General features: G+C 44.5%; 2 protein-coding genes and 1 pseudogene across 5 annotated transcripts; 1 reads left to right on the top strand and 2 right to left on the bottom strand.

Moving 5' to 3' along the window:
- Positions 1 to 22,690: 22,690 nt before the first annotated feature.
- LOC129395584 (testis-specific Y-encoded protein 2-like) lies at positions 22,691 to 25,241 on the bottom strand (annotated as a pseudogene).
- A 17,625-nt stretch (positions 25,242 to 42,866) lies between these two features.
- Positions 42,867 to 45,419, bottom strand: LOC129395585 (testis-specific Y-encoded protein 3). Its single transcript, XM_055107062.2, is given in 6 exon segments — positions 42,867 to 42,889; positions 43,583 to 43,664; positions 43,771 to 43,916; positions 44,018 to 44,129; positions 44,258 to 44,335; positions 44,943 to 45,419. Coding segments are annotated over 6 exon segments (918 nt in total).
- Positions 45,420 to 55,112: 9,693 nt separating this feature from the next.
- LOC129395611 (RNA-binding motif protein, Y chromosome, family 1 member F/J-like) lies at positions 55,113 to 69,555 on the top strand. 4 transcript variants are annotated; one of them, XM_063602000.1, is made up of 11 exons: positions 55,113 to 57,202; positions 57,685 to 57,788; positions 60,749 to 60,926; positions 62,837 to 62,989; positions 65,002 to 65,116; positions 66,071 to 66,181; positions 66,616 to 66,726; positions 67,162 to 67,272; positions 68,194 to 68,304; positions 68,391 to 68,479; positions 68,979 to 69,555. In XM_063602000.1, exons 1-11 carry the CDS (start codon positions 57,094 to 57,096, stop codon positions 69,278 to 69,280), a joined length of 1,494 nt encoding a protein of 497 aa, XP_063458070.1. In that variant the 5' UTR covers positions 55,113 to 57,093; the 3' UTR covers positions 69,281 to 69,555. The 4 variants fall into 4 exon arrangements, with proteins under 4 accessions (XP_063458070.1, XP_063458072.1, XP_063458071.1 ...); XM_063602002.1 differs by having other exon boundaries at positions 57,094 to 57,202; positions 68,391 to 68,472; positions 68,977 to 68,991; XM_063602001.1 differs by lacking the exon at positions 68,194 to 68,304 and having other exon boundaries at positions 57,094 to 57,202; positions 68,979 to 69,280.
- Positions 69,556 to 72,089: the final 2,534 nt, after the last annotated feature.

Here is a 72,089-nt window from a genome sequence, read left to right as displayed (position 1 = left end):
TTTCAATACAAGACGTGAGGAGGAGGAATAAAAAGCAAAAAACACAAAGCGATGGCCGGGCCATGGGTCACACCTGTAATCCCAGCATTTTGAGAGGCTGAGGTGGGAGGATTGCCTGCACTCAGGAGTTCCAGACGAGCCTGGGGCAACATGGGCCCACATCCAAAAAGTAATTAATTAATTAATTAATTAATTAATACATAGCTGAGAGGGGTGGCATGCACCTGTACTGCCAGGTGTGTGACAGTCTAAGTTGAGAGGATCACAAAGGTGTGTGGTGTCTGGGCTACAGTGGGCTGAGATCGTGGGGCTGCTCTTCAACCCAGGAGACAGAGTAAGACCCATTCTGAGGAAATGAACACAAAAAGCGTCACATTAGGTAAATTAAAACTATGTAGTGTGAGGAGAATCAAAATAAATGAAATATCATTAGACCTTATGCAATCCTAGGAAACAGCTTTCACATAATAAGAGCCCCAGATGGGGAGAATAATGAAAAAAGGTAGAGAGAACACTGTAAATAATAACACACCAAACTCCCCAAATGAGTTAAAAGACATAAATGTCAAAGAGTGCTTCTTTTGGATTCATAGCCCTTAATAACAAGTGCAAGTTTCTTTCTGAATCCCTGACATGCATTCATCTAGCCTGAACCTCTTGGTGAAGTTCTCAGACCATGATTTGTCCTTTCTATATGCTCTCATTTTGTTATTTCCTATCACTTATCTGTAGCAGGTCATAACGAATCATGATGCTTTGACATTCTTTGACACAATGAAGAACTCATGTATGAGTTAATTAAACAATAGTTTATGACATGTCATGAAGAAATTATGTATGTATAATATTTGTTAAAAAGATAAAATAACATTAAAACAGAGGGAGAAGAATATTTTATTGGTTTCATCATTGTGCTTGTGTTTACACAGCATGTATCTACGAACTACAGCTGCCTCCTGGAAAATGATCTGACACAATCACTTGAAAGTTCTCATTCTGCCTTGGAGACCACAGGAATCACCCACTTTTTCACTTTTCCACCTTTTGGATACACTGAGTGGGATGAGTGGAATCCGTGTGACTTTTGGCTTTCCTGTCATGCCCAGTATTTTTTTTTTAACAGTCATTGCTAGATCGGCCAGAAATAAACCCTTCATTATGGCTCAAAAAAAGAACTCATATCCTTCAGCTGAGAGTCTTTAAAAGAGGAATTTCATCCAGACATTAAAATGATAATCTGATGCCACTGATAACAGATTCAGAATTACAAACTGAATTTAGATAGAGAATAAAAAGACAGATGATACAGATGGAAAGCGTGTGGTGGGGAAGGAAGAAAGGAGGGGTGTAAAGGAAAGAAAGGAAAAAAAGGAAGGGACAGAGAGTGATCGATGTTCAAAGACGCAGATACAAAGTCCAGCATGGTTGTAGAGATAGACATGTAAAATTACTACAAGTGGTGTGGAAACCTGTTGGGTAGACAGAGACATAGGTGGAGTCAGAGAAAACATATAAACCCACACAGAAAAATAAACATACACAACTACAAACACACACGTGGTAGTTTAAACATGAAAAAACACCAAGACCCTGACACTAGAAATAACACAGGTGTTTCAGAGTTACTGAGGCAGAATACAAATTTGTCAGTGACCTTAGTATCTGCAGCCCATGTGCATGAATATGCAGTGGAAGAATCATTAGACAGCCTGTATAATTCAGCACGATCTCTGATAATACCAAAAGAAGGGCTCTCATGTGAAATCACTAGACTGAATTGTATGTAGGAATCGAGGAAGAAGCCCAGTCTGCTGCATTCACTCACTGGGGTGTCAATATGGCTGAGCCAGCAACCCATGGCACGCCCATCCATTGTAGACAGTTCCTGGTTTGCTGCCTGCCTTGGAAAAAGTGCTTCCCCTACCACTTTAAAACAGTCTACCTCCAAAACTAGCCCTGGCATCTATTTACAGTATTTTTCTTATCTATTTACTTCCTAGAAAAATCATTGCAAGACCCTTTCCTCAACTTTTTCCTATGCATTAAATTTGGGGCAAGACCTTTTCAGACGACCTCATTATAGGCAAGTCCCCAGACGTTTCCTAATCTGAGTTGCCCTGAGTGCACACACCAATCTGTTGCCCCATTCCACCATAGGGATACTGTACTGGACAACAGTGCCTTTGACCAGCACACAGTAAGATAAAGGGCAGCTTGCAGGGGCCAAAGGGTTCCAACTGTTTTCAGAATAATTTGCTGAGGAAACCTGTTTCTCCTGTGTTTGTGGGACATGGGGACAGTAGTCAGAGGAGGACAAGACTCCCGCTGGAGAGCCTCAGCTCTTTGCATAGGAGCAGGGGCAAAACTGGGCTATAGATTTTCAAAGCTCAACTGCTGATACCAAGCAGGAGATGTGGAATGCTTGTTGAAGGCAGTACAACAGATTCATGAACTTTGACTGTCAAACACCCTTCCCTGAAACAACACAGCTCTTCTCACAGGAGCTGTGCTGACCAGAGTCCATAGAGGACAGGAATGTTAGCACTCTATTAGTGTGTGGCCAACATGGATGCTCATGTTGGAACTGTTTTATCTGGGAACAGGGAAGAAAGTTCTGTGCCCAACAATGAAATCCTCCTCCCCCATCTATGATAGAGGCAACCCCTTATCTTGTGCATAGACACAGGTGTCCCTGGGAAGCAGCCACCCACTCGAGAATGAACACTGTATGTTTTGTCCTCCTGTGTGAGGCTTGCAACACATACTCTGCAACTATATTCTCTTTATATCATTAATCTTAGGCAAAGTATGCTGAAAAGGCCAAAGAAAATAAAAGGGCCCTGGGCTGTAGAAATAATCTGCAGTGCCCATCACTGGGGAGAATAGAGCCTCACTAGAGTGTGCAAGAGCACAAAATGCACTCATAATGTTGTTAGCTACATACATTATTGGCTCCTCACCTAACATAGAATCTTGGAGAAAAGCTTAAAACAACTAAAGATGTAAACATCAACAAGAGTGTCCATATCCTGGTCATCAAGTGACAAGAGAGTCCATGCGTGGATCCTCCAGCAATCTTATATTCCACAAATCCTCCCCCTTTTCCCTCACTTCTGTAAGTTTGAGTTTTCCCTTAGTCATCTATGCCAAAAAGCGTATTCTGAATGCCTTCCCACATGCCTCTGTCACCTTTCCCACAGTCCCTCCATACAGGTTACGTGCCCATTTCTTCTCAAGTTGATGTCTGAGAAGTCCTGAGAGGCTGATTGTCCCAGAAAAGGATTATGCATTCACCTTTAAAAGGAGAACATGTGAATTCAACACGAAATTGAACTTTAAGATTTCTATCATCCTGTGCTATCTATTGGGTATGATGATACCAAAATGAAGGATTTTGCAGGTCCCAGCAAACTGGGACCTGGAAACCTTAGTGCCTATTGACCCCTTTCCTTGAACTACCTCTGCTTCCATAGGACGAAGTAAGCCTCCAACTAAGCTGTCTTTTGCTTTTACCTCCCCAACTCTGTCCTGTAGGAAGAATCGCAACACATTCCACATCTATTCACTCTACAACTTTAGAGGCCCAGCTCCAACACAGACTGGTTATTTCCATGAAGAGAATAATGCACATGGATTGATCAATTCATTATGACACCCGAATCCAGGGGATAAATATACACACACATACACACACCCAAACAGAGAAACACACACAAACACAGAGTCACATATCTTTGAGAATGTTTATTCTTCATTCCATACAATCCAAGTTTACCCCCACTTCCTGTCTGATTTTCTGTGACTCGATCTGTTTTTCCTTTAGTTCCTGTGCATAAGACCATGCTGAATACTGACATCCTGCATACCGTAGTAACTTTTTAGGAGTTCTGCTGCTTTAGGTAAAGTGTGATGCTCCATCATACTCAACTCAACTCAACATCGGGGAGAGACTCAACTCAACATCTGGGAGTACCCTAGAGAAACACAAACGCATGTCAAAATGCATTTTCTCTGAGCCATACTTCAAAATGTTTCAATTGTAGGGCCCGCTGAGAAAAGGATATCTCTTCCCCATTTGTGATCCCTTAAACTTCCTTCTACCACGTGTTACAAACTGTTCTGTGCAATCCCTGCCCCATTCCCAGTATTCTCTGTGAGGGGAGTCAGCTAACAAGATGCACTGTACCCTAAAAGCACACAGAAATCTGATGAGGCAACAGCTTAAGGAAATCCATCAATCTAAACAGTCCTTTGTGGTTTGGGGCAAGGATGACCAGGACGCACATTCAGGGAGCCCAATCTTATGGGGTTGGTAGGATGACTGCCGGTGGGGTTGACGGCTATGGAATCAAGTGCCACAGACTGAAGTGAAGGATTTTTAGCTTTTCTTCTCAGTGATTCCGGAAATGGATGATGCTTCCCTGGGCTTAAGACTTCACAGCTATAACCTGCTTTGCAGTGCAGTCTCTAATGTGCCTTTTTCAGCCCAATGCCATGAATGTCCTGGATTCTGTCACACTCTGTCTTCCTCTCAAGGAATTTCTACATGTATGAAAGGAGGCTCAATTTATACATTTCTGAAATGAGCCTCCAGCCTCCCTAATAGGCAGGTGTGTCAACCCCCTTATCCTGGGCATCAAAAAGCTTCACTTCCAACTGAACAGCTCACCTGAAATCTCTGTTCCCTCTTCAGGTGGCTTCATCCTCTTGTAGTATTGCAGGGGATTGCGCCACAGGTCCTTACACAGGATCTGTCAGGGGAATCCATCGGGAAAGGCCTCATCAGGACTCAGAATGGTGACCCAAGCACCTGGGAACACACGGGGTCATTCCTCATGTTTCCCAGTGAGGACTTACCTCAGCAGTCCTGTTAGATCCTGCGAAGTTGTGGTCAGAGAACCAGTTGAAGAATTCAGGCTCCTGTTGTGGTGTCTGCAGTGATAGGCCTCCACTTCATAATCCGGATACCAATCAATTGGAGTGGAATGAGAAGCCTTGTATTCTACAGAGACAGGAATTTTTGCGGGAAGGGGGCTGGATCACATTGGCAATGATCCACCCACCATCTTCCTTCCACTACCCATCCTGGGAGCCACATGTCACCTGTGATGTTCACCAGATATTCCTTGGTAATCACTTTATTCTGGAAGTAAGGGTTACTCTGAAACAACAACATGATCTTGCACAGATGAACTGGATGCTTCACTTCTTCCACCTGTCAGGGCAAGGTGGAGAAAGCTTAAATACCTTTTCGGGTGAGATGCCTGCTGTTGCTTACAGGAATAAATTATTTCCCTTACCCTCCCCCGCTAAACCCTCTAGCCTCAGGCTTCCTGGCCTTACCTCCAGGTGGATCATGTAGCTCAGCATGTCTTCATCTTCGTCAGTGATCAGGGCTGACATCTGGGGGTGGTGTGCAATCTGATTTAGGTCAAAGAGACTTAACACACGATGGAAGGAAAAGCTAGGAGCAACAGGGAAGAAGGCCTAAGAGCACCCAGAGGCTGGGGTAGGGGATTTCTCAGATCTGCTTCCATGTATGACCTCCTTTCGCCTCCCCCTCCCCCTAAACTAAGGCCTCTTGCGTTCACAGAAGGTGTATAATTCTGAGGCTGACTGCACTGACATGGGGAGGCATGATGTGCGGAGAGTTGCTGGTGTCTGAGGAGTGGCAGAATCTGCTTATAGTCGAAGACGCCCAGTCGCAGATCGGACTAGCAATTGGCAGCAATCACACTCCCTTAAAAATAGCTTGATTCACTGAAAAACCTCTTCTGGTCTGAACTCGCTTCCGCTCTTCAAAAAGATGCCCCAAACGTCTGCTGCTCGGCATCACCAAGGGTTTCTCTGCCGCATGCAGGATAATAGTACCCACGCCTGCTCCGCCATTCCACAGCCACATTTGTCCGTGGCAACTCCCCTTTGTTCCCCAAAGAGTCACATCGAAGCCGAGCTGCCCATCAGTTACTTACACTTCCCCGAGGGCACCTCTCCACTAGAAAGGCCGAAGAAACACTGAGAAGGATACAACATTGGCCCAGAAGCCAGGGACGCTCTGGATGATGGCGCCTCTGTGGTCTAGGTGGGGCTTCCGCCTTCGCTCCATCTTTTCCCGCTGCCGAGAAAAGGCCTTCCTGACTTGGGCATTAACCGGCTCCAGCTCCACCTGAATGGCCAGCAGCTCCTCCAGTGCAGACTCTGGGGTCATTGGCCCAGGGCCAGACTGTGCCCGCTGGACCTCCACCTGCCCCTTCACGAGGGCCTCTTCCTGGGCCACCACCTCCACCTCCGCCATTCTGTCATCTGCCACCAGCACCGCCTCCTCCCCCAAAGCCGCCTGCTCACTCTCCACCCCGGCCGCCCGCTCCTGCACAGCTTCCACCCTGAAGGCAGTGCCCTCCTCGGCACTCGCACACACCAAGGCCTGTGCTGCCCGACCCACGCCATAGGAACCCTGTTGCAGCCTCTATGGCACCCGGTGGGTCAGCGGGCCCTCAGGGCGCATACGCCGGGTTTCCAGGAGACCCCCTAAGGGACTGCGCGCTAAGGGCCAAAGGGCCGCACCCAGGCCGACTTCCTTCCCTCGTGGCCAATCAATGGGAGGGCGGTGGGCGTTTCCCTGGGCTGCATAGCCTCTGGCGCGCCTGCATCTCCAGCCCCCTCACCCCCCGCCTTCCCTGCCCAAGCCTCCTCCGAGAAGCCCTTGGAGCTTGTGCCGGGTAGCTCAGAGTCCAGGACACGCGGGCTGCGTGGCCTTTGGAATTGTGGGCATGGCAGCCCTGTGCCCTGACATCCTCAGTGTGGCAAGCCATGAACATCTCTATGTGTCATGAACACACAAAACATCTCTCTTCGTTAGGTAGGCCAGGCAGATGGTAGGGAAGTAATACTGCGAATCCAGAGAACTCTGGTTGCTAGGGCTAGGGTGGCAGGGTTGGACTAGGGGAAGTGAGTCGGGGCGGGCATGTGGGAGGAAAGTCCCCTGCCTGTGCTGAGGTGGAATTGATCTGCTGTAGAGGCCAGAGCCCCGGCACGCACTCTCGTAGGTCGAGGCAAATACAGGCTCCGAGTACCGTGCTTCCTCCCTGAGGATGCTGTACTCCAAGGAGCATTCCAAAGGGCCTCTTGTCCTATGCCCTGGGCACACCAGAGGCCAGCCGCCAGGGTTGGCCATTGTCGGCCTGCGCACACGCTGTTGTGCACTGCCTTGACGACCCAGAGGCTCCCGCACCCGCAGCAGCGGCTGCGGTGCCTGCTGGTGGGGCTCTGCAAGCCCAGGGCCGGGGCCTCTGGTTCCCGAGCTCCTGTCCGCATTTGAGCCTACTGGAGACCAGAGCCCTTTGGCCAGTGCGGGATCTGCGGGTCCAGCGGAGCTCCTCAGGAAACCTGGGTCCACATAGGTGTGGGACTAGTTTCTCAGCAGGGCGACGCCCGTGGGTCTTTCAAGGAGCGGGTCTGTTAGAGCGCGGGCCCCCAGAGCCTATGGGGTGCAGGACATGGGCTGGGCTAGGCTGCGCAGGCCCAGGGTCTGTGGGAGCACCCAGGAGAAAACCGTGTTCAGGCTGGAGGCAATGCTGGAGAGGACGGCCGGGGTACAGAGCAAGGAGGCGGCCTTGGAAGAGGAGGCGGTGCTGAAGGTGGAAGACATCATGGCTGAGGTGGAGGTGGTGGCTGAGTAGGAGACCGACGTGGGGTGGAAGAAGGAGGGCCAGCGGGCACAGCCTGGCCCTGGCCCGAGCACACCCGGGCCGTCGATGGACTTGCTGGAGGTCCTTCACTTGGAGCTGGGTTCCGTGAATGCCTCAGGCCACAGAGCATCTCCGCCTTGTGGGCCAGAGCCATATCCTTGCAGCTGCCGATTTGGGATGGCTGGCAGCAGGGGATAGTCATTGGGCTTCAGGGGGGGATGGGGGCTGGTTGCGGGGAGGAGCCAGGTGGGAGGCGCGTGGGGTCAGCCAGGAGGCAGGGGATGGGGGACAGGGTGGGAGCCGAGGCCACGTTCCTGCAGCTGTGAGGGCAGCTTGCTTGTTGCAGCCCTGGGAGCACGTGGTAGGGAAGGGGAGCCAAGGCCAGCACTGACAAGGGAGAATCGCGGCGCCAAGCTCCCTTCCCGCACAGCACAAAGTCGAAGGACACGTTTCCCTGGGAACGTCCCAGGAGGACGGGGAATCTGTATGCCATTGCCAGCCATTGAACCACCCCTGCTCTCGGTGCCTGTTTCCAGCAGGCTCACCCCAGAAACACAAGGTGCTTCACACAAGTTCGTGGTGCATGGGGCTGCCGACCACCTAAGGGCAGGCACCAGCTCCCCACATACGCTTTCTTCCCCCTGCGGGCGCTGCACCCAAAGGTGTGTAGGCCTTGAGCCTATATAACTTCCTTTGCACCCACGCAATTCCCATGGAGAGCGCCAGGCACGACCCTGCAGTCGCTTCTAACTACAGGGCTTCCGTCAAGTGGACAGGCCCACCCCTCAGGGTGACTAGGATAAGAGGACACCACACACCCGGACATCAGCGGAGCATGTCCAGCACCCAGCATACAAAGGCTTCCTGCAGCTCATAAACTCGGAGAGGCAGCAGCCTCACACGACCCCCCGCCCCTCCCGTCCCTCAGCTGCAATCGCCTGCCCACTTTTTCTACCTCCCGTCTCTGGTCAGCCTAGGCCGTCTTGGCCGGGGTCCACCCACTGCAAAAACCAACACAGTTGTGGCGTTGCCTCCTCGCCAGACAGAGATAGAGGGCCAACAATGAAGGGTGACTGGCCAAATGTCTGGGAGATGGCCCTGCTCCACATTGTCTGTGTTCTTGCGAAATTGCAAGGCGTCACGAGGCTTGCCCACTCAATCCTCTTGAGAGTTCTTGCGCAGAGGTAGATTGTTTGGCACACGAGATGTTGGCGTGGGTCAGAAAGCATGCAGAAGTCCTGCTTTGCTACATGATGGATTTGCAGGTCAGGCTGGGGAGCCTGGGTCTGTGGGAGGAGTCCAGTGTCTGAGTCCGTTTGAGGTCCCCCCGGGGACCAGGGTTTTCTCAGTGGGAGAGCTGGGAAGGGGAAATTCATGGTTCACTACAGCTAGTAGGCCACCTCAGCCCAGCTAGTTGACATGGTCCCATTGAATCCATCCTCTTTCTCCTTGATCCGGCAGGTGGAGGAACTCAGCCATCCCGGTTACCGGTGGCAGGATGATTTCCTTTCATCCCAAACTTTGTTTCCATAGTGAAGTCATCATGAAGGAGTACTGTGTTGGCATCCTCGGTAAGGAATGCCTCCCAGCATGGTAGGGGAGCTGGAGTGTCGGAGGGTAGGACTGGCATGAACCTTCCTGACTCCTCTCCCTGCAGGCTACAGGGTGTCTCATTCCACTGCAGTCCAGCGGTTCTGGGATCATGAAGGTCAAGCCTCCAGCTGCAGGCAGTACACCTCCTACCTGAGCTTATTCAGCTGTTTGGCTGAACATGACTGCCTGGGTTTTGGTAGGATTGCTGACATGGGTTTCGCAGTGGGGCATCATGGGATAGGACCTAGCTGGTCATTCCTTGGTCTCTGGGGAATTGGCTTTAAACTGTCACCTGAACTGTCCTGGACCTACTTCTGCAGTCCCCTAGATCATCAGCCAGGCCCTATGGCTCAGTCCATTGCAGTTCTATCCCATGGAGAGAGGGTCAGCCTTAGAGGCAGAACAGAGAGGAGGCCAGGCGAGCAGCCTAGGGCTGGGAAGGGCTGGGAACTGAGAGGCCTTTTGACCTGGATCTGGGCCCCACATGGAGAACCCAAGGATCCTGGAGGAGACTGCAGTGAGCAATCTCAGGCAATCCATGGGTTGGGGGAGGTAGACCCATCAGGGACATGTAACACCCACATTTCAGGATTGGGGCACCTTAAGCCACTATGATGCATATGTGGCTAAAGTCAGCGGGTGACAAGCAGGGCTTAAGGGATAGCTGTCTCATCATCACTCACCACCTCCCTACCCTGCGGTAAGACCTGCTGCCACCTGGGGCTCATTTTGAGATCAACCAGGGCCCCCGTTTTCTCCACGAGGATGTCCACCTGAGGCCCACCTAGGTCTATGTCCTTTCACAGTGTTTCTCCCAGGCCACTCATGTTTTGTTTCCATGAACCCGGCTGCCATGACATGTGTTATCCTCTCTGCCATCCTCACTCCCACTGCCCTGCCTTACCATATAAGTTAGTCCACCTCACAGGGAATCTGGAGGACCACACTGGGCTCCAGTGTGAGGCAATGTTTTATTTTCTTCAGGTACATGTATTTTAGGGCTACCTCCCGGGCTGGGAATGTGAAGAGGTTGCCAAATGGCTGGGGACCTTCAGTGTGTGTCCAGGGAGGGAACCTGGCTCGGAATAAAGGCCCACCTGAGTAATGGTGTGGACATCCAGTGTCAGTTATCTGGATAAAGACCTGCTTTCTTACATCACCTACTATTAATATAAAAGTTAATTCCTTAGAATATTGAAAAAACAAATTTAAGTATGAAGAAATACAATTTGTTCATAATTGTATGGAAAAAACTGCCGACTGATCCATTTTCCATTACAATTCTTATGGGAGACTTGAAGGGTTTAGCAAGATTTAGGATGCATTTTTATTCTTCTACTCCTGCCAGTTTTTATGATCAATTTTGTAATACAAGGACATGGCCTCTAGAAAGTTTTTGAGGGACTTTCAGCTTCTTTTATCTTAGATAGCTGTAAATTTTGAATAGTTTTCCCCTGTGGTTCTTTTCAGTTTGCTCTTTCTACTTTATATGGGGGGGTGTTAAATTTGTTTTCTTATTTGCCCCTTGTGGAACTTTTGTTTTCAAGGAATTTTGTGTGTGTGTGTTAGATATGGGAGTTAGCCTGTGAGCACGTTTTCGAATACGGATTTTTTTTTATTTATCAATTTTTGGGGTGTATGTGTGTGTGCGTGTGTGTGTTTTCAGATGGAGTCTCACTATGTCATCCAGGCTGGAGTGAAGGGGCAAAATCTCGGCTCACTGCAACCTCTCCCTCCAGCTTCACAGGATTCCCATGCCTTAGCCTTCCGAGGAGCTGGGATTACAGGCACCTGCCACTATGTCCTGCTAATTTTTGTATTTTTAGTCAAGACTGGTTTCACCATATTTGCCAGGCTGCTCTGGTACTCCTGTGATCCGCCTGCACTGGCCTCCCAAAATGTTGGGCATCCAAGTGTGAGCCACCATGCCAGCCTCATTTGTTTGTTTATGTATTTTAATCATTGTTCTATTTTCTTCATGTAAACGTATTTTAGAATTATTGAACTAAATATATTTTATTTAGTTACTCCATACTTTAATAGGCTTTTAAAACTAATTATTCATTAACTAAATACGGTATTATGTATAGGTAAACCTTGTATAGTATTGCCATTCTGTCTTTCATAAATTATTCAAGAACTCTGATGCTGTTTTTGCCCCACATGAGGAGAAAATGCAGACAGTTATAAAAAATTCTGTTCCTGGGTAGGTATGAAAATATAATTTGAAAAAATGGTAAATTTCACAAATACAGTTTCACATTTGTATTTTGCATCATTTTGAAAATTGTAGTTGCTGACACCTGAAATTATGTATTCACTTTCATGTTAAATGTACACTTTTGAATCCATTTCAACTACGAAAACAATTGAAGGCCAAGCATTAGTTCAGGAAGTTGAACGCAGTTGTGTTGTAAAAAAAAAAAACAAAAAAACAAACAAAAAAAAAAAAAAAACAAAAAAAAAACATATTTATTGAAGTGTATTTAGAGAGATTTTAGAAGGCTTCAGTCAATATTTTTTTTCTGTTGCTCTGGTGTTTTATCATACAGGGACCAGACTGTAGCATCAGTAGCTATAGTTACTAGGCTACCAAAGACTCAGTGCTACAGGAATTATTATTGTGGAAAGTTACAGCCTGGTTGGCTGCTTGAGGAGACTAGAGGACTTAGGAGTTTCCACCCAAAGTACAAGGGCCTGGTTTAGTGGGTGGCCTTCTTTTGCTGAAGTAGATAAGATCCAGGAGAAGGGTGGATTCACTGTAGTAGCCAGGGCTTTGAGACTGGTAAAGCTTATTTGTCCCCTAGTGCCATTGCCCGATATTGGTCTGCACATAATGGCACTTCCTGGACTCGCTGACTCCTGTAAATTCAAATGTAGAATTTAGATTTAAATCCCTATTCCAAATTCTTAAACTTACATCTAATCAGTGGGTAATAAAATATGTATTCAAAAGAAAGGGAGACATCAGATAAGTATATAAGCAAATCATCCTGGTCAAATACCTTCAAAAATATTACTACAAAATATTACTAAAGATTAAACCTTAAAATAGTTCTTTTAATTGGAGAAACAGAAAAAGGTTGGAGTCGTTTTAAACCTTGAGGTGTAAAGGCATTATAATTAGATTACAGGAATTATATACAATGAATAATTTGTATAACTTATACAAAGAAGTTCAGTTTATTTTATCACGATTAACATTTTACATCCCACATTTATTAATTTTATTATCTTTCCAGTGACTGTTTTATTTTGTTTTGTTTTGTTTTCAAATTTATTTCCACTCTGTCACTCAGTCAGGAATGCAGTGGCTTGATCTCAGCTCACTGCAACCTCCGTCTCTTGGGTTCAAGGATTTAAAAAATTAGTAAAGAATTTTCCATTAGCCCCAGTTAAAATAAAATAAAGTGGAAATTGAACAACAAAATTATAACCACTATTTCTCAGCAATTCATGGATTATCATACTAGGAATTGAAATGTACTTAGAACTTAATGATACCACCAATATTAAAAATTAAGTTTGTTAGTAGCATGAAAAGTGATATTACAATAGGGGTTTACAGAAAAATATTTCTCTAATAACTTGAAAATTAATGTACTAGATATTTCAATAAAGAATTAGAAAAGAAACCACAGAATCAATTCTGAAAAACTAAAGTGTGGGAATAATGATGTAGACAAAATTAGTAAAACATACAAAGCTAAACTTTGGTTGTTGGAGAAATATAATAAATGATGCAACCGTCAGTCAAGTTGAGAAAAAAAGGCAGAAAACATATATAAAACTAAGAATTTAAAAGATACACAACCATAGATACAGCATAGATTAAGAAGCTAATAAGGAAATCTCATTAACACCTTAACTTACAAATTTGAAAACTTAGATCAAATAGACAGATTTTTATAATGTGTCCATATATATAGACATATATATAGCGTTCTATATATATTTTCATATTTATTTTTATTTTTTATATTTATATCTTACATTTATATAAGATTATATATAAGATATAAATATAAGCTATGTATATAGCTTAGTAAAATTAATACAAGAAGACATATATAATCTGAATAGTCTCGTAAATGTTCAAGGAAATAAAGGATTGTTCCTAGAGATAAAACACTAGACTCAGAATTTTTCCCCAGGCAGAGCATTTCAATATATATGAAGAATTCTATAGAATAAAAAAGGGAAAATCCTAAACTCAGTGTGTGAGGCAAGCAGAACTTTGATGCCAACAAGACATAAACTGAGTGTAGAAAAAGATGTGAAAATTAAGGCCATTCTCCCATGAAGCAAATGGTAAAATCCCAAATGTAATAAGATTTATGTGGATTCTTTGAGGGTTAGAAGGAAATTTCCTTCTGCCAGATCCTGCTACTCTCGGACAACCTACACACAGATTTATATTTTGAGATTTTCTGTAATACCCATGCAATATGGAACTGGCTTGACAATCTGTGTGATAGCCAGCCTGGGGCCATGACCTGTCAGGGACACAAATTTTTTCTGTTTGCCTCCTTGTTCTGCTCAGCTCCAAGAGAACTTTGACCAAAGTTCCTTGAGCTTGCAAATAGGAATCGGTTTACTTCTGTTTCACCCTTACTGTGAAGATACAGTCCGGTGGAATCCAGATCCACTGGGAGAGAGTCGGCTATTAAACTCTTTTCATGAGTAGTCCCTAGGCCTTGACTAGAGTCTTTCTTGAGATATGAGGCTAATAATTCCTTCTTGGTCCACCACTTTTTGATATAATTAATGCTTCTTCTATTGGGAATTTTTAATTGTTTGGGAAGTGACATGGTTTGTTGTGTCTCCATTCAAATCTCAGCTTCAATTCTATCTCCCAGAATTACCTCCTGCTGCGGGTGGAACCCAGGGGGAGGTAATTGAATCACGGGGGTTGGTCTTTCTCATGCTATTCTTGTGATAGTGAAGAAGTCTCACGAGATCTGATGGGTTTTTCAGGGGTTTCCGCTTTACGTTCTTCCTCATTCTCTCTTGGCATTGCCATGTAAGAAGTGCCTTTATTCGTATACCATGATTCTGAGGCCTCCACAGCCATGTGGAACTGTAAGCCCAATTAAACCTCTTTTTATTCCCAGTTTCAGATATGTCTTCTTCAGCAGTGTGAAAATGAACTAAGACAGGAGGTTTGGTCCAAATAACCTTGGCTTCCATGATAGAAGATAGAAGTTGGTGAAATGTTTAATCTTTTCTGTGGCAAATTTTGCAGTGGGTATTATTTTTCTAATTTTTTTTCTTGTTCTCTTCACCTTTGTTTGTCACAGGGTACTCTTGCTCTGTAGACCAGGCTGGAGTGCAGTGGCAGGATCTCAGCTCAACACATCCTCCGCCTCCCAGGTTCAGCTTCTGCAGTAGCTGGGATGACAAGCATGCATCACCACGCTCAGCTAATGTTTTGTACTTTTAGTAGAAGCCAGGCTTCACCATGTTGGCCAGGCTGCTCTCCTACTACAGATCTCAGGTGACCCGCCCAACTCAGCTTCCCAAAATCCAAAGTGCTGGGAATACAGGTGTGAGCCACCGAGCCCCGCCAACCCCAGTATTTTTTAACTAAGCCAGTGGACGAGTGGAGTTGCCTTTATATATTTTTTTCTTTTTTTCAGTAATGATCTCGCTGTGTCATCCAGGATGGAGTGCAGTAGTCTGATCTTGGCTTACTATACACTCTCTGCCACCCATGTTCAGGCGGTTCTCCTACCTCAGCCTCCCAAGTAGCTGGGACCACAGGAAAGTGCCACTAAGTCTAGCTAATTTTTGTATTTTTGGTAGAGACAGGATGTTGCCATGTTACCCATGCTGGTCTCGAACTCCTGACCTCAAGTGACCCACCAACCTCGGCCTCCCAAAATGTAGAAATTACAACAAAAGCCACGAAGCCTGGCCTGGAGTTGTGGCTTTTTGACATAAGAAATCTGTGGAGGGAAAGGCTTGGTTTGTGGGAGCACCTGAGCTCAGTTTGGCTCAAAGTTCTGGGATACCTATTATTGAGTGGCAGTGATGGTATGTTATTAATATACAATATGTTCCTGTATATAGCATATGTCTATGCTCATCAGATATTTTCAGGTAAAAAAAGATAGTCATTCCAGTAGTTTGAGCCATTATAGCAATTTCCACCAGGGGATTTCACAGTCCAATTCCAGTTGTGGGCAACAGTGATTACCATAATGGTAATTAATGAGAAGAGATTTTGAGACGTCCAGCCACGTTGACATGTCAGTGCCTTGTTTGCAGTATTATGAAGAAAGAGTGCAGTGGACTAGAAACTAAGAAAAACATTGAATTATTTTTCTTGCCTCTATAACATCAAAGGACAATTAGAGATATAGAAACTATGGAACATTCCACAGCATGGCTTGACATTTCACTGAACTTTTATCCTTTTAACCATGTACAAAGTTTGTTACCTATGCAAAGGTAGGACTGCAAAAGGAAGACAGAGGTGGAGTCAGAGGTCACAATCCACAGCAAGGTGACACACTTGTTGATCGCACCTTGAAAGCCAAATTAGAGCGAGAATTAACTTTCCGGTTGCCGTAAGAGACCAAGGAGAATGAAGCTACCAGCAGTTAACGGTATTGGATTAATTGAAATGAAGGTTGACAGATTTTTTTGGCTTTCCATCAAATTGAGTAAAGAAAAGGTAACCACTTATCTAATTTCACACATATACAATTGTGGATTAATTAAAAGATTACACAACCCATATATTATGGGTTTCTCATATACGTGTATGTGTACATGGGCAGACTCACAGTGTGCCAATATGTGTCTATATCCAAGTATACACAAATCCAGTGACCGACAGTTAACAAGATAGAAATTCTCTTCCATTTCACCACTCCCTTTCCTAGAATTCTTTCATAAATATAATTTTTCCATATATTTGAAGCCTACTCTCTGGAGGCATGTAATGCATGCGTGCAGTACAACTGTGCGATCTCACAATGTTGGTGTCAGAGAAAACAATAACACTGATGTTATAAAAGATTAATTGTGAGGAGAAAGTTATACTTCCCATTACTACAAATACACAAGTATGATTTCATCCAAAGTTGAAATCAGTCAATATAATTTGTTTTTAATGTTTTATTTAAAATACTTAATTTCAATAGGATTACTGAAGGAAATTAATGGTATTCGTAATAAATAATGTTCACGAATTCCCTTTAATTGTTGATTATTTAAAATGTAAGTAAAATACTAAATGGTACTGTATAATGTAGTTTCATGAAGCATTCTTTATGGTTTTCATAAAACTGATAGTCTCCATGGAATATTTTGAGATTGAGAAAATTCCATATATCATTTTATTGTACTTTCACTTTACTACTTGCTTGCATGTCATAACTGATGTAAATAAAACTAAGTATATTTACACATATGCAAAGCATGGATTTTTGTATATGTTTATGCTTTCTAGTGAGACAAAGTTACCAATAATTTTATGTATATAGGAAAATTTTTACAAACTATATTTACAAATTTTTACAAAGTATATTTACAAATTTCTACAAAAGAAAGTTCTTTACTTTCTTTTCTTTTGAATTTTCATATTTCAGTCTAGGTATGAAATGGAATTGGCTGTGATCATTCTTTGCTTTCACTGTTGTTTGTGAGTTTCTGATACGCTGTTAGAAATGTACAGACTTTAAAGCTTGCTTTCTTCTTCTTCATCTCCCTTTGGACATTTATATGTGATTTCTGCAGTAATGTGCAGTGCTATCTGACATACAGTTGCTGAAAGATACAAGCATATATAGAAGTCTTAGTTTCAGTGAATCTTTAGGAACAGAACAGTAACCTGAAAGATAATTATGGTATGAATGTAAGCAAGCAGTTTATCACAGAGGTACAATAAGGGTGAAAATAAATTTAAAAATACACGCCTCTTCTGAAACATAAGGTAGTCAAAATGAAAAATTTAAGTTGGCATAAAGAACACTTTAAAAGTTCTGATTCTTTCTGGTGAGAGCAAGGAGCTCAGAAACCATGAGAAAGTCCTTCAAAGCTGCATGTTGGATTTGCAGGTCAGGATGGAAAGCCTGGGTCTGGGGGAGGGTGCTAAGGTCCTGGTCAGGTTGAGGTCCTTCTGGGGCTCAGGTGTGTCTCAGTGGGAAAGCTGGGAAGGGGAAACGCATGCTTCACCCCGGCTAGAATGCCACCTCAGACCACCTAGATGAAATTGGCCCTTGACTGACCTCTTTCTCCTTCTTTCACAGGCTGGTGGAGGAAGTCACCCATCCTGAGTACAAGCGGCAGGAAGAAGTTTGCCTTTCATCACAATATGTACTTCGGCAGTGAAGTGATCACTAAGGAGTCTTGCGCTGGCCTCCTCATTGAGGAGTGACTCCTGGCATGGTAGAGGGGGTAGTACCTGGGAAGCTCGGCCTGGCATGAGCCTTCCTGACTCGTCTCCCTCCAGGATACAGGGCGACTGGCTCCACTGCAGTCCAGTGGTTCTAGCGTCATGCAGGTAAAAGCCCCAGTTTCCCACAGGTCACTGCCTAACTGAGCTTCTTCAGCTGGTTGGCTGACTGGGACTGCTCAGGGTACATCATGGCAAAGGACCTTGTTGGACATTCCTTGGCATCAGAGGAATTGGCTTTGAACCAGAACCTGACCTGTCTCGACCAATTTGCCCAGTCCCCCAGATCATCAGCCAGGGCCTGTGGCTCTATATTCTGCAGCACTACCCAGGGACTTAGGCCCTCAGAGAGGGAACAGAGAAGAGGCCAGGGAAGCAGCCCAGGGCCGGGGGTTGAGAGGCCTGTGGGTCCTGGAGGTAGGACACACATAGAGAAGCCAAGGCTCAGGGAGGAGACTGCAGTAAGGAAACTCAGGCCATCATGGGCTGGTGGACAAAGGCCCATCAGGGAACTGTAGTACCCACATTTCATGATGGGGGAACCGTAATCTGCTTAATAGGCATAAGTAGCTAAGGTCAATGGTTGAGAAGCCAGGATCAAGAGATAGCTGCCTCATCATCCCTTGCTAGCTCCTTCCCTGTCCTGAGGCATGCTACTACCTGGGGTTCAGTTTGGGCTCAACCAAGTCTCTCTCATCCTCCACACAGATGCGCACCTGAGGCTTGTCTAGGTCTGCGTCCTCCCAGAGTGGCTCTCCCAGGCCTGCTAAGTCCCGTTTGGATGACACCACGCTCCACCGACATGCTTGGTTCCCTCCGCCATCCCCATTCACCCACCAACTCCCCACCCCAAAAAAGGCAGGCCACCGCACAGGGAATCTGGAGGACCACACAGGGCTCACAGGGGAGGAAATCTGAAGAGATGGCAAAACAGAACAGGATCTTCTGTGTGTTTCCAGAAGGCAATCTGCCTGGATATTAAGGCCCACCTCAGTATTGGTGAGGACACCCAGTGTCTCTTGGCCCTGAGCATGTGCACACAAACACGCACATTGTCTAAACAGCATTGACATCACTACTACCTGAGTCATCCTCAGATTCTATACAACCCCTGTAAAAATATCAATGACACAATCTTCTTAGAAAAACAATCTGGGAATCCCAAATTTGCTATGAAATTGCAGAAGATCCTGAAAACCCAGAGCAATCCAGTAAAAAGCACAAAGCTGGAGCCACCACACTACCTAACTTCATGATATACTACTACAAAACTTTTTGTACCAAAATACAATAGCATTGGCAGAAAAGCAGAGACTAGAGCTCAGGAAAAACAATAGGAGCCCAGAACTAAGTCACCGCCTTAGTTTGCAGCTCACCGCCTTTTCCCAAAGAAGCAAGAACGCCCAATGCAAAATCAAGTATCTTCTATAAACTAGGTTGGGGAAATCTGAATAGCCACACAAAGGATTTTACAAGTGGATTATTTATCACCAAACTCCAGTGTCAGATCTGAAACGATAAAAATAGCAGAAGAGATCACAAGGAAGAAGCTCCATGGCGTCCGTGTGTGCAATGATGGTCTCAAAGTGACGGCAAGAACACAGTAAACACCATCAAAAATAGAGAATGGCATCATATCAAACTAAAGTGCTTCACCACACCATAGAAAACTCAACATACAGAAGGGGCATCCTACAGGATGGGAGCAATGATTGGATCACCATACATCTGTTAATGGGTGAATAGTCACAGTACATAAGGAACTCCCAACAACTCAATAGCATGAAAACAAATAGGCGAAGGCTGCGAAGACTCATTTGTGAAACTGAGACATACAGTTGCCCAGAAAACACACTGAAAGGTCCTCATTATCCCCAATCCATCACAAAAATGCAAATCAAAAACACAATGAGATTTCTTCCCACTTCAGTCAGAATGCATATTATCCGAAAGACAAACAAAAAAAAGAAAGAAAGAAAAAAAAGAAAACCCTAATCTCTGGTGATGATGCAGAGAAAACGAATTCCCTGCTCACTTTTGGGGAGAATGTAAATTAGTGCTGGCATTAAAGAAGCTTTATGGCCCTTATTTAAGTATAAACAGTCTTCAGAAATCTACAAGTAGAACCACCCACTATATGATCCAGCAAATCAGAATACCCGGGCACGCCCACTAGTACACAGATCAGTATGTTGAAGTGGTGCGTGCACCCATGCAATTATTGCTGCACTCATTACACTTTTGCTGTAGCCAAAATACGGAAGCAACCTGAGTGTCCCTCCATTGATAAATGGATTAAAAAATGGGGCAAAAACACATGTGCACAATGGAAATACGCGCTGCAATAATAAATCAGGAAATCCTGCCAGTTGTAAGATTGTGTGGGAATCTGCTGAATGTGTGCATGCTATTCTGTTAAGTGACATAAGCCAGGTATCAGAAAGGAAAATAGCACATGATCTCATTCTTATATGAAATCAAAAAAGCAGACTTCACAGAAGTAGTGACTCCAATGACTGCGGTGAAGAGGGTGCACTGACGAGATGCTGGATGAAGAACTCATACTTCTAGTTATAAAGGAGGAATAGGTTAAAAATATTTTCTTCAGCATGCTCACTGTAACTAGTGGTAACATATTCTTTCTCTAAAAATATTCGAATACAGTGCATGTCATGTTTTTTCACAACAAAAATGACAACTATGTGAGGTTACACATATGTTGATTGGCTGGATATATCCAATGCATAATGTATATAACCTGTTGAACATCACGCCTTAAGTGGTAAATATGTATCATTTCATATGAGATTTTTTAAACAAACATACAATTTTTAAAACACCTTAACAAAATAAATGCAAATAAAATATTGTATTATAAAGCAGTGCTTTTCTTTTCTAGCAAAGTCTTTTTCATGACACAGGAAAGAATGCAAGCCTTTTGGTAACTTGAGAAATAAATACATATGTGCACATGTATATATATAATATATATATGTATATATGTATATAAATGTGCATATATACGTATATACATGTATATATGTATACATGTATATATGTATATACGTATATACGTATATACATGTATATACGTATATATGTGTGTATATATGTATTTTTATATATGTGTATATATATATGAAAATCCCTATGAATGCTGATGATGAGTTGAAAGATAGAAATTCCAGGCACAGTGACTATAGTCCATGAATTGAAACCTTCAGTTCATGTTTCAATACAAGACATGAGGAGGAGGAAGAAAAAAGCAAAAATCACAAAGCCATGGCAGGGCCATGGGTTATACCTGTCATCCCAGCACTTTGGTAAGCTGAGTTGGGAGGATTGCCTGCACTCAGGAGTTCCAGATGAGCCTGGGGCAACATGGACCCACATTCAAAAAGTAAGCATTTAGTTAATTAGTACATAGCTTGGAGGGGTGGCATGCATCTGTACTGCCAGGTGTGTGAGAGTCTGAGTTGAGAGGATCACATGGGTGTGTGGTGCCTGGGCTGCAGTGGGCTGAGATCGTGGGGCTGCTGTCCAACCTAGAAGACAGAGTAAGACCCATTCTCGGAAAACAAACAAAAAACAGTCACATTAGGTAAATTACAACTATGTAGTGTGAGAAGAATCAAAATGAACGAAACATCATTAGACCCTACGCTATCTGATGAAGGAAACCAGCTTTCACATAATAACAGCCCCAGCTGGGGAGAACAATGAGAAAGGGCAGAGAGAAGACTGTAAATAATAACACGCCAAATTCCCCAAATGAGTTAAAAGACATAAAAGTACAAAGAGTGCTTCTGTTCAATTCAATGCCCTTGAATTCAGGAACCTTCCTGACTCCTCTCCCTGCATGCTACTCCGCAACTATATTCACTTTACGTTCTAAACCTTAGGCAAACTATGCTGAAGAGGCCACAGAAAATTAAAGGGCCCTGGGCTCCAGATACAATCTGCAGTGCCAATCACGAGGGAGAATATAGAGCCTCACTAGACTTTGCAAGAGCACAAAATGCACTCGTAGTGTTGTTAGCTACATATGTTATTGGCTCCTCTCCTAACACAGAATCTTGGAGAAAAGATTAAAACAACTAAAGATGTAAACATCCACAAGAGTGTCCATATCCTGGGTCATTAAGTAACAAGAGAGTCCATGGATGGATTCTCCAAAAATCTTATATTCCACTAATCCACCCCCTTTCCCCTCACTTCTGTAAGTTTGTGTTTTCCCTTAGTCATCTATGCCAAAAGCGTATCCGGAATGCCTTCCCACATGCCTCTGTCACCTTTCCCACAGTCCCTCCATACACCTTACATGCCCATTTCTTCTCACGTTGATGTTTCAGAAGTCCTGAGAGGCTGATTGACCCAGAAAAGGATTATGCATTCACCTTTAAGAGAACATGTGGATTCAACACGAAAGCGAACTTTAAGATTTCCATCATCCTGTGCTTATCTATTGTGTATGATGATACCCAAAATGAAGGATTTTGGAGGTCCCAGCAAACTGGGCCCTGGAAACCCAGTAACCCAATTCCTTGAACTATCTCTGCTTCCATAGGATGAAGTCAGCCTCCAACTAAGCTGTCTTTTGCTTTTACCTCTCCCACTCTGTCCTGTAGGAAGAATCCCAACACATCCCACACCCATTCACTCTACAACTTTAGAGGCCCAGCTCCAATGCAGACTGGTTATTTCCATGTAGAGAATAAAGCACATGGATTGATCAATTCATTATCACAACCGAATAAAGTGGATAAACATACACACACACACAAACACAAAGACACACTCACACACACACAGACACAGAGTCACACATCCTTCAGAATGTTTATTTGTCATTCCATACAATCCAAATTTACCCCCTCTTCCTGATTTTTGGTGACTCGATCTCCTTTTCCTTTAGTTCCTGTGCATAAGACCATGCTGAGTACTGCCGTCCTGCATACTGTTGTAACTTCTGCTGTATTAGGTAAAATCTGATGCTCCATCATATTCAACTCAACAACTGGGAGTCCCCTAGAGAAACACAAACTCACGTTAAAACGCATTTTCTCTGAGCCATACTTGGAAATGTTTCAATTGTGGGGCCCGCTGAGAAAAGGATATCCCTTCCCCATTTGTGATCCCTTAAACTTCCTTCTACCACGTGTTACAAACTGTTCTGCGCAATCTCTGCCCCATTCCCAGTATTGTCTGTGAGGGGAGTCAGGTAACAAGATGCACTGTACCCTAAAAGCACACAGAAGTCTGATGGGGCAACAACTTAAGGAAATCCATCAATCTAAACAGTCCTTTGTGGTTTGGGGCAAGGATGACCAGGACGCACATTAAGGGAGCCCAATCTTATGGGGTTGGTAGGATGACTGCCGGAGGGGTTCACAGCCATGGAATCAAGTGCCACAGACTGAACTGAATGATTTTCAGCTTTACTCCTCATTGATTCTGGAAATGGACGATTCTTCACTGGGCTTAAGACTCCACAGCTATGACCCGCTTTGCGTGCAGTCTCTAATGTGCCTTTTCAGCCCAATGCCATGAACGTCCTGGATTCTGTCACTCTCTGTCTTCCTCTCAAGGAATTTGTACATGTACCAAAGGAGCCTCAATTTCTACATTTCTGAAATGAGCACTCAGGCTCCCTGAATAAGCAGGTGCGTCAACCCCCTTATACTGGGCATCAAACAGCTCCAGTTCCAACTAACGGCTCACCTGACGTCTCTGTTCCCTCTTCAGGTGGCTTCATCCTCTTGTAGTATTGCAGGGGATTGCGCCACAGGTCCTTACATAGGATCTGTCAGGGGACTCAATCGGGAAAGGCCTCATCAGGGATCAGAAAGGTGACCCAAGCAGCTGGGAACACACGGGGTCATTTCTCATGTTTCCCAGTGAGGACTCACCTCAGCAATCTTGTTAGATCCTGCGAAGTTGTGGTCAGAGAACCAGTTGAAGAAGTTAAGGCTGCTGCTGTGGTGTCTGCGGCGATAGGCCTCCACTTCATAATACGGATACCACTCAATTGGAGTGGAATGAGAAGCCCTGTATTCTACAGAGACAGGAATTTTTGTGGGAAGGGGGCTGGATCACATTGGCAATGATCCACCCGCCATCTTCCTTCCACTACCCATCCTGGGAGCCACCTGTCACCTGTGATGTTCACCAGATATTCCTTGGTAATCACTTCATTCTGGAAGTAGGGGTTACTCCGAAAGAACAACATGATCTTGCAGAGATGAACAGGATGCTTCTCTTCTTCCACCTGTCAGGACAAGGTGGAGAAAGCTTAAATACGTTTTGGGTAAGGTGCTCACACTTGCTTACAGGAATGAATTATTTCCCTTACCCTCCCCCGCTAAACCCTCTAGCCTCAGTCTACCCGGCCTCACCTCCAGGCTGACCATGTAGCTCAGCATGTCTTCATCTTCGTCAGTGATCAGGGCTGACATCTGGGGGTGGTTTGCAATCTGATTTAGGTCAAAGAGACTTTATACACGATGGAAGGGAAAGCGACGAGCAACAGGGAAGAAGGCCTAAGAGCGCCCAGAGGCTGGGGTAGGGGATTTCTCAGATCTGCTTCCATGTATGATCTCCTTTCACCTCCCCCTCCCCGTAAACTAAGGCCTCCTGTGTTCACAGAGTGTGTATGATTCTGAGGCTGACTGCACTGACATGGGGAGGCGCGATTCGCAGAGACTTGCTGGTGTCTGAGGAGTGGCAGAATCTGCTTAGAGCCGAAGACGCCCAGTCCCAGATTGGACTAGCAAGGGGCAGCAATCACACTCCCTTAAAAATAGCTTGCTTCACCGAAAAACCTCTTCTGGTCTGAACTCGCTTCTGCTCTTCAAAAAGATGCCCCAAACGTCTGCTGCTCGGCATCACCAAGGGTTTCTCTGCCGCTTGCAGGACAATAGTACCCACGCCTGCTGTGGCTTTCCGCAGCCACATTTGTCCGTGACAACTCCCCTTTGTTCCCCAAAGAGTCACATCGACGCTGAGCTGCCCATCGGTCACTTACACTTCCCCGAGAGCACCTCTCCACTAGAAAGGCCGAAGAAACACTGAGAAGGATACAACATGGCCCAGAAGCCAGGGACGCTCTGGATGACGGCGCCTCTGCGGTCTAGGTGGGGCTTGCGCCTCCGCTCCATCTTTTCCCGCTGCCGAGAAAAGGCCTTCCTGGCTTGGGCATTAACCGGCTCCAGCTCCACCTGAACGGCCAGCAGCTCCTCCAGTGCAGACTCTGGGGTCATGGGCCCAGGGCCAGGCTGTGCCCGCTGGGCCTCCTCCTGCCGCTCCACGAGGCCCTCCTCCTCCGCCACCACCTCCACCTCCGTCATTATGTCATCCAACAGCAGCACCGCCTCCTCCCCCAAAGCCGCCTGCTCACTCTCCACCCCGGCCGCCCCCTCCTGTACAGCCTCCATCCTGAAGGCGGTGCCCTCCTCGGCACTCGCACGCACCAAGGCCTGTGCTGCCCAACCCACGCCACAGGAACCCTGCCGCAGCCTCTATGGTACCCGGTAGCTCAGCGACCCCTCAGGGCGCATCCGCTGGGCTTCCAGGCGCCCCCTAAGGGACTGCGCGCGAAAGGCCGAGAGGCGGCACCCAGGCCGACTTCCTCCCGTCGTGGCCAATCAATGGGAGGGCGGTGGGCGTCTCCCTGGGCGGCACAGCCACTGGCGGGCCTGCATCTCCAGCCCCCCACCCCCCGCCTTCCCTGCCAAAGCCTCCACCGAGAAGCCCTCGGAGCTTGGGCGGGGTAGCTAGGCATCCAGGTACACGCGGACTGCGTGGCCTTTGGAATTGTGGGCATGGCAGCCCTGTGCCCTGACATCCTCAGGGTGGCAAGCCATGAACATCTCTATGTGTCACGAACACAGGAAACATCTCTCTTCGTTAGGCAGGCCAGGTAGATGGTACGGAAGTAATACCGCAGATCCAGGGAACTCTCTCTGGTTGCTGGGGCTAGGGCGGCAGGAGAGTCCTGGGGGAAGTGATCGGGGCGGGCACGTGGGAGGAAAGTCGCCTGCCTGTGCTGAGGTGGAATTGATCTGCTGTAGAGGCCAGAGCCCCGGCACACACTATCACAGGTCGAGGCAAATAGAGGCTCCGAGTACCATGCTTTCTCCCTGAGGATGCTGTACTCCAAGGAGCATTCCAAAGGCCCTCTTGTCCTATGCCCTGGGCACACCAGAGGCCAGCCGCCAGGGTTGGCCATTGTCGGCCTGCGCGCACGCTGTTGTGCACTGCCTTGACGACCCAGAGGCTCCCGCACCCGCAGCAGCGGCTGCGGTGCCTGTTGGTGGGGCTCTGCAAGCCCAGGGCCGGGGCCTCTGGCTCCCGAGCTCCTGTGCGCAGTTGAGCCTGCTGGGGACCGGAGCCCTTTGGCCAGTGCGGGATCTGCGGGTCCAGCGGAGCTCCTCAGGAAACCTGGGTCCACATAGGTGTGGGACTAGGTTCTCAGCAGGGCGACGCCCGTGGGTCTTTCAGGGAGCGGGTCTGCTGGGGAGCAGGCCCCCAGAGCCTACGGGTGCGGGGCATGGGCTGGGCTGGGCTGCGCAGGCCCGGGGTCTGTGGGAGCACCCAGGAGAAAACCGTGTTCAGGCTGGAGGCAATGCTGGAGAGGACGGCCGGAGTACAGAGCAAGGAGGCAGCCTTGGAAGAGGAGGCGGTGCTGAAGGTGGAAGACATCATGGCTGAGGTGGAGGTGGTGGTTGAGGTGGAGCCCGACGTGGGGTGGCAGAAGGAGTGCCAGCGGGCACAGCCTGGCCCTGGACCGAGCACACCGGGGCCGTCAATGGACTCGCTGGAGGTCCTTCACTTGGAGCTGGGCTCCGTGAATGCCCCAGGCCACAGAGCATCTCCGCCTTGTGGGCCAGAGCCATATCCTTGCGGCTGCCGATTGGGGATGGCTGGCAGCAGGGGATAGTCATCGGGCTTCGGGGGGTATGGGGGCTGTTTGGGGGGAGGAGCCAGGTGGGAGGCACGTGGGGTCAGCCAGGAGGCAGGGGATGGGGGACAGGGTGGGAGCCGAGGCCACGTTCCTGCAGCTGTGAGGGCAGCTTGCTTGTTGCAGCCCTGGGAGCACGTGGTAGGGAAGGGGAGCCAAGGCCAGCACTGACAAGGGAGAATCGCGGCGCCAAGGTCCCTTTGCGCACAGCCCAAATTCGAAGGACACGTTTCCCTCGGAACGTGCCTGGAGGACGGGGAATCTGTATGCCATTACCAGCCATTGAACCACCCCTGCTCTCGGTGCCTGTTTCCAGCAGGCTCACCCCAGAAACACAAGGTCCTTAAGACGGGTTCGCTGCGCATGGGGCTGCCGACCACCTCACGGCAGCAACCAGCTCCGCAGATACGCATTCTTCCAACTGCAGGTGCTGCACTCAAAGGGGTGTTGGCCCTGAGCCTATATAACTTCCTTTGGACCCACGCAATTCCCTTGGAGAGCGCCAGGCACGACCCTGCTGTCGCTTCTAAGTACAAGGCTTCCCTCAAGTGGACATGCCCACCCCTCAGGGAGACTAGGTTAAGAGGACACCACACACCCGGACATCAGCCCAGCATGTCCAGCACTCAGCACACAAAAGCCTCCTGCATCTCAGAAACCCAGAGAAGCAGCCGCCTCACACCACCCCCCGCCCCTCCCGTCCCTCAGCTGCAACCACCTGCCCACTTTTTCTGCCTCCCGTCTCTGGTCAGCCCAGGCCTTCTTGGCCGGGGTCCACCCACTCCAAAAACCACCACAGTTGTGGCGTTGCCTCCTCGCCAGACAGAGATAGAGGGCCAACAATGAAGGGTGACTGGCCAAATGTCTGGGAGATGGCGCTGTTCCACATTGTCTGTGTTCTTGCGAAATTGCAAGGCGTCACGAGGCTTGCCCACCCAACTCTCTGGAGAGTTCTTGCGCAGAGGTAGATTGTTTGGCACAGGAGATGTTGGCGTGGTTCAGATAGCATGCGGAAGTCCTGCTTTGCTACATGATGGATTTGCAGGTCAGGCTGGGGAGCCTGGGTCTGTGGGAGGAGTCCAGTGTCTGAGTCTGTTTGAGGTCCCCCTGGGGACCAGGGTTGTCTCAGTGGGAGAGCTGGGAAGGGAAACTCATGGTTCACTACAGCTAGTAGGCCATCTCAGCCCAGCTAGTTGACATGGTCCCATTGAATCCATCCTCTTTCTCCTTGATCCGGCTGGTGGAGGAACTCAACCATCCCGGTTACCGGTGGCAGGATGATTTCCTTTCATCCCAACCTTTATTTCCACTGTGAAATCATCATGAAGGAGCACTTTGTTGGCATCCTCAGTAAGGAATGCCTCCCAGCATGGTAGGGGAGCTGGTGTGTGGGAGGCTGGGACTGGCATGAACCTTCCTGACTCCTCTCCCTGCAGGCTACAGGGTGTCTCATTCCACTGCAGTCCAGCGGTTCTGGGATCACGAAGGTCAAGCCTCCAGCTGCAGGCAGTACACCTCCTACCTGAGCTTATTCAGCTGTTTGGCTGAACATGACTGCCCGGGTTTTGGCAGGATTGCTGAGGTGGGCTTCGCGGTGAGGCATCATGGGAAAGGACCTAGCTGGTCATTCCTTGGTCTCTGGGGAATTGGCTTTAAACTGTCACCTGAACTGTCCTGGACCCACTTCTGCAGTCCCCTAGATCATCAGCCAGGGCCTGTGGCTCAATCTATTGCAGTTCTATCCCATGGAGAGAGGGTCAGCCTTAGAGGCGGAACAGAGAGGGGGCCAGGCGAGCAGCCTAGGGCTGGGAAGGACTGGGAACTGAGAGGCCGTTTGACCTGGATCTGGGCCCCACATGGAGAACCCAAGGATCCTGGAGGAGACTGCAGTGGGCAATCCCAGGCAATCCATGGGTTGGGGGAGAGAGACCCATCAGGGACATGTAACACCCACATTTCAGGATTGGGGCACCTTAAGCCACTATGATGCATATATGGCTAAAGTCAGCGGGTGACAAGCAGGGCTAAAGGGATAGCTGTCTCATCATCACTCGCCAGCTCCCTGCCCTGCGGTAAGACCTGCTGCCACCTGGGGCTCATTTTGAGATCAACCAGAGCCCCCGTTTTCTCCAGAAGGATGTCCACCTGAGGCCCACCTAGGTCTATGTCCTTTCACAGTGTTTCTCCCAGGCCACTCATGTTTTGTTTCCATGAACCCGGCTGCCGTGACATGTGTTATCCTCTCTGCCATCCTCACTCCCACTGCCCTGCCTTCCCACATATGTTTGTCCACCTCCCACGGAATCTGGAGGACCACACTGGGCTCCAGTGTGACGCAACGTTTTATTTTCTTCACGTACATGTATTTTAGGGCTACCTCCCAGGCTGGGAATGTGAAGAGATTGCCAAATGGCTGGGGACCTTCAGTGTGTGTCCAGGGAGGGAACCTCGCTGGGAATAAAGGCCCACCTGAGTAATGGTGTGGACATCCAGTGCCAGTTGTCTTGATAAAGACCTGCTTTCTTACATCACCTACTATTAACATAAAAGTTAATTCCTTAGAATATTGAAAAAACAAATTTAAATATGAAGAAATATAATTAGTTCATAACTGTATGGAAAACACTGCCGACTGATCCATTTTCCATTACAATTCTTATGGGAGACTTGATGTTTTTAGCAAGTTTTAAGATGCATTTTTATTCTTCTACTCCTGCCAGTTTTTATGATCATTTTTGTAATACAAGGACATGGCCTCTGGAAAGTTTTGAGGGACTTTCAGCTTCTTTTAGGGTAGATAGTTGTAAATTTTGAATTGTTTCCCCCTGCAGTTCTTTTGAGGTTACTCTTTGTACTTTCTATGGGGGGTGTTAAATTTGTTTTCTTGTTTCGCCCTTGTGGAACTTTCGTTTTCAAGGAATTGTGTGTGTGTGTGTGTGTGTGGGTGTGGGTGTGTGTGTGGGTGTGTGTGTTAGATATGGGAGTTAGCTTGTCAGCATGTTTTCGAATACGGATTTTTTTTTATTTATCAATTTTTGGGATGTATGTGTGTGTGTGTGTGTGTGTGTGTGTGTTTTCAGTTGGAGTCTCACTGTGTCATCTAGGCTGCAGTGAAGGGGCAAACTCTCAGAAGACTGCAACCTCTCCCTCCAACTTCAAAGGATTCCCGTGCCGGCTGGTGCTGTTTTTCCCCCACATGAGGAGAACATGCAGACAGTTATAAAAAATTCTGTGCCTGGGCAGGTATGAAAATAAAATTTCAATGAATGGTAAATTTCACAAATACAGTTTCACATTTGTATTTTGCATCATTTTGAAAATTTTAATTGCTGACATATGAAATTCTCTATTGACTTTCATGTTAAATGTACACATTTGAATGAATTTCCACAATGAAAACTAGCGAAGGCCAAGTGTTAGTTCAGGAAGTTGAAAGCAGTCGTTCTGTAAAATAAAAACATATTTATTGAAGATATATTTAGAGAGATTTTAGAAGGCTTCAGTCAATATTTTTGTTTCTGTTGCTCTGGTGTTTTATCATACAGGGACAAGACTGTAGCATCAGTAGCTATAGTTACAAGGCTAGCAAAGACTCAGTGCTATAGAAATTATTATTGTGGAAATTGGCAGCTTGGCTGTCTGTTTGAGGAGACTAGAGGACTTAGGAGTTTCCACCCAAAGTACAAGGGCCTGGTTTAGTGGGTGGCCTTGTTTTGCTGAAGTAGATAAGATCCAGCAGAAGGGTGGATTCACTGTAGTAGCCAGGGTTTTGAGACTGGTAAAGCTTATTTGTCCCCTAGTGCCATTCCCAGATATTGGTCTGTGCATAAAGGCACTTCCTGGACTCGCTGACTCCTGTAAATTCAAATGTAGAACTTAGATTTAAATCCCTATTCCAACTTCTTAAACTTAGATCTAATAGGTGGGTAATAAAATATGATTCAGAAGAAAGGGAGAAGTCAGATAGCTATATAAGCAAATCATCCTGGTCAAATATCTTCAAAAATATTACTACAAAAAATTACTGAAAATTCAACCTTAAAAAAGTTATTATAATTGGAGAAACAGAAAAAGGTTGGAGTCATTTTAAACCCTGAGGTGTAAAGGTACTGTTATTAGATTCCAGGAATTATATACAATGAATAATTTGTTGGAAGAGCAGCATACTATCTCTTGAGTATGGCTAGAGATTCATAAGCCATGTAAGAAAACTCAGAGATTGAGAAGAAAATGTTTTCAGGGATTTTGTTCTGTTATGAAAGACTTTTAAAATGGATTCCTACTGATCAATGATTCACTTATATTTATCATTGAGGCATATGCTGTGTACCCTTTTATATAGAGATGAAGTTATAGTTTCTATCATGTAGATACAAAAACATGTGACTCTGTACCACATTTGCATCAGAGCCTTTGGCGTGATTAATGAAGCAAACAGTGGAACTGTCTATGTCAGGTTACAGGTGGGCACAGCTGGAAGCTTCTGTCACTTGCACTTTAACATTTCTGCATTCTCATCTGTCTCTCCTGGAAAGAAAATGGACTGTAACTATCCTAAGGGACATATGTTACATGAAGACACTAAGTATTCAGATAAGACCATGAGTTGTCTTATCAATGTCTTGTCATTACATTTATATGTATAACTTATACAAAAAATCCAGTTTATTTTATCACAATTACATATTACATCCCACATTTATGTATTTTATTATATTTCCAGTGCCTGTTTTGTTTTGTTTTATTTTGTTTTGAAATCTCGTTCCACTCTGTCACTCAGTCTGGAATGCAGTGGCCTGATCTCAGCTCACTGCAACCTCTGTCTCTTCGGTTGAAGGATTTTAAAAACTAGTAAAGAATTTTCAATTGAGTTAGCAGAAGTAAAAATAAAATTAAGTGGAAATAGAACAACAAAATTATAAACACTATTTCTCAGCAATGCATAGATTATCATACTAGGAATTGAAATGTACTTAGAACTTAATGATACCGCCAATATTAAAGATTAAATTTGTGAGTAGCAAGAAAAGTGATATTACAATAGGAGTTTACAGAAAAAGATTTCTCTAATAACTTGAAAATTAATGTACTAGATATTTCAATAAAGAATGAGAAAAGAAACAACAGAATCAATTCTGAAAAACTAAAGTGTGGGAATAATGATGTAGACAAAATTAGTAAAACATACAAAGCTAACCTTTGGTTGTTGGAGAAATATAATAAATGATGCAACCGTCAGTCAAGTTTAGAAAAAAAGGCAGAAAACATTGATAAAACTAAGAATTTAAAAGGTACACAACCATAGATACAGCATAGATTAAGAAGCTAATAAGGAAATATCCTTAACACCTTAACCTACAAATTTCAAAACTGAAATCAAATTGACAGATATTTATAATCTGTCTATATATATATAGACATATATATAGCTCTCTATATATATTTTCATATTTATATATAATTTTTATATTTGTATCTTACATTTATACATATATAAATATAAGCTATGTATATAGCTTCATAAAATTGATACAAGAAGACATATATAATCTGAATAGTCTCGTAAATGTTCAAGGAAATAAAGGATTGTTCCTAGAGATAAAACACTAGGCTCGGACTTTTTCCCCAGGCAGAGCATTTCAATATACATGAAGAATTCTATAGAATAAAAAAGGGAAAATCCTAAACTCATTGTGTGAGGCAAGCAGAACTTTGATGCCAACAAGACATAAACTGAGTGTAGAAAAAGATATGAAAATTAAGGCCATTCTCATTCATGAAGCAAATGGTAAAATCCCATATGTAACAAGATTTCTGTGGATTCTTTGAGGGTTAGAAGGAAATTTCCTTCTGCCAGATCCTGCTACTCTGGGACAACCCACACACAAATTTCTGTTTTGAGATTTTCTGTAATACCCATGCAATATGGAACAGGCTTGACAATCTGTGTGATAGCCAGCCTGTGGCCATGACTTCTCAGGGACACAAATTTCTTCTGTTTGCCTCCTTGTTCTGCTCAGCTCCAAGAGAACTTTGACCAAAGTTCCTTGAGCTTGGAAATAGGAATGGGTTTGCTTCTGTTTCACCCTCACTGTGAAGATACAGTCCGGTGGAATCCAGATCCACTGCGAGAGAGTCGGCTATTATACTCTTTTCATGAGTAGTCCCTAGGCCTTGACTAGAGTCTTTCTTGAGATATGAGGCTAATAGTTCCTTCTTGGTCCACCACTTTTTGATATAATTAATGCTTCTTCTATTGGGAATTTTTAATTGTTTGGGAAGTGACATGGTTTGGTGTGTCTCCATTCAAATCTCAGCTTCAATTCTATCTCCCAGAATTCTCTCGTGTTGTGGGTGGGACCCGGGGGGGGGGGTAATTGAATCACGGGGGTTGGTCTTTCTCATGCTATTCTTGTGACAGTGAAGAAGTCTCACGAGATCTGATGGGTTTTTCAGGGGTTTCCGCTTTAAGTTCTTCCTCATTCTCTCTAGGCATTGCCATGTAAGAAGTGCCTTTATTCGTATACCATGATTCTGAGGCTTCCACAGCCATGTGGAACTGGAAGTCCAATTAAACCTCCTTTTATTCCCAGTTTCAGGTATGTCTTCTTCAGCAGCATGGAAATGAACTAAGACAGGAGGTTTGGTCCAAATAACCTTGGCTTCCATGATAGAAGATAGAAGTTGGTGAAATGTTTAATCTTTTCTGTGGCAAACTTTTGCAGTGGGTATTATTTTTCTAATTTTTTTTCTTGTTCTCTTCACCTTTGTTTGTCACAGGGTACTCTCGCTCTGTAGACCAGGAGGGAGTGCAGTGGCAGGATCTCAGCTCAACACATCCTCCGCCTCCCAGGCTCAGCCTCTGCAGTAGCTGGGATGACAAGCATGCATCACCACGCTCAGGTAATGTTTTGTATTTTTAGTAGAAGCCAGGCTTCACCATGTTGGCCAGGCTGCTCTCCTACTACAGATCTCAGGTGACCCGCCCGACTCAGCTTCCCAAAATCCAAAGTGCTGGGAATACAGGTGTGAGCCACCGAGCCCAGCCAACTCCAGTATTTTTTACCTAAGCCAGTGGATGAGCGGAGTTGCCTTTATTTTTTTTCTTTTTTCAGTCATGATCTCGCTGTGACATCCAGGATGGAATGCAGTAGTCTGATCTTGGCTTACTATACAATCTCTGCCACCCATATTCAGGCGGTTCTCCTACCTCAGCCTCCCAAGTAGCTGGGACCACAGGAAAGTGCCACTAGGTCTGGCTAATTTTTGTATTTTTGGTAGAGACAGGTTTTTGCCATGTTGCCCATGCTGGTCTCGAACTCCTGACCTCAAGTGACCCACCAACCTCAGCCTCCCAAAATGTAGAAATTACAACAAGAGCCACGAAGCCTGGCCTGGAATTGTGGCTTTTTGACATAAGAAATCTGTGGAGGGAAAAGCTTGGTTTGTGGGAGCACCTGAGCTCAGTTTGGCTCAAAGTTCTGGGATACCTATTATTGAGTGGCAGTGATGGTATGTTGTTAATGTACAATATGTTCCTGTATATAGCATATGTCTATGCTCATCAGATATTTTCAGGTAAAAAAAGATAGTCATTCCAGTAGTTTGAGCCATTATAGCAATTTCCACCAGGGGATTTCACAGTCCAATTCCAGTTGTGGGCAACAGTGATTAACATAATGGTAATTAATGAGAAGAGATTTTGAGACGTCCAGCCACGCTGACATGTCAGTGCCTTGTTTGCAGTATTATGAAGAAAGAGTGCAGTGGACTAGATACTAAGAAAAACATTGAATTATTTTTCTTGCCTCTATAACATCAAAGGACAATTAGAGATATAGAAGCTATGGAACATTCCACAGCATGGCTTGACATTTCACTGAACTTTTATCCTTTTAACCATGTACAAAGTTTGTTACCTATGCAAAGGTAGGACTGCAAAAGGAAGACAGAGGTGGAGTCAGAGGTCACAATCCACAGCAAGGTGACATTCTTGTTGATCGCAGCTTGAAATCAAAATTAGAGCGAGAATTAACTTTCCGGTTGCCGTAAGAGAGCAAGGAGAATGAAGCTACCAGCAGTTAACGGTATTGGATTAATTGAAATGAAGGTTGACAGATTGTTTTGGCTTTCCATCAAATTGAGTAAAGAAAAGGTAACCACTTATCTAATTTCACACATATACAATTGTGGATTAATTAAAAGATTACACAACCCATATATTATGGGTTTCTCATATAAGTGTATATGTACATGGGCAGACTCACAGTGTGCCAATATGTGTCTATATCCAAGTATATACAAATCCAGTGACCAACAGTTAACAAGATAGAAATTCTCTCCCATTTCACCATTCCCTTTCCTAGAATTTTTTCATAAATATAATTTTTCATATATTTGAAGCCTACTCTCTGGAGGCATGTAAAGCATGCATGCAGTAAACCTGTGCGATCTCACAATGGTGGTGTCAGAGAAAACAGTAACACCGATGTTATAAAAGATTAATTGTGAGGAGAAAGTTATACTTCCCATTAGTACAAATACACAAGAATGATTTCATCCAAAGCTGAAATCAGTCAATATCATTTGTTTTTAATGTTTTATTTAAAATACTTAATTTCAATAGGATTACTAAAGGAAATTAACGGTATTCGTAATAAATAATGTTCATGTATTCCCTTTAATTGTTGATTATTTAAAATGTAAGTAAAATACTAAATGGCACTGTATAATGTAGTTTCATGAAGCATTCTTTGTGGTTTTCATAAAATTGATAGTCTCCATGGAATATTTTGAGACTGAGAAAATTCCATATATCATTTTATTGTACTTTCACTTTACTACTTGCTTGCATGTCATAACTGATGGAAATAAAACTATGTATATTTACACATATGCAAAGCATGGATTTTTGTTTATGTTTATGTGTTCTAGTGAGACAAAGTTACCAATAATTTTTTCTATATAGGAAAATTTTTACAAACCCAAAGTTCTAATCTGTCTTTTCTTTGAAGTTTCATATTTCAGTCTAGGTATGTAATGGAATTGGCTGGGATCATTCTTTGATTTCACTGTTATTTGTGAGTTTCTGATATGCTTTTAGGAATGTATAGAGTTTCAAGCTTGCTTTCTTCTTCTTCATCTACCTTTGGACCTGTATATGCGATGTCTGCAGTAATGTGCAGTGCTATCTGACATACGGCTGCTGAAAGATACAAGCATATATACAATTCTTTGTTTCAGTGAATCTTTAGGAACAGACAAGTAACCTGAGACATAATTATGGTATGAATGTAAGCAAGCAGTTTATCATAGAGGTACAATAAGGGTGAAAATAAATGTAAAAATACATGCCTCATCCAAAACATGAGGTAGTCCAAATGAAAAATGTAAGTTGGCGTAAAGAACACTTTAAAAGTTCTGATTCTTTCTGGTGAGAGCAAGGAGCTCAGAAACCATGAGAAAGTCCTTCAAAGCTGCATGTTGGATTTGCAGGTCAGGATGGAAAGCCTGGGTCTGGGGGAGGGTGCTACGGTCCTGGTCTGGTTGAGGTCCTTCTGGGGCTCAGGTGTGTCTCAGCGGGAAAGCTGGGAAGGGGAAACGCATGCTTCACCCCGGCTAGAATGCCACCTCAGCCCACCTAGATGAAATTGCCCCTTCACAGCCCTGTTTCTCCTTCTTGGACAGGCAGGTGGAGGAACTCGGCCACCCTGAATACAAGTGGTAGGAAGAAGTTTGCCTTTCATCACAACATTTACTTCGGAAACAAAGTGATGACTAAGGAGTATTGCATTGGCATCCTCCATGAGGAGTAGAGGGGGTAGTACCTCGGAAGCTGGGCCTGGCGTGAGCCTTCCTGACTCGTCTCCCTCCAGGATACAGGGCGACTGGCTCCACTGCAGTCCAGTGGTTCCAGGGTCATGCAAGTGAAAGCCCGAGTTTCCCGCAGGTCACTGCCTGAGCTTCTTCAGCTGGTTGTCTGACTGTGACGGCCCAGGTTATGGCACGATTGCTGAGGTGGGGCAGCTATGGGGCATCATCGCAAAGGACCTTCTTCGACATTCCTTGGCATCGGAGGAATTGGCTTTGAACCAGAACCTGACCTGTCACGGCCAATTTGCCCAGTCCACCAGATCATCAGCCAGGGCCTGTGGCTCTATATTCTGCAGCACTACCCAAGGGAGTTAGGCCCTCAGAGAGGGAACAGAGAAGAGGCTAGGGAAGCAGCCCAGGGCTGGGGGTTGAGAGGCCTGTGGGTCCTGGAGGTAGGACACACATAGAGAAGCCAAGGCTCAGGGAGGAGACTGCAGTAAGGAAACTCAGGCCATCATGGGCTGGTGGAGAAATGCCCATCAGGGAACTGTGGTACCCACATTTCACGATGGGGGAACCGTAATCTGCTTAATAGGCATAAGCAGCTAAGGTCAATGGGTGGGAAGCCAGGATCAAGGGATAGCTGCCTCATCATCCCTTGCTAGCTACTTCCCTGTCCTGAGGCTTGCTTCTACCTGGGGTTCAGTTTGGGCTCAACCAGGGATCTCTCACCCTCCACACAGATGCCCACCTGAGGCCTGTCTAGGTCTGCGTCCTCCCAGAATGACTCTCCCAGGCCTGCTAAGTACCGTTTGGATGACACCACGCTCCACTGACATGCTTGCTTCCCTCCGCCATCCTCATTCACCCACCAACTCCCCACCCCAAAAAAGGCAGGCCACCGCACAGGGAATCTGGAGGACCACACAGGGCTCACAGGGGAGGAAATGTGAAGAGACGGCAAAACAGAACAGGACATTCTGTGTGTTTCCAGAAGGCAATCTGCCTGGATATTAAGGCCCACCTCAGTATTGGTGAGGACACCCAGTGTCTCTTGGCCCTGAGCATGTGCACACAAACACGCACATTGTCTAAACGGCATTGACATCACTACTACCTGAGGCATCCTCAGATTCTATACAACCCCTGTAAAAATATCAATGACACAATCTTCTTAGAAAAACAATCTGGGAATCCCAAATTTGCTATGAAATGGCAGAAGATCCTGAAAACCCAGAGCAATCCAGTAAAAAGCACAAAGCTGGAGCCACCACACTACCTAACTTCATGATATACTACTACAAAACTTTTTGTACCAAAATACAATAGCACTGGCAGAAAAGCAGAGACTAGAGCTCAGGAAAAACAACAGGAGCCCAGAACTAAGTCACTGCATTTGCATCTCACCGCCTTTACCCAAAGAAGCAAGAACGCCCAATGCAAAATCAAGTATCTTCTATAAACTAGGTTGGGGAAATGTGAATAGCCACACAAAGGATTTTACAAGTGGATTATTTATCACCAAACTCCAGTGTCAGATCTGAAACGATAAAAATAGCAGAAGAGATCACAAGGAAGAAGCTCCATGGCGTCCGTGTGTGCAATGATGGTCTCAAAGTGACTGCCAGAACACAGTAAACACCATCAAAAACAGAGAATGGAATCATAGCAAACTAAAGTGCTTCACCACACCATAGAAAACTCAACATACAGAAGGGACATCCTACAGGATGGGAGCAATGATTGAATAGTCACAGTACAGAAGGAACTCCCAACAACTCAATAGCATGAAAACAAATGGGCGAAGGCTGCGAAGACTCATTTGTGAAACTGAGACATACAGTTGCCCAGAAGACACACTAAAAGGTCCTCAGTATCCCCAATCCATCACGAAAATGCAAATCAAAAACACAATGAGATTTCTTCTCACTTCAGTCAGAATGCATATTATCCGAAAGTCAAACAAAAAAGAAAGAAAAGAAAACCCTAATCTCTGGTGAGGATGCAGAGAAAACGAATTCCCTGCTCACTTTTGGGGAGAATGTAAATTAGTGCTGGCATTAAAGAAGCTTTATGGCTCTTATTTAAGTATAAACAGTCTTCAGAAATCTACAAGTAGAACCACCCACTATATGATCCAGCAAATCAGAATACCCGGGCACGCCCACTAGTACACAGATCAGTATGTTGAAGTGGTGCGTGCACCCATGCAATTATTGCTGCACTCATTACGTTTTTGCTGTAGCCAAAATACGGAAGCAATCTGAGTGTCCCTCCATTGATAAATGGATTAAAAAATGCAGCAAAAACACGTATGCGCAATGGAAATATGTTGAATATGGGAATCTGTTGAATGTGTGCATGCCATTCTGTTAAGTGACATAAGCCAGGTATCAGAAAGGAAAATAGCACGTGATCTCATTCTTATATGAAATCAAAAAAGCGGACTTCAGAGAAGTAAGACTCCAAAGACTGCGGTGAAGAGGGTGCACTGACGAGATGCTGGATGAAGAACTCATACTTCTAGTTATAAAGGAGGAATAGGTTAAAAATATTTTCTTCAGCATGCTCACTATAACTAGTGGTAACATATTCTTTCTCTAAAAATATTTGAATACAGTGCATGCCATGTTTGTTCACCACAAAAATGACAACTATGTGAGGACACACATATGTTGATTGGCTGGATGTATCCAATGCAGAATGTATATGACCTGTTGAACATCACGCCTTAAGTGGTAAATATGTATCATTTCATATGACATTTTTTAATTAAACCTACAATTTTTAAAATGCCTTAACAAAATAAATGCAAATAAAATATTGTATTATAAAGCAGTGCTTTTCTTTTCTAGCAAAGTCTTTTTCATGACACAGGAAAGAATGCAAGCCTTTTGGTAACTTGAGAAATAAATACATTTGTGTACATGTATATATATAATATATACATGTATATACGTATATAAATGTGCATATATACGTATATACATGTATATACGTATATATGTGCGTATATATGTATTTTTATATATGTGTATATATATATGAAAATCCCTATGAATGCTGATGATGAGTTGAAAGATAGAAATTCCAGGCACAGAGACTATAGTCCATGAATTGAAACCTTCAGTGCATGTTTCAAAACAAGACGTGAGGAGGAGGAAGAAAAAAGTAAAAAACACAAAGCCATGGCAGGTCCATGGGTTACACCTGTCATCCCAGCACTTTGGTAAGCTGAGGTGGGAGGATTGCCTGCACTCAGGAGTTCCAGATGAGCCTGGGGCAACATGGACCCACATTCAAAAAGTAAGTATTTAGTTAATTGATACATAGCTTGGAGGGGTGGCATGCATCTGTACTGCCAGGTGTGTGAGAGTCTGAGTTGAGAGGATCACATGGGTGTGTGGTGCCTGGGCTGCAGTGGGCTGAGATCGTGGGGCTGCTGTCCAACCTAGAAGACAGAGTAAGACCCATTCTCGGAAAACAAACAAAAAACAGTCACATTAGGTAAATTAAAACTATGTAGTGTGAGGAGAATCAAAATAAACGAAACATCATCAGAGCCTATGCGATCTGATGAAGGAAACCAGCTTTCACATAATAACAGCCCCAGCTGGGGAGAACAATGAGAAAGGGCAGAGAGAACACTGTAAATAATAACACGCCAAATTCCCCAAATGAGTTAAAAGACATAAAAGTACAAAGAGTGCTTCTTTTCAATTCAATGCCCTTGAATTCAGAATTAGAAAGTAAACCCAGATAGAGAATAGAAAGACAGACGATACAGATGGAGAGCGTGTGTTGGGGAAGTAAGGGAAGGATGAAAGGAGGGGTGTAGAGGAAGGAAAGGAAAAAAGGAAGGGAGAGAGACTGATAGATGTTCAAAGACACAGATACAAAGTCTACAATGGTTGTAGAGATAGGCATGTGCAAATTGCCGCAGGGAGTGTGGAAAAATATCGGAACCACGGAGACCTAGGTGGAGTCAGAGAAAATATACAAACTCGCACAGAGAAATAAACATACACAACCACAAACACACACGTGGTAGTTTAAACATGAAAAGACACCAAGTCCCTGTCGGTACAAATCACAGATGTGCTTCCGAGTTACTGAGGCACAATGTAAATTTGTCAGTGCCCTTAGCATCTGTGGCCCACGTGCACGGATATTCAGTGGAAGAAGTGTTACACAGCCTTTATAATTCAGCACGATCTGTGATAATACCAGAAGAAGGGATCTCATGTGAAATCACTAGACTGAATTGCACGTAGAATTCAAGGAAGAAGCCCAGTCTGCTGCATTCACTCGGTGGGGTGGCAATATGGCTGAGCCACCAACCCATGGCACGCCCATCCATTGTAGACAGTTCCTGGTTTGCTGCCTGCCTTGGAAAAAGCTCCTCCCCTACCACCACTTTAAAACAGGCTAGCTCCAAAACTAGTCCTGGCATCCATTTACGGTCATTTTCTTATCTATTTACCTCCTAGAAAAATCATTGCAAGACCCTTTCCTCAACATTTTCCTATGCATTAAATTTGGGGAAACGCATTTTAAGACGACCTCGTTATAGGCAAGTCCCCAGACGTTTCCTAATCTGAGTTGCGCAGAGTGCACACACCAATCTGTTGCCCCATTGCCACTATACGGATACCGTACTGGACCACAGTGTCTTTGACATGCACACAGTAGGATAGAGGGCAGCTTGAGGGGGCCAAAGAGTTCCGACTGTTTTCAGAATAATTTGCTTAGAAAACGTGTTTCTCCTGTGTTTGTGGGTCAGGGGGACGGTAGTCAGGGAGGACAAGACTCCCACTCCACAGCTTCAGCTGTCTGCATAGGAGCAGGGACAAAACCGGGCGATAGATTTTCAAAGCTCAACTGCTTTGATACCGAGCAGAAGGGGTAGAAAGCATACTGAAGGCCCCACAACAGATTCAGGAACTTTGACTGTCAAACCCTCTTCCCTGAAACAACATAGCTCTTCTCACAGAAGCTGTGCTGACCAGAGTCTATACGGGACAGGAATGTTAGCACTCTATTAGCGTGTGGTCAACATGGATGCTCATGTTGGAACTCTTTTCATCTGGGAACAGGAAAGAAAGTTCTGCCTCCAACACTGAAATCCTCCTGCCCCATCCTTGACAGAGGCAACCCCTTGTCTTGTGCATAGACACAGGTGTTCCTGGGAAGCAGCCTCCCACTCGCGAATGAAAGCTGTATGTTTTGTCCTCCTGTGTGAGGCTTGCAACACATACTCTACAACTATATTCGCTTTACATTCTAAACCTTAGGCAAAGTATGCTGAAGAGGCCACAGAAAATTAAAGGGCCCTGGGCTCCAGAAACAATCTGCAGTGCCAATCACGAGGGAGAATATAGAGACTCACTAGACTTTGCAAGAGCACAAAATGCAATCGTAGTGTTGTTAGCTACATACGTTATGGGCTCCTCACCTAACATAGAATCTTGGAGAAAAGCTTAACCCAACTAAAGATGTAAACATCCACAAGAGTGTCCATATCCAGGGTCATCAAGTGACAAGAGAGTCCCTGGATGGATTCTCCAACAATCTTACATTCCACTAATCCACGCCCTTTCCCCTCACTTCTGTAAGTTTGTCTTTTCCCGTAGTCATCTATGCCAAAAGTGTATCCTGAATGCCTTCCCACATGCCTCTGTCACCTTTCCCACAGTCCCTCCATACACCTTACATGCCCATTTCTTCTCACGTTGATGTTTCAGAAGTCCTGAGAGGCTGATTGTCCCAGAAAAGGATTATGCATTCACCTTTAAAAGAACATGTGGATTCAACACGAAAGCCAACTTTAAGATTTCCATCATCCTGTGCTTATCTATTGTGTATGATGATACTCAAAATGAAGGATTTTGGAGGTCCCAGCAAACTGGGACCTGGAAACCCAGTAACCCCATTCCTTGAACTATCTCTGCTTCCATAGGATGAAGTCAGCCTCCAACTAAGCTGTCTTTTGCTTTTACCTCCCCCACTCTGTCCTGTAGGAAGAATCCCAACACATCCCACACCCATTCACTCTACAACTTTAGAGGCCCAGCTCCAACGCAGACTGGTAATTTCCATGAAGAGAATAAAGCACGTGGATGGATCAATTCATTAGCACACCCGAATAAAGTGGATAAACATACACACACACACAAACACAAAGACACACTCACACACACACACAGACACAGAGTCACACATCCTTGAGAATGTTTATTTTTCATTCCATACAATCCAAATTTACCCCCTCTTCCTGATTTCTGGTGACTCGACCTCTTTTTCCTTTAGTTCCTGTGCATAAGACCATGCTGAGTACTGCCGTCCTGCATACTGTTGTAACTTTTTAGGAGTTCTGCTGTATTAGGTAAAATCTGATGCTCCATCATATTCAACTCAACAACTGGGAGTCCCCTAGAGAAACACAAACTCACGTTAAAACGCATTTTCTCTGAGCCATACTTGGAAATGTTTCAATTGTGGGGCCCGCTGAGAAAAGGATATCCCTTCCCCATTTGTGATCCCTTAAACTTCCTCCTACCACGTGTTACAAACTGTTCTGCGCAATCCCTGCCCCATTCCCAGTATTGTCTGTGAGGGGAGTCGGCTAACAAGATGCACTGTACCCTAAAAGCACACAGAAGTCTGATGGGGCAACAGCTTAAGGAAATCCATCAATCTAAACAGTCCTTTGTGGTTTGGGGCAAGGATGATCAGGACGCACATTCAGGGAGCCCAATCTTATGGGGTTGGTAGGATGACTGCCGGAGGGGTTCACAGCCATGGAATCAAGTGCCACAGACTGAACTGAATGATTTTCAGCTTTACTCCTCATTGATTCTGGAAATGGACGATTCTTCACTGGGCTTAAGACTCCACAGCTATCACCTGCTTTGCGTGAAGTCTCTAATGTGCCTTTTCAGCCCAATGCCATGAACGTCCTGGATTCTGTCACTCTCTGTCTTCCTCTCAAGGAATTTCTACATGTACCAAAGGAGCCTCAATTTCTACATTTCTGAAATGAGCACCCAGGCTCCCTGAATAGGCAGGTGCATCAACCCCCTTATACTAGGCATCAAACAGCTCCAGTCCCAACTAACGGCTCACCTGACGTCTCTGTTCCCTCTTCGGGTGGCTTCATCCTCTTGTAGTATTGCAGGGGATTGCGCCACAGGTCCTTACATAGGATCTGTCAGGGGACTCAATCGGGAAAGGCCTCATCAGGGCTCAGAAAGGTGACCCAAGCAGCTGGGAACACACGGGGTCATTTCTCATGTTTCCCAGTGAGGACTCACCTCAGCAATCTTGTTAGATCCTGCGAAGTTGTGGTCAGAGAACCAGTTGAAGAAGTTAAGGCTGCTGCTGTGGTGTCTGCGGCGATAGGCCTCCACTTCATAATACGGATACCACTCAATTGGAGTGGAATGAGAAGCCCTGTATTCTACAGAGACAGGAGTTTTTGTGGGAAGGGGGCTGGATCACGTCGGCAATGATCCACCCGCCATCTTCCTTCCACTACCCATCCTGGGAGCCACCTGTCACCTGTGATGTTCACCAGATATTCCTTGGTAATCACTTCATTCTGGAAGTAGGGGTTACTCCGAAAGAACAACATGATCTTGCAGAGATGAACAGGATGCTTCTCTTCTTCCACCTGTCAGGACAAGGTGGAGAAAGCTTAAATACGTTTTCGGGTGAGGTGCTCACTCTTGCTTACAGGAATGAATTATTTCCCTTACCCTCCCCCGCTAAACCCTCTCGCCTCAGTCTTCCTGGCCTCACCTCCAGGCTGACCATGTAGCTCAGCATGTCTTCATCTTCGTCAGTGATCAGGGCTGACATCTGGGGGTGGTTTGCAATCTGATTTAGGTCAAAGAGACTTTATACACGATGGAAGGGAAAGCGACGAGCAACAGGGAAGAAGGCCTAAGAGCACCCAGAGGCTGGGGTAGGGGATTTCTCAGATCTGCTTCCATGTATGATCTCCTTTCACCTCCCCCTCCCCGTAAACTAAGGCCTCCTGTGTTCACAGAGGGTGTATGATTCTGAGGCTGACTGCACTGACATGGGGAGGCGCGATTTGCAGAGACTTGCTGGTGTCTGAGGAGTGGCAGAATCTGCTTAGAGCCGAAGACGCCCAGTCCCAGATCGGACTAGCGAGGGGCAGCAATCACACTCCCTTAAAAATAGCTTGCTTCACCGAAAAACCTCTTCTGGTCTGAACTCGCTTCTGCTCTTCAAAAAGATGCCCCAAACGTCTGCTGCTCGGCATCACCAAGGGTTTCTCTGCCGCTTGCAGGACAATAGTACCCACGCCTGCTGTGGCTTTCCGCAGCCACATTTGTCCGTGGCAACTCCCCTTTGTTCCCCAAAGAGTCACATCGACGCCGAGCTGCCCATCGGTCACTTACACTTCCCCGAGAGCACCTCTCCACTAGAAAGGCCGAAGAAACACTGAGAAGGATACAACATTGGCCCAGAAGCCAGGGACGCTCTGGATGACGGCGCCTCTGCGGTCTAGGTGGGGCTTGCGCCTCCGCTCCATCTTTTCCCGCTGCCGAGAAAAGGCCTTCCTGGCTTGGGCATTAACCGGCTCCAGCTCCACCTGAACGGCCAGCAGCTCCTCCAGTGCAGACTCTGGGGTCATGGGCCCAGGGCCAGGCTGTGCCCGCTGGGCCTCCTCCTGCCGCTCCACGAGGCCCTCCTCCTCCGCCACCACCTCCACCTCCGCCATTATGTCATCCAACAGCAGCACCGCCTCCTCCCCCAAAGCCGCCTGCTCACTCTCCACCCCGGCCGCCCCCTCCTGTACAGCCTCCATCCTGAAGGCGGTGCCCTCCTCGGCACTCGCACGCACCAAGGCCTGTGCTGCCCGACCCACGCCACAGGAACCCTGCCGCAGCCTCTATGGCACCCGGTAGCTCAGCGAGCCCTCAGGGCGCATGCGCCGGGCTTCCAGGCGCCCCCTAAGGGACTGCGCGCGAAGGGCCGAGGGGCCGCACCCAGGCCGACTTCCTCCCGTCGTGGCCAATCAATGGGAGGGCGGTGGGCGTCTCCCTGGGCGGCACAGCCACTGGCGGGCCTGCATCTCCAGCCCCCCACCCCCCGCCTTCCCTGCCCAAGCCTCCTCCGAGAAGCCCTTGGAGCTTGTGCCGGGTAGCTAGGCATCCAGGCACACGCGGGCTGCGTGGCCTTTGGAATTGTGGGCATGGCAGCCCTGTGCCCTGACATCCTCAGGGTGGCAAGCCATGAACATCTCTATGTGTCACGAACACAGGAAACGTCTCTCTTCGTTAGGCAGGCCAGGTAGATGGTACGGAAGTAATACTGCAGATCCAGAGAAAACTCTCTGGTTCCTGGGGCTAGGGCGGCAGGGGTGTCCTGGGGGAAGTGATCGGGGCGGGCACGTGGGAGGAAAGTCGCCTGCCTTATAAAAGATTAATTGTGAGGAGAAAGTTATGCTTCCCATTACTACAAATACACAAGTATGATTTCATCCAAAGCTGAAAGCAGTCAATATAATTTGTTTTTAATGTTTTATTTAAAATCCTTAATTTCAACAGGATTACTCAAGAAAAATAACGTTATTCGTATTAAATAATGTTGATGTATTCCCTTTAATTGTTGATTATTTCAAATGTACGTAAAATAGTAAATGGCACTGTACAATGTAGTTTCATGAAGCATTCTTTATAGTTTTCATAAAATTGACAGTCTCCATGGAATATTTTAAGACTGAGGAAGTTCCATATATCATTTTATTGTACTTTCACTTTATTACTTCTTGCATGTCATAACTGATGGATATAAAACTATGTATATTTACAAACATGAAAAACATGGATTTTTGTTTACGTTTTCTAGTGAGACAAAGTTACCAATACTTATACCTATTTAGGAAAATTTTTACAAACCCAAAGTTCTAATCTGTCTTTTCTTTGAAGTTTCATATTTCAGTCTAGGTATGTAATGGAATTGGCTGGGATCATTCTTTGATTTCACTGTTATTTGTGAGTTTCTGATATGCTTTTAGGAAAGTATAGAGTTTCAAGCTTGCTTTCTTCTTCTTCATCTACCTTTGGATGTGATCAGGGCGGGCACGTGGGAGGAAAGTCGCCTGCGTGTGCTGAGGTGGAATTGATCTGCTGTAGAGGCCAGAGCCCCGGCACACACTCTCACAGGTCGAGGCAAATAGAGGCTCCGAGTACCATGCTTCCTCTCTGAGGATGCTGTACTCCAAGGAGCATTCCAAAGGGCCTCTTGTCCTATGTCCCGGGCACACCAGAGGCCAGCCGCCAGGGTTGGCCATTGTCGGCCTGCGCGCACGCTGTTGTGCACTGCCTTGACGACCCAGAGGCTTCCGCACCCGCAGCAGCGGCTGCGGTGCCTGTTGGTGGGGCTCTGCAAGCCCAGGGCCGGGGCCTCTCGCTCCCGAGCTCCTGTGCGCAGTTGAGCCTGCTGGGGACCGGAGCCCTTTGGCCAGTGCGGGATCTGCGGGTCCAGCGGAGCTCCTCAGGAAACCTGGGTCCACATAGGTGTGGGACTAGGTTCTCAGCAGGGCGACGCCCGTGAGTCTTTCAGGGAGTGGGTCTGCTGGGGAGCGGGCCCCCAGAGCCTGTGGGTGCGGGGCATGGGCTGGGCTGGGCTGCACAGGCCCGGGGTCTGTGGGAGCACCCAGGAGAAAACCGTGTTGAAGCTGGAGGCAATGCTGGAGAGGACGGCCGGGGTACAGAGCAAGGAGGCGGCCTTGGAAGAGAAGGCGGTGCTGAAGGGGGAAAACATCATGGCTTAGGTGGAGGTGGTGGTTGAGGTGGAGCCCGACGTGGGGTGGCAGAAGGAGGGCCAGCGGGCACAGCCTGGCCCTGGACCGAGCACACCGGGGCCGTCAATGGACTCGCTGGAGGTCCTTCACTTGGAGCTGGGCTCCGTGAATGCCCCAGGCCACAGAGCATCGCCGCCTTGTGGGCCAGAGCAATATGCTTGCGGCTGCCGATTGGGGATGGCTGGCAACAGGGGATAGTCATCGGGCTTCGGGGCTATGGGGGCTGTTTGGGGGGAGGAGCCAGGTGGGAGGCGCGTGGGGGTCAGCCAGGAGGCAGGGGATGGGGGACAGCGTGGGAGCCGAAGCCACATTCCTGCAGCTGTGAGGGCAGCTCGCTTGTAGCAGCCCTGGGAGCACGTGGTAGGGAAGGGGAGCCAAGGCCAGCACTGACGAGGGAGAATCGCGGTGCCAAGGTCCCTTTGCGCACAGCCCAAATTTTAAGGACACGTTTCCCTGGGAACTTGCCTGGAGGACGAGGAATCTGTATGCCATTACCAGCCATTGAACCACCCCTGCTCTCGGTGCCTGTTTCCAGCAGGCTCACCCCAGAAACACAAGGTGCTTAAGAGGGGTTCGCGGCGCATGGGGCTGCCGACCTCCTCACGGCAGGAACCGGCTCCGCAGATACGCATTCTTCCACCTGCAGGCTCTGCACTCGAAGGTGTGTAGGCCCTGAGCCTATATAACTTCCTTTGGACCCACGCAATTCTCTTGGAGAGCGCCAGGCACAACCCTGCTGTCGCTTCTAAGTACAAGGCTTCCCTCAAGTGGACATGCCCACCCCTCAGGGAGACTAGGATAAGAGGACACCACACACCCGGACATCAGCGGAGCATGTCCAGCACTCAGCACACAAAAGCCTCCTGCATCTCAGAAACCCAGAGAAGCAGCCGCCTCACACCACCCCCCGTCCCTCCCGTCCCTCAGCTGCAACCACCTGCCCACTTTTTCTGCCTCCCGTCTCTAGTCAGCCCAGGCCTTCTTGTCCGGGTTCCACCCACTCCAAAAACCACCACAGTTGTGGCGTTGCCTCCTCGCCAGACAGAGATAGAGGGCCAACAATGAAGGGTGACTGGCCAAATGTCTGGGAGATGGCGCTGTTCCACATTGTCTGTGTTCTTGCGAAATTGCAAGGCGTCACGAGGCTTGCCCACCCAACCCTCTGGAGAGTTCTTGGGCAGAGGTAGATTGTTTGGCGCAGGAGATGTTGGCGTGGTTCAGAAAGCATGCGGAAGTCCTACTTTGCTACATGATGGATTTGCAGGTCAGGCTGGGGAGCCTGGGTCTGTGGGAGGAGTCAAGTGTCTGAGTCAGTTTGAGGTCCCCCTGGGGACCAGCGTTGTCTCAGTGGGAGAGCTGGGAAGGGAAATTCATGGTTCACTACAGCTAATAGGCCATCTCAGCCCAGCTAGTTGACATGGTCCCATTGAATCCATCCTCTTGCTCCTTGATCCGGCAGGTGGAGGAACTCAGCCATCCCGTTTACCGGTGGCAGAATGATTTCCTTTCATCCCAACCTTTATTTCCACAGTGAAATCATCATGAAGGAGCACTTTGTTGGCATCCTCGGTAAGGAATGCCTCCCAGCATGGTAGGGGAGCTGGTGTGTGGGAGGGTGGGACTGGCATGAACCTTCCTGACTCCTCTCCCTGCAGGCTACAGGGTGTCTCATTCCACTGCAGTCCAGCGGTTCTGGGATCACGAAGGTCAAGCCTCCAGCTGCAGGCAGTACACCTCCTACCTGAGCTTATTCAGCTGTTTGGCTGAACATGACTGCCCGGGTTTTGGCAGGATTGCTGAGGTGGTGTTCAAGGTGAGGCATCATGGGAAAGGACCTAGCTGGTCATTCCTTGGTCTCTGGGGAATTGGCTTTAAACTGTCACCTGAACTGTCCTGGACCCCCGTCTGCAGTCCCCTAGATCATCAGCCAGGGCCTATGGCTCAATCTATTGCAGTTCTATCCCATGGAGAGAGGGTAAGCCTTAGAGGCGGAACAGAGAGGAGGCCAGGCGAGCAGCCTAGGGCTGGGAAGGACTGGGAACTGAGAGGCCTTTTGACCTGGATCTGGGCCCCACATGGAGAACCCAAGGATCCTGGAGGAGACTGCAGTGAGCAATCCCAGGCAATCCATGGGTTGGGGGAGAGAGACCCATCAGGGACATGTAACACCCGCATTTCAGGATTGGGGCACCTTAAGCCACTATGATGCATATATGGCTAAAGTCAGCGGGTGACAAGCAGGGCTAAAGGGATAGCTGTCTCATCATCACTCGCCAGCTCCCTGCCCTGCGGTAAGACCTGCTGCCACCTGGGGCTCATTTTGAGATCAACCAGGGCTCCCGTTTTCTCCAGGAGGATGTCCACCTGAGGCCCACCTAGGTCTATGTCCTTTCACAGTGTTTCTCCCAGGCCAGTCATGTTTTGTTTCCATGAACCCGGCTGCCGTGACATGTGTTATCCTCTCTGCCATCCTCACTCCCACTGCCCTGCCTTCCCATATAAGTTAGTCCACCTCCCACGGAATCTGGAGGACCACACTGGGCTCCAGTGTGACGCAACGTTTTATTTTCTTCACGTACATGTATTTTAGGGCTACCTCCCGGGCTGGGAATGTGAAGAGATTGCCAAATGGCTGGGGACCTTCAGTGTGTGTCCAGGGAGGGAACCTCGCTGGGAATAAAGGCCCACCTGAGTAATGGTGTGGACATGCAGTGCCAGTTGTCTTGATAAAGACCTGCTTTCTTACATCACCTACTATTAACATAAAAGTTAATTCCTTAGAATATTGAAAAAACAAATTTAAATATGAAGAAATATAATTAGTTCATAATTGTATGGAAAACACTGCCGACTGATCCATTTTCCATTACAATTCTTATGGGAGACTTGATGTTTTTAGCAAGTTTTAAGATGCATTTTTATTCTTCTACTCCTGCCAGTTTTTATGATCATTTTTGTAATACAAGGACATGGCCTCTGGAAAGTTTTGAGGGACTTTCAGCTTCTTTTAGGGTAGATAGTTGTAAATTTTGAATTGTTTTCCCCTGGGGTTCTTTTCAGGTTACTCTTTGTACTTTCTATGGGGGGTGTTAAATTTGTTTTCTTGTTTCGCCCTTGTGGAACTTTCGTTTTAAAGGAATTGTGTGTGTGTGTGTGTGTGTGTGCGTGTGTTAGAAATGGGAGTTAGCCTGTTAGCATGTTTTCGAGTATGGATTTTTTTTTTTATCAATTTTTTGGGTGTATGTGTGTGTGTGTGTCTGTTTGTTTGTTTTCAGTTGGAGTCTCACTGTGTCATCTAGGCTGCAGTGAAGGGGCAAACTCTCAGATCATTGCAACCTCTCCCTCCAGCTTCAAAGGATTCCCGTGCCGGCTGGTGCTGTTTTTCCCCCACATGAGGAGAACATGCAGACAGTTATAACAAATTCTGTGCCTGGGTAGGTAGGAAAACAAATTTCAATGAATGGTAAATTTCACAAATACAGTTTCACATTTGTATTTTGCATCATTTTGAAAATTTTAATTGCTGACATATGAAATTCTGTATTGACTTTCATGTTAAATGTACACTTTTCCATCAATTTCAACAATGAAAACTAGCGAAGGCGAAGCATTAGTTCAGGAAGTTGAAAGCAGTCGTTCTGTAAAAAAAAGAACATATTTATTGAAGATATATTTACAGAGATTTTAGAAGGCTTCAGTCAATATTTTTGTTTCTGTTGCTCTGGTGTTTTATCATACAGGGACCAGACTGTAGCATCAGTAGCTATAGTTACAAGGCTAGCAAAGACTCAGTGCTATAGAAATTATTATTGTGAAAATTGGCAGCCTGGTTGTCCGTTTGAGGAGACTAGAGGACTTAGGAGTTTCCGCCCAAAGTACAAGGGCCTGGTTTAGTGGGTGGCCTTCTTTTGCTGAAGTAGATAAGACCCAGGAGAAGGGTGGATTCACTGTAGTAGCCAGGGCTTTGAGACTGGTAAAGCTTATTTGTCCCCTAGTGCCATTCCCAGATATTGGTCTGTGCATAAAGGCACTTCCTGGACTCACTGACTCCTGTAAATTCAAATGTAGAATTTAGATGTAAATCCCTATTTCAACTTCTTAAACTGAGATCTAATAAGTGGGTAATAAAATATGTGTTCAGAGGAAAGGGAGACGTCAGACAGGTATATAACCAAATCATCCTGGTCAAATACCTTCAAAAATATTACTGCAAAAAATTAGTGAAAATTAAACCTTAAAAAAGTTATTTTAATTGGAGAAACAGAAAAAAGTTGGAGTCATTTTAAACCCCGAGGTGTAAAAGTACTGTTATTAGATTACAGGAATTATGTACAATGAATAATTTGTTGGAAGAGCAGCATACTATGTCTTGAGTGTGGATAGAGGTTCATAAGCCATGTAAGAAAACTCAGAGATTGAGAAGAAAATGTTTTCAGGGATTTTTTTCTGTTGTGAAAGACTTTTAAAATGGTTTCCTACTGATCAATGATTCACTTATATTTATCATCGAGGTATATGCTGTATACCCTTTTATATAGGGATGAAGTTATAGTTTCTATCATGTAGATAAAAAAACATGTGACTCTGTACCACATTTGCATCAGAGCCTTTGGCGTGATTAATGAAGCAAACAGTGAAACTGTCTATGTCAGGATACAGGTGGGCACAGCTGGAAGCTTCCGGCACTTGCACTTTAACATTTCTGCATTCTCATCTGTCTCTCCTGGAAAGAAAATGGTCGATAACTATCCTAAAGGACGTATGTTACATGAAGACACTAAGTATTGAGATAAGACCATGAGTTGTCTTATCACTGTCTTGTCATTACATTTATATGTATAATTTATACAAAAAATCCAGTTTATTTTATCACGATTACATATTACATCCCACATTTATGTATTTTATTATCTTTCCAGTGACTGTTTTGTTTTGTTTTGTTTTGTTTTGAAATCTCGTTCCACTCTGTCACTGCCTGCAGCTGGAGGCTTGACCTTCCTGATCCCACAACCACTAGACTGCAGTGGAATGAGACATCCCGTATCCTGCAAAGAGAGGAGTCAGGAAGGTTCATGCCAGACCTACCCTCCCACACACCAGCTCCCCTACCATGCTGGGAGGCGCTCCTTACCGAGGATGCCAAGGCAGTACTCCCGAATGATCACTTCATTGTGGAAGTAAAGACTGTGATAAAAGGAAAACTTCATCCTGCCGCCGGTACCCGGAAGAGTTGCTTTCCTCCCCTTACCTGGCCAAGAAGGAGAAAGAGGACGTACTCAAAGCAGCATTTCATGTAGCTGGGGTGAGGTGACCTGTTAGCTGGGGTGAAGCGTGTGTTTCTCCTTCCCAACTCTCTCATTGAGACACCCCCGGGTCCCAGGGGTACCTCAACCTGACCCAGACACCAGACCCCTCCCGAAGACTCAGGCTCCTTAGCCTGACCTGCAAATCCATCACGTACGTAGCTTAGCAGGACTTCATCATCATTTGTGATCCCGGCCAACATCTGGGTGTGCCGCACAAGCTGCCTCTGGTCAAGGAGCCGCCAGATGATTGGGTGGGCGTGCAAGGAAACACCCTGCAACTTTGCAAGAGCACGGAGAGTGTGGGGCAGGGCACCTTCCCTTCCAGGCCCTCTGTCTCTGTCTGGCGTGGAGGGCACCATCAGAGCTGTGGTGGTCTTGGTGGTGGGTGGAGGCAGGCCCAGACAACCTGCTCTGACCAGGGACTGGCACTGAAGAAGTGGGCAGGGGGTTGGGGGCGGGGTGTTGTTGTGTGAGGCGACTACTTGCTCGGCGTTTCTGAGCTGCAGGAGGCCCTCCTGTGCTGGGTGCTAGACAGGCTCTGCTGCTGTCTGAGTGTGTGGTCTCTCCTTCTCCTGGTCTCCCTGAGGGGTGCACGTGTCCACCCCAGGCAACCGCTGTGGGTAGAAGTAGCTACGGGGCTGTGCCTGGCTCTCCCCATGGAGCTCGAGTGGTTTCAAGGGAGCTTATATATACTCAGGGCCTAAACATCTTTGGGTGCAGTGCTGGCACAGGGAAGAAATTGTGTCTGGGGAGACAGTGCCTGCCTTGCATAGGACAGCAGCCCCGTGCACAGTGACATCGAGTCTTGAGCACCTTGTGTTTCTGGGGTAAGCTTGCTGGACACAGGCAAGGGGAGCAGGGAAGTTCCATGGCTGGCATGGGCATGCAGACTCCCCTTCCTCCAGGGACTTTCCCAGTGAATCGTATCCTTCAACTTTCTGCTGTTATGATGGGTCCTTGGCGCTGCTGTTCTCCCTGGTGAGTGCTGTGCTTGGCTTCCTGTCCCTACCACATGCCCTCAGGGCACATGCAATTCAGCTGCCCTCCTATGTGCATGAGCCTGTTCTCGGTTCCCCTTGTTGTCACCCATGCCCTGAATCCTGGCTGACCGCCAGTGCCTACCACCTTGTTTCCCCCCACCTCCGCTCCCGGGAGCTCGGCGCCCATCCCCTGCTGCCAACCATCCCGAATTGGAAGCTGCAAGGATATGGCTCTGGCCCAGAAGCCGGGGATGCCATGTGGCCTGGGACATTCACGTAGCGGAGCTCCAAGTGAAGGACGTCCAGCGAGTCTCTTGCTGGCCGGGGCGTACTGGGGCCAGGGCCAGGCTGTGCCTGCAGGTCCTCCTGCTGTGGCTCCACATTGGCCTCCTCCTTGGCCACCACCTCCATCTCTGCAATGATGTCATCCCCCACTAGCATGCCTCTTCCCCCAGGGTTGTCTTCCTGCTCTGTGCACAGACCATCCTCTCCTGCACAGCCTCCAGCCTTAACATGGTGCCCTCCTTGAGGCTCCAACAGAGCAAAGCCTGTGCCTCCCACCCCCCACCCCCTCCCCCGGCACCCCTCGACTCTGGGGGCAACTCCAGGAGAGGCCTGCGGGCCTTGCCCTGCTGAGAACCACATCCTACACCTATGTGGAACAGGGTTCCTGGGGAGCCCCACAGGGCCCTTAGCCTGTCACTCTCACACTGCGGCTCAGATACCCAGCAGGGTTAGCTGCGCACAGCAGCCCTGGAGTCGGATGCCAAGGCCCTGGCTTCCAGAGCCCCGCTAGCAGGCACCACGGCCACCACTGCATTTGTGAGAGCCTCTGCACCAGCAAAGCAGTGCACACGGATCACTGCATTGGCGACCATGGCGGTAGGCCTCCCGTGTGCCCAGGACACAGGATGAGAAGTCCTTTGGAATGCCCCTGTGAGTACAGCATCCTCAGGGAGGAACCATGGAACTCGGAGTATGTATTTGCCTAGACCTGACAGAATCCTTGCAGGGTTTCAGCTTCTGGTGCAGAGGAATTCCACCTCAGCAACGTACCAGTCAACTTGAGTCCCACGCACCCGCCCTGCCCCAATCCCCCCAAGCCACCGCCGCTGCCCTCGCCCCAGCGGGCAGCGCTTGTCCCTCTCTCTCCCCTCTGGATCTGCAATATTCGGTACCATCAGCCTAGCCTGCCTAATGAAGTGAGATGTTTCATGTGTTCCCTGTGGGTTAATTAATGTCTTGCCACCCTCAGGATGCCAGTTAGGGTGTAGGTCTTCCATGCCCACAATTGCAAAGGGCTCACAGTTCGCGTGTGCCTTATTCCACCGCCGCCCGCCACATGGCACAAGCGTGGTCTCGGAAGAGTTACCGCGAGATGATGGAGCTGCAGGCCAGCTGGGGCGGAGGGGCCTCAGGACACGCCCACAGCCTTCGCAGGAACTGGCTGACGCCCACCGCCTTCGCAATGATTGGCCGCTGGAGGTAGGCGGGATTTCCGGGCACGGCTTCTGGCGTCCTTCCCTCTCAGGGTAGCTGCCGCTGTCCTTCCCGCAGTTGGCCCTGTGGTGTTCCGAAGCCGGTTCCGTACGGCCTGAGGGCCAGGCGAACCTCAGGCTCTTTGTCCTACTAAAAAGCGCAGGTATTTTCTGTTTCTCTGGACAGCTGGGTCTCTCGGCAAGAATAGAAAGCAAAGGTTTGGGATTTTGTCTACAAAAGGGGATGGGTTTTCTATGTGTGGTTGTTGAATTACGGGAGGAGTCAGTGGGGGAAAGAACTCCTCAGTGCTATTAAGAGACTCACTTTCGTTAAACTCATTGATTTTTGCTGAGGATTCTACCTTTAAGTGCCTAATATGTCCGACTAGTTGTGGGAGATGGTGCTAAGCCGCCATTTGTTTTCATGTGCACTTTTTATTAAAGCGGGTTTTCTCTGTGAATGTGGTCATAATTCAGAATACAGGCAATACACTTAACCACTGCGATTAAAAAGTCACACTTTTAGTTAGCACATGTCGCGTGTCTGATTTGCTTGGAAGAAATTATCAAATTTTGACATAAATTGTGTTACTTTAGTGTATGTAGAAATATGGGGCCACAAATAATCTGAGTTTCAGTTTGCCTCTGTAAAGCCTGTGATTGTCTCCTTCGTTGTATGACAGTATTTGAAAGATGTTTCATGTATCTTTGGCACCGTAAATAATTTAAACCGAATAAGTGGGTGTAACCGAGATAAATGGAGTTAGATAGCCGAAAACTGGAACAAAATAGATGCGCTTAAGTTATTCTGTTAACCTGGCACACTGCCTTACTCCTGTAATCCTAGCATTTTGGGAAGTGGAGGTCGGAGGATGGCTTGAAGTCAGGAGTTTGAGACCAGCCTGGGTAACGTAATGGACTCTTTCATTGCTATTTTCGCATCAGGGACTGGTTTAGTAGAAGTCAGTTTTTCCTCAGACAAGGGTTGCGCAGGGGAAGAAGGCGGCGAGGTGGACACGTTTGGGAGTGGGGGCTGGCGGCAGGGCTCCGAGGGGCACGTGGTGGGGCGGGTCTTCCGGTAGGAGCAATGTGACAGAGGCCAGGTGGGGCAGTGAGGCTGTCACGGGGACAGGGAGGGCCAGCGAGGGAGTAGGGAGGATGGTTTCCGGATAAAAGTGTACCACCTCAGGTCATCCTCAGGCGTTACATTCTCCACAGACAGGTATTACATGTCATCCTCCGGCATCACATTCAGGCCACAGATAGGTACGGGTTGAAGGCTAGGGTTCGGGGATCTTTGACCTATTGTATATTTCAAATCACTAAAAGATGGTAAAATATTTAGAATATTCTCCTCCTAGAACATTTTAAGTAGCTCGATTTAATCTCTTATCCAAATATCATGCTGAGTGTGGTGAGTCACCCTTGAAATCCCATCACTTTGGTAGTCCCAAGCCGGCAGAACACTTGAGCCGAAGATTTGGAGACTAGCTTGGGCACTATGGGGAAACCCTTGTCTATTTTTAAAAATACAAAAAATTGCCCAGCTGTGGTAGAAAGCGCCTGTAGTACTAGCTACTTGGGAAGCTGAGATGTAGGAAGATCAGTTGAGGCTGGGTGGAAGAGCCTGCAGTGAGCAGTTCACTTTGGCAACAGGAGACATACATCTCAAGAAAGAAAATATGCAAAACATCACACTGTACCTCATAAATAGATTCTTTTCAAATAAAATTATTTAAATGGGGACATTCTTCATATTGCAACTGAGGAAAATTACAATAGCTTTTCTTATCTAATTTTTAGAAGTGAGATTTTGTCAGGTACATACTAAAATGCAGCATTTGTCCATGAAGTTAGTGCCCCTCTGCTCTGAGTGTTACAAATTTTACATATATAAAGTAAGAAATACTAAAAAGATGTCAGCCTCGGGAAGGGAATTTTACTTGGGTTTTCAGCACAGTACGTAATAAAATTTTCTCTTTTTAGCTTATTTATATCTAAATATAGATAATTTTTTACCATTTACAGCACAATGGTAGAAGCAGATCATCCTGGCAAGCTTTTCATTGGTGGCCTCAATAGAGAAACCAATGAGAAGATGCTTAAAGCAGTATTTGGGAAACATGGTCCCATATCAGAAGGTAACTCTTAAAACCGTGTCTCTGTGTGTGTGTGTGTGTGTGTGTGTGTGTGTGTGTGTGTGTGTGTGTATTTTCACATGTATATTTCAATATGTATGTTTAAAATATGTATGTTATATATATATGTTTTGAAAAAATATATTTTTTCGAAGTTCATTGTATACCTACGTTAAAATGCCTTATGCATTTTAAACTCTTATTTTGTAGTATCCGTTTGATATTTGGAAAATTCTCATAGTAGTAGGTTAAGGTTCTGTGGAAAGGATAACCTACTACTTAGAAAGGAAAATGAGGGAAAGTAAATGTGCTGTGGAGTTCCGAAACAAACTGGAATAAACTAGACTGACTGTAGGGGTGACTGAGTACTGAGAACCATAATAGTGATGTGAAATGCAATTATTTTTTAGTTTGATGTAACCTTTAGATGGTGAGTACCTTGATGAGTCCATTATATGAATGTAAAATGTTTTCATATATTTTAGTTCTTTTGATAAAGGATCGAACCAGCAAATCCAGAGGCTTTGCATTTATTACTTTTGAGAACCCTGCAGATGCTAAGAATGCTGCCAAAGATATGAATGGAAAGGTAAGAGTCCCTTATTACTAATATTCTAACTCTGTTCTTCAATTAACAATATTTCTAGGTCTTTTTAATATTACTAAACTTTTGAAGATAGTAGAATGACATATGAAGCCATCCTCTTTTTTGTGCCATATACGTGCAAGTGTAGTTGGAAGGGTATTGGAATTAACATTCTATAAATTAATATTTGGTAACCTTTTTCTATCTTTGTATTTCGATATGAGTGCAAATAGATTTTAAAAGGTTTTGAAGAGCTTTAAAACTTAAAAGGAACCCTCATGTAAATGAAAGTAATAAGTCAATATTTATTAAATGCTATTAATAACAGATGCACAAGAAGGAAAGACTCTTTCCTTCTTGAAGAATGTATTTTATGAAAATATATTCTTGCAAAAGTGTATTTAAATAAGACCCTTACATTTACGGAAAGGTTAAGTAGTTGAAAATAGAAAATAATATGAGAACATTGAAGTCAGATAACAGAAGAAGTAACTGGCATTCTTGGCTCCGTGCTTGCTTTTTCTCCTAAGGACATTTCTTTCCTGTCACCAGAGTAATTTATGTAACATGAATAGCTAATTACTCATTTCCCCAGTGTGTTTGAGGACTTGTTTTGATTGAACCAATGGTCTCTTGTCCTGTTGAGTCTTAAATCTAGAGATTGTGTGTTTACTTAAGCTTTAGACTTCTATGTAATTATATTAATTATTGAATTCCTTTACATTGTAGTCAAGAGCATTCCATTCTGTGCTCTTTAGTGTTTTTTGCTTTATAGCATTATCCCAATCATGCCGGGCATGGTGGCTCATGCATGTAATCCCAACACTTTGGGTGGCCAAGGCGGGCAGATCACAAGGTCAGGAGAAAGAAACCATAATGGCCAACATGGTGAAACCCTGTCGCTACTAAAATACAAAAAAAAAAAAAAAGAAATTAGCTGCATCTGGTTGTGTGTGCCTGTAGTTCCGGCTAGTCAGTAAGCTGAGGCAGGGGAATCGGTTAAACCCAAGGAGGCAGAGGTTGCAGTGAGCCGAGACCACGCCGATGCACTCCAGCCTGGCAACAGAGCAAGAATCCGTCTCAAAAAAACAAAAAATAAATAAAATAAATAAATAACATTATCCCAATCTGTTTTTAGGTCCTGTTAGTCTTCACGCTATTCCCAAAGTGCTTTTTTAGACTTCTTGAGAATTATCCTTCCCTGTGTATGGCTCGTAAATAAAATTTATGCTTCAAAAACCACTTAGATTTCATATTTTCTTCCTCATTGCATATTGTAGGTATTTTCTACTCGCTGTACTATGTATTAATCTATTGATCGTGAAATTGTATATAGTGCATATTTAAGTCTTGCTAGTTGCTTTTCTTTCTGTTACATCTAGCACACTTCCTGTCACATAGCAGAAAGTACATTTTTATTCACCCTTATAAATTAGTATTTCAAGCTGTGGTAGAAACCGAGAGTTGCTTTTGGTTCATGGCTTTGTGGTAGGTATGGAGATAATTTTGACTTCTGTATAGGAATCTATGATAATTTCTTTTTTCCCTCTAGTTTTCAAGCAAAAGGGCAGATAATTTGTGTAAAGTTTTTGTTCGTTTGTTTGTTTTTTAAGATGGAGACTCGCTGCGTGCCCTAGGCTGGATTGCAGTGGGGCCATCTTGGCTTACTGCAACCTTCGCCTCCCGGGTTCAAGCGATTCTCCTGCCTCAGCCTCCCAGTACCAGGGGCTACAGAGGCGTGCCACCACGCCCAGCTAATTTTGTACTTTGAGTAGGGATGGGGTTTCACCCTGTTAGCCAGGATGAGCTGTATCTCTTCACCTCATGATCCACCTGCCTCAGCCTCCCAAAGTATTGGGATTACAGGTGTGAGCCACCGCGCCCAGCCAACGTTATTTCTAAATTACTTCATCTCACATGTTTTATTGTGTTAAAATAACTATGAATGTTGTATGCACATTAATGTTAAGATGGCCAATAAAGGAGGTTCTTCGAGTTTTCAGGGGGAATTAACAGTTAAGGAATTTTGGCTGACTTCAGAACACTGGGAAGGAAGCAGCCGTGGGCAAATCTGGGGAAAATATTTTGAGCCCAGAAATAACAAAAGAAGTTTCAAGGTAGGAACAACGGGCGATGTGGCTGCAAGGGGTCTTGTTCAGGGATTTAAGTCCTTCCTCCAAATAACAAAAGCCATGTAATTTTAAAATCGCATTATTAGCTGAACTGTTTTCAAAAATTGCTGTGGCCTGTAGAAAAGATTACAGTGAAAAATGTTATTATGAAATTAATTAGGATAGTTAAGCATTTCTGAGAAATTACCTGAAGTACTATATTAAGATTCGTTTTTTAGGGGCACGTCTAAGGCAAGGTAAGAAATGAGTAAGGCAAGAAAACTTAATGAGATCAAACAAGGATCACATTTACAGAAACATTTTTAGAGTCAATATAGAATTGTAAATCATATGGGGACATTTTATGTAAGTGTTAGCAAATCCAACAAGAAACAACTCATAATGAGTAATGTGACTAATCACTCTGAAAAAGTAAGCTCTTTTTTTTTAAATGACACAAGTTTCGTTGGGACATTGCAACTTTCAAATCAGTGATGTGACTACAAAGATGAAGTGGATTATATATTGTAAAAAACAGATGTGCCACATTCTTCCATAGAATGTGTGATGGGTCAATCTTTTTTTTTATGTTTGAGTTTTTTTTTTTAATAATGGAGAAGTTTTCAAGGAATTTGAAAAATAGAATTTGTGTTTGATCCCTTAATGGAAGGCATGTGCTCAGTAACTGTCTCAAATTTGGCATTGCGAAAGATGTGTTCATTTTAGGAGAAAAAAAAGTTTCCTTTTGAGAGAAAATACCTCGAATTGAACTACAGTTGATGTAAAAATGTTTGTAAAATGTGCATACGTTAAATGTGCCAGTGTTATTGATAGTACCCTTAATACTTCTAGTCTTTGGATGGAAAAGCAATAAAAGTAGAACAAGCCAAGAAACCATCTTTTCAAAGTGATGGTAGGCGGAGACCACCAGCTTCTTCGAGAAACAGAAGCCCTTCAGGAAGTCTGAGATCTGCAAGAGGAAGCAGTGGAGGAACAAGAGGGTGGCTTCCCTCACATGAAGGACACCTGGGTAATGTTTTAAAATATAAAGATGGAACCATAGGACTGAAAGAAAATAAGTTTGACGATATCGAAATTTCTCAATTTTTTTATTTCCTGTATGAAGAGAAAATTAGCTTATTGATAATAAGCAAACTTATTTCTAAGTACTAAAGGCGTATTAGAAGAATGATTGAACTAATATCTAACATTTGTTTTAAAATTATAGTAAGTTTGCATTGAAGTAACACACATTTGAAACTGGGTTGTGTTTGTGAATGCTGATTGCCTGTACTCAACCGGTTTTCTGCAGAACCCATTTATATTCATTATACTTTAGAGTTTTCTACTTTAGGGCCCAGAACTTCGTGTCAGTTGTATTATCAAAGTACGATGTAATATTTAAAATTTTCCAACAGGAAAAAGTAACTGAATACTGAAGATTGATTTTGCAGTATTTGTTTTCTTGTGTCTACATGTGGAAACATCTATGCAAATGTATTGCTTTGTAATTTTGATACAGAGAGTTTGTACATTGGCCTGCCATAAAGCATTTTCAATTGAAGAAATGTAGAACTTTAATTTCTGAAAAGAGTGTGTGACTCTGGAAAGTTCTAAAAACCACGGTTTCACAGATATGTATGAATCTTTCTTTGCTGGAGGCTGAGTCACTGAAAATGATATTTATGAGTGATTTACTTAATAGAAATGAGGGGTCCATCTTTACATCCAAAAGAAAAACAAACCATATATTTAAAAAAAAAGGAAAAAAAAAAACTGTTGGATGGGCTGGGCGAGGTGGCTCACGCCTGTCACCTCAGCACCTGGGGAGTACAGGGCAGGTGGACCACGAGGTCAGGATTTCCAGACCAGCCTGGCCAACATGGTGAAACCCTGTCTCTCCTAAAGATACAAAAAAATTTGCCTGGGCGTGGTGGCGTGCACCTGTAATCCCAGCTACTCAGGAGGCTGAGGCAGGAGAATCACGGGAACCTGGGAGGCAAAAGCTGCAGTGAGCCAAGGTTATGCCATGGCACTCCAACCTGCGTGATAGGGCAAGAGTGCATCTGAATAAATAAATAAATAAACCTGTTGGTTAAGTTGTATTATCTATTAACCAACCTTCAAAACTCTAACAATTAACTTGGAGTTTTAATAACCAGACGTGTAATTAATTGGAGATTGTTTTCAAGTTGAAATTGCAGTGTTTGCTCCAGTTTAAGATGCATAGCTTCATGGCTATTTTGTCTCCACTGATCTTGAGGGTGAGGTTCAATTATACTCTGCCACGGACGAGAATGTATATATAAATTCTAACCTGTAACACCACCTGGCAATTGGCATATATCTACATTTTTGTAGACGTATAAAAATGTTTATATTACCGAATATGCAATTCTTAAAGACTGTTAAAATTCAGCATAGTCTCATCTGAAAATTAGTGTCTCATAAGGGAATTTTAAGAATTCTACATTGTGTTAACAAATTTTAGAGACAATGTATTTTCCTGATATGTGACTTCTTGGTATTGGAAATATTTGAGTTTCTTTGAATGGAAATTAGTTTATCTTTATGATGTGCTTTGAAAATTTTTCCTCATTACAGAAGGATATAAACAGTCAGTTATCATTTTTCTTTTAATATTTTTATGCCTATTATATTTAGATATTTTAGTGATAGGTTTCTGCCCTGTTCACGCCCCATTTTCCCACATCTCTCCCTCATACCGATATATTATGATACTTGAGTTCCTTTCTAGGTTTTCTAAATGAACTTTTATTGCTTGAAGTGTACTAATACCATGTAGGAATGCTAATTTTATTAGTTTAGACAAAATGTGAATTTGTTATAAAATGTAGAAAATATTTGTAAACAACTAAAACTTAGCCATTTAAGAAACAGTGATGTTAGTTAACTAAAAAGATTTTGTTTGAAATACAGATGATGGTGGATACACTCCTGATCTCAAGATGAGTTATTCTAGGGGACTCACTCCAGTTAAAAGAGGTCCATCTTCAAGAAGTGGAGGTCCTCCTCTGAAAAAATCTGCTCCTTCTGCTGTGGCAAGAAGCAGTAGTTGGATGGGAAGCCAAGGTAAATGCTACCTGACAGAAAGACCGTAGTTTTTGTATGACTGAAAATGAGCCGTTTTACCTGAATGCTTAGCTTTAAGTTCATTGAACAAAAGGGAAGTGACACATACGTGAGCATAATTGCTGATTGATAGCTTTTATTATAGTTTCTATCTCACTAGGTACCTTTCAGATTTATGTTGAAGAAATACTTGAGCTTCTCATTGCAGATCAAAGAAGTGATTAGAGTGAGGCCAACATTCCTTTTAATCCTGTGTTGGCTAGAAAATTCCCCTTAATTTTTCTAAAAGTTCCTAGCAGTATTCTTTGATGGTAGGCTTCTTGATGTAATTAATTCTTCCATTTCCTAAGTCCCCTGGTGTCCCATTCTAAAAATTGCTTGTTCGGTGACTTTGCCGGGTTGGAGTCTTGCTCTTACTACGTGAGAGTGCACTATGTGAGATGACGGCTTACCATAGCCTCAAATTTGTGAGATGACGGCTTACTATAGCCTCAAATTCCTGGGCTCAAGCAATTCTGCTGTTTCAGCCTCCCGAGTTTCTGCAACTACAGGCATGCAGCAGCACACCTAGCTACATTTTTTTCCTATGTTTTTGTAGAGAGAGGATCTGACTACATTGTCAAAACTGATGTTAAAGCCTGGGGCTCAAGCGGTCCAGCTGCCTCAGCCTTCCACACTCACTCACAGTGTGAGCCGCTAAGCCTGGCCATCCAGCTTCTGAGACCTCAGTAATGCGTATGTGCAAGGCATACTCTCTGCTTGCATGAAGATTCAAAAGAACTACAAGAGCATTTAGCAGACAAGGAGTCGTTGGGCTTAAATATGATTTAAAAATAAATTTAAGGCTCGAGAGGTAGACACGTAGGAGTCCAAAATTCTTAAATTAAGTGGATATCACAGAAATGCAGAGTTGTGAAATATAGGTGTATGTAAATCAGTAATTGAGATTGTACCGGGATGTTTAAACATTAACACAAGGTCCTTAGTGTAAGATTTGAAATTATTTGAGGAGAGAATTTAGAACTAAGCAACATGAGGTGAGCAGTAGGGTTGAATGCAAGTAATACTTTTGAGAATTGTAAGACTGCAGACTGAGCAGAAGAAAATAAGACAATAAATAAAAGTTCTTAGCAAGGAAGTTTAAGCAGAGCAAATTAAAATTCTTTCTTAGTCCTCCATCCACATATGGAGGAAGTTAAAAACTGCCATTTTCAATTTTACATTTCATACGTAGAGTATCGGTGAAAGGAGGTATTTATTGGCTTCAGGATACCCAAGCCAACACATTTCCATTGGAAAATTAGCCAGTGAAGGTATCATATGTGAAACACTGACCTCTAAGGAATAGCAAGTGAAGAATATATTAAAGGAGAAACTTTCTATTTTGAAATAGCAACAATGTTGTAATGACCCCTTGCATAGCATTGCTTTCTTTGCAGTAAAAGCAAATCCTGACCATCATTAGAAAATCTTCACTAATACATTTAAATTTGTCAACATTTAAGATAGAGCCAACCAGTTAGACATAAAGAACTTTTATGTAAACATTTAGCATAGAGTCATTTAAAGGTAGCTGTATTTATGTGTGTGTGAGATGGACTGAATGATATTGGAAAATCTACCTTCTTTGGCTGAGAAAGGACAATGTATGTAAACTTTAAAATCAGTGAAGAGTTTGATGGTTTTACGTGTTTTCCCTGTGTCACTCACAGTCATCAGTAATTTACATGAAAAAGAAAATAAGAACTAAGTAGTTATTAACCATTACAAATGAACTTTTACCTAAGCATTAATGTTTGCCTTCAGCTTCATTAGAAGAACTGGCCTTGTGGAAGCCATGGGATTATCCAAAGCCATGAGAAATATTCACAGTGTCATGTCTGTCTAGTAATTTAGGAAGCAAAGAATGGAGTCATAGAAGAAATAATTTTAAAAAGTTGTTTGAGAGAAGAGAAAATAGCGTTTCAGATTTGGTGTTCTTTACGTAATGCTCCATCATTTGAATGTTAAAGGTCCCATGTCACAAAGAAGAGAGAATTATGGAGTTCCTCCACGCAGAGGGACAATATCTTCCTGGAGAAATGATCGCATGTCACCAAGATATGATGGTTATGCAACTAACGATGGGTAAAGGAAAAATTAAAAAACACAGTTGATTTTTTTTTCTGTGGTGATGAAATTCACATAACAAAATTAAATATTATAAGGTGAACAGTTAAGTGGTGTTTAATACGTTCTGTGCCAGGCAACAACTACCTCCATCGACTTCCAGAACATTTTCATTACTCCAAATTAAAACTCCAACTACCAGTTAAGCAGTCCCTCCCAGTTTCTCCTTTTCCTCAGCTGCTAGATAACACCAGTCAGTGTTCTGCCTCTGAACTTAACCTGTTGTGGGTATTTAATGTTAATGTGCTCAAACACTACATGACTTTTTGTATTTGTCTCCTCTCCTTTTGCATGATGTCCTGAAGGTTCATTTACATCATAGCACTTCACTCCTTCCACAAGCTATTAACCCATTATTTTATCTGGGTTGTTTCCACCCGAGTATTTCTACGCACCAATATTTGTTTGAGTATGCCTATTCGGTTCTGGGTGTATATGAGTGGAATTGCATGGTCCTATGATAATGATGTTTGTTTTCTTGAGGAACCACCACATTTCTCCATAGTAGCTGCATCATGTTCCGTTCCAACCTAGCATTGTATCAGCATTCCAATTGATCTACATCCTCTCAAACACTTGTTATTTCCTGCTGTTTGAAGTTTATTGCCATTCCAATGTGTGTTTGAAATATGATATCCCATTTTGGATTTGAAATGCATTTTCTGCACCCATTAACTCATCATGCACTTGTGTCCTAGAACTTAAAGTATAATAAAACAAAAAGAAATGCATTTTCTGCATCACTGAATATGAGTATCTGTCCCATGTGCTTTTTGGGCATTTGCCGATTTTATTTGGGGAAAAACTGTTTAGAAGTTTGGCCTTTTAATTTTGTTTAAGTTGTAAGTTAGTCATGTATTGGATACTAGAAGTTGAAAATTTAAAATTTGTTGCTTAAACTTATGCACACAGAAATCATCCAAGTTGCCAAGAAACGAGGGATTATGCTCCACCATCTAGAGGCTATGCATACTGTGATAATGGTCATTCTAATCGGGATGAACATTCCTCTAGAGGATATAGGTACTGTACCTTTTTCTGGATTTGTCAAATAGATTTCTTAAATTGTTCATTCCAACTAACGTTCTATCAGGGCTCCAATTTATCTACATCCTCTCAAACACTTGTTATTTCCTGCTTTGGAAAATTTATTGCCCTTCCAGTGTGTGTGTGTGAAATATGATATCCCATTCTGGATTTGAAATGCATTTTCTGCACCCATTAATTCATCATGCACATGTACCCTAGAACTTAAAGTATAATAAAAAAAATGCATTTTCTGAATCACTGAATATGAGTATCTGTCCCATGTGCATCTTGGGCATTTGCCCATTTTATTTGGAGAAATATCTATTTAGATGTTTGGCCTTTTAATTTTGTTTAAGTTGTAAGTTAGTCATATATCGGATACTAGAAGTTGAAAATTTAAAATTTGTTGCTTAAACTTATGCATACAGAAATCATCGAAGTTCCCGAGAAACTAGGGATTATGCTCCACCATCTAGAGGCCATGCATACCGTGACTGTGGTCATTCTCGTCGGCATGAAACTTATTCCAGAGGATATAGGTACTGTACCTTTTTCTGGATTTGTCAAATAGATTTCTCAAATTGTTTGTTCCAACTAACATTGTATCAGGGCTCCAATTTACCTACATCCTCTCAAACACTTGTTATTTCCTGCTTTTGAAAATGTATTGCCATTCATCTGTGTGTGTGAAATATGATATCTCATTTTGGATTTGAAATGCATTTTCTGCACCTATTAACCCATCATGCACATGTACCCTAGAACTTAAAGTATAATAAAAAAAAGAAATGCATTTTCTGAATCACTGAATATGAGTATCTGTCCCATGTGCTTTTTGGGCATTTGCCCATTTTATTTGGAGAAATATCTGTTTAGATGTTTGGCCTTTTAATTTTGTTTAAGTTGTAAGTTAGTCATATATCAGATACTAGAAGTAGAAAATTTAAATTTGTTGCTTAAACTTATGCATACAGAAATCATCGAGGTTCCCAAGAAACTAGGGATTATCCTCCACCATCTAGAGGCCATGCTTACCATGATTATGGTCATTCTCGTCGGCATGAAAGTTATTCTAGAGCATATAGGTACTGTACCTTTTCTGGATTTGTCAAATAGATTTCTTAAATTGTTCATTCCAACTAACATTGTATCAGGGCTCCAATTTATCTACATCCTCTCAAACACTTTTTATTTCCTGCTTTTGAAAATTTATTGCCATTCATCTGTGTGTGTGAAATATGATATCTCATTTTGGATTTGAAATGCATTTTCTGCACCCATTAACTCATCATGCACATGTATCCTAGAACTTAAAGTATAATAAAACAAAAAGAAATGCATTTTCTGAATCACTGAATATGAGTATCTGTCCCTTGTGCTTTTTGGCCATTTGCCTATTTTATTTGGAGAAATATCTATTTAGATGTTTGGCCTTTTAATTTAAAGTTGTAAGTTAGTCATGTGTTCGATACTAGAAGATGAAAAGTTAAAATTTGTTGCTTAAACTTATGCACAGAGAAATCATCTAAGTTCCCGAGAAACTAGGGATTATGCTCCACCATCTAGAGGCTAGGCATACTGAGACTATGGTCATTCTATGCAGGATGAACATTCCTCTAGAGGATATAGATACTGTAACTTTTTCTGGATTTATCAAATAGATTTCTTATATTGTTCATTCCAAATAACATTGTGTCAGGGCTCCAATTTATCTACATCCTCTCAAACACTTGTTATTTCCTGCTTTTGAAAATTTATTGCCCTTCCAGTGTGTGTGTGTGAAGTGTGGAAGCTCCTTTTTTATTTGAAATGCATTTCCTGCATCATTGATTATCAGTATCTGTTTCATGTGCTTTTTGGGCATTTGGGCATTTTGGGCATTTGGGATCTGTGGGTATTTTATTTAGATGGTTGGCAATTTAACTGTGTTTAAGTTGTAATGTAGTTCTATTTTGGATACTACAATTTGACAATTTAACATTCCTTGCTTAAACTTGTGCACGCAGAAATAGTCCAAGTTCCCGAGAAACCAGGGATTATACTCCACCACCTAGAGACTATGCATACCGTGATTATGGTCATTCTAGTTGGGATGAACATTCCTCTAGAGGATATAGGTACTGTCATGTTATCTGGATTTATCAAATGGATTTCTTAAATTGTTCATTCGGAAATTGAAAAGACTTTTTTTTTTTCAATTTAGTTATCACGATGGCTACGGTGAGGCCCTTGGTAGAGATCATTCTGAACATCTACGTGGAAGTTCTTATAGAGATGCATTTCAGGGATACGGTAAGGGTCCAGGATGGATTTGTAAATTACAGAATTTTATTTAATAGACCGGATTGTTATTTTAATGAAATTCTAAGGAAAATTGTAAAGGACATATGCAACATGTTTAAATATTGAGTATTCTTTTTTTTTTGATCATCCCAGAAACATATTTATTCATTTTCATCATTGTGCACAAATAATAAAATAAACAGTGCTTATCTGGTACTCATTATCAGTATAAAGCCTAGGGAATGATATGAAGGTGAGAACTTCAGTTAACGTTAAGAAAATGTGACTGAGCATTTACTTTAGAATTAAGTTTGTTAAGCTGCAAAATACTACTCTTACACTTCTCTTAAATAAAACCTTCTGACTATTGAAGACTTGATTAATATCCTGTCAACAAAGGCGGAGGAAAGCAGATATTTCCAAATAGTACTTTAACTAATTCATGCTTTAATGATAGCAGTAAAAATGTTTAAATGTAGTCCCACATATTATTTTATCAACCCTGCAGGGACGTCTCATGATGCACCACCTGCACGAGGGCCTCGGATGTCTTATGGTGGAAGCACCTGCCATGCATATAGTAATACACGAGATAGATATGGCAGAAGTTGGGAGAGTTACTCAAGGAGCTGTGGTGATTTTCATTATTGTGATCGTGAGCATGTTTGCAGAAAAGACCAAAGGAATCCGCCTTCTCTGGGTAGGGTGCTCCCTGATCCTCGTGAAGCATATGGTAGCTCAAGTTATGTGGCATCTATAGTAGATGGTGGGGAGAGTCGATCTGAAAAAGGAGACTCGAGCAGATATTAAAGCAAGCATTCAAAATAATAGTTATTGCATACCAAACCTTGTTTGCAAATCAAAAATTGAAATGTTATTTCTGCATCGTTACCTGCATATTACTGACAGAAACATGTTGGTTTTGTGGAGAGAGGTAGATACTGACTTCCTCCATGAATTTTTTGAGGTATTCAAAGGAAAAGGAATTGTTTTCAAAGTAATTTCATGCTTGTTGATGCTATTTGGAAAGTGTTTAGATGTAATATCTACCTTAAAATTTTCACAATAAAATTTTACATGTACTGCAAGATGCCTGGTGTTATTGGTTAGCCGCACATGCTTAAAGCAAATTCAATAGGAGAGTAAATTGTGTAGTTTGTTGTACGTTTTCCTTTGTTTCTTTGAACACAGATGCAAAATTAGGGATGTGTTATGTCGCCCTTGCAAGCTGCTCAAGTTTTCTAATTAGGCTGTTTCTCTTTAAAAACTAACAAGGTTAAAATGTTGGAGAAGTCTTCAGAAAGACTACAAAACTGTCTGCCTCACCATAAAATGTTTATTTTTTAGAGGAATAGTACAGGTCAAAGAAATAATTAGATGTATTGATACTAAAGTTTAAGACATCCAGAACATTCTATGTGAAGCATTCTGTGACTGAAGAGGATAACGGTAATGAAAACTTTTTTTTTCACGTAAATCAGAAGTGAACCAGCTAAGTTTCTCAGGTGCATACCATAATGAATTTAAATGTTTGTAGTTTAAATAGTGGAAAGTAAGTGTTTTGTCTTGTGAGGTACCCACGTTAATTTTTTCTTGAATATTTTGCCAATGGATGTTGTAAATAATGGTGTAGTAATATGTTCTTAGAGATAGGAATAATCTAGAGTGGTTGGGATAGTATCACATTTTTTTGAGATGAAGTGTAGCTTTGTCGCCGAAGCTGGGGTGCAGTGGCTCTGTCTTGGCTTATGGCAACCGCTGCCTTCTGGGTCCAAGCTATTCTCCTGCCTCAGCATCCTGAGTAACTGGTATTAGATATGTGTGCAGCACAGCTGGGCCAATTTTTGTATTTTTAGTGCAGACAGCGTTTCACCTTGTTTGCCAGGCTGTTCTTAAAATCCTGATCCACCCTCCTCAGACTCCCGAAGTGCTAAGATCATAGGCATGTGCCTCCACTGTCAGCCTATCGTATTTAATTGATAATATGAATGGAAACACTTTAAACCTCATACTTAGAGGAAAGTGAAGTGTATAAAACATAAACAACAGCATAAAGTTTCCGACGGGATTGCTTAAAGTTTTAAGACATCATTGAATGATAAAAATATTTAGACCGAAATAACTAAATGAATTAATTTTCCTGATTATACAAACTAAAGAAATGAAATACATCAAGTTCCAGAAGTTTTGCAGTCCATAATTCTTACAATTGACAGACTAATCTGCAAGGAGGAAGTATGTTCTTGAAAAATTTTGACACAATCATCAATTTTTATAGGGTAAGTTTACAAATAATTTTAAAGGGAGAAGTTACCAACTTTGATTTTCAAGTGAGTTATTCGTGTTATGAAGTGTTTTCATTCACCTGTAGCATTGTGAGGATGAAGTGAAAAGATAAATCCCCCGAGTCTTGTGTATCTTACTGTCCATGTGTGATGGCTCAGGTCTCTAATTCTAACACTTGGGGAGGCCGAGGCTTGCAGAGCACTTTAGGACAGGAGTTGAAGACCAGGCTGGCCAACACCATGAAACCCCATCTCTACCAAAAATACAAAAATTAGCCAGGCATGGTGGTGCCTGCCTGTAGTACGTTGCAGTTAATTGGGAGGCTCAGGCAGGACAATGGTTTGAACTTGGGAGCCTGATGCTGCGGTGAGCCGATATTGCACCATGCACTCTAGCCTGGGTGACAGAGTGCGACTCCAACACAAAAATAATTATGTCAATCAACAAATATATCAATAATACATAGGGTATCCTTCAGTTCAAGCAGTTATCGATTCTTTTTTCTTTTTTAGAGACAAGGTCTCACACTGTTGTCCAGCCTAGACTGCAGTGGCACCATCATAGCTCACTGCAGCCTTGAACACGGGGTTCAAATGTGCAAGCCTTCCATTTCAGCCTCCCAAGTAGCTGGAATTACGGACACACACCAACCACCATGCCCAGCTTTTGTGTTTGTGTGTGTGTTGTAGGGACAATGCTTTGGATATGTTGTTCAGGCTGGTCTCAAATTCCCAGACCGAAATGATCCTCCTTTCCTGGCTTCCCAAAGTGTTGTGATTATAGCAGTGAGCCACTGAGTCTGGCATATCTTTTCTTATTATGAGCGACATTCCACCTCACTGAGTCTGGCGTATCTTTTCTTGGTATCAGCGACATTTCACCTTTGCTCTTTTAATTATTTTGAGATGTACAATAAATCATTATTAGGTGTAGTCATCCTGTGCCACTGAACACTAGATATGATTCCTTCTAAGCAAGTATAATTTAACCCACCCCCATCCCCTCTTTGATCCCTCCCTTACCAGTTCACATTACTTGTATCAAAATATCACATGTATGCCAAAAGTATTTACAACTGTTAGGTACAAATTTTCATTCCCTTCCTCCTTCCCTCCCTTCCTTTCTTCCTTCCTGTCTTTCTTTCTTTTTGTCTCTGTATCTTTCTCTCTCACTGATTTATTTTTTTTTTCAGACAGAATCCTGCCCTGTCACCTAGGCTGGAGTGCAGTGGCGTGATCTCAGCTCACTGCTCCCTCCTTATCACGGGTTCAAGCAATCGTCCAGTCACACCCTCCTAAGCAGCTGCGACTGCAATCATATGACACCAATCCTG

Source organism: Pan paniscus, chromosome Y (genome assembly GCF_029289425.2).
Source record: "Pan paniscus chromosome Y, NHGRI_mPanPan1-v2.0_pri, whole genome shotgun sequence".
In the NCBI taxonomy this organism is placed as follows: domain Eukaryota; kingdom Metazoa; phylum Chordata; class Mammalia; order Primates; family Hominidae; genus Pan; species Pan paniscus.
This window is presented reverse-complemented; position numbering and strand designations above follow the sequence as displayed.

What these genes read in the sequence shown, in the direction of transcription:
- LOC129395611 (XM_063602000.1), top strand. Translation starts at nt 57,094, where the DNA reads ATGGTAGAAGCAGATCATCCTGGCAAGCTTTTCATTGGTGGCCTCAAT. An exon ending in CCAAAGATATGAATGGAAAG is followed by an intron (nt 57,789 to 60,748) that starts GTAAGAGTCCCT and finishes TAATACTTCTAG; the next exon opens with TCTTTGGATGGAAAAGCAAT. An exon ending in GGTTATGCAACTAACGATGG is followed by an intron (nt 65,117 to 66,070) that starts GTAAAGGAAAAA and finishes TTATGCACACAG; the next exon opens with AAATCATCCAAGTTGCCAAG.